Here is a 68,618-nt window from a genome sequence, read left to right as displayed (position 1 = left end):
CCAGTTCCCTCCAGTTCCCCTCAGTTCCCTCCCAGTTCATCCCAGTTGCTCCCAGTTCCCTCCAGTTCCCCTCAGTTCCCTCCCAGTTCATCCCAGTCCCCTCCCAGTTGCTCCCACTTCCCTCCCAGTGCCCTCTCAGCTCATTCCAGTTGCTCCCAGTTCCCTCCCAGTTCCTCCCCAGTTCATCCCAGTTCCTTCCCAGTTGCTCCCAGCCCCCTCAGTCCCCCCCAGCTCATCCCAGTTGCTCCCAATTCCCTCCCAGTTGCTCCCAGTTCCCTCTCAGTGCCCTCCCAGCTCATCCCAGTTGCTCTCAGTTCCCTCCCAGATGCTCCCAGTTCCCTCTCAGTGCCCTCCCAGCTCATCCCAGTTGCTCCCAGTTCCCTCCCAGTTGCTCCCAGCCCCCTCAGTCCCCCCCAGCTCATCCCAGTTGCTCCCAATTCCCTCCCAGTTGCTCCCAGTTCCCTCTCAGTGCCCTCCCAGCTCATCCCAGTTGCTCTCAGTTCCCTCCCAGATGCTCCCAGTTCCCTCTCAGTGCCCTCCCAGCTCATCCCAGTTGCTCCCTGTTATAGAGGAATCAGCCTCTAAAGCTTTCTTAACCAAACAGAATTTTATTAAACCAATTGTAGCAAGCGATAAAAGGGCAAACAGCGCTGGGTGACCGGGGGAAGTGCAACAGTTCCGCCACGGCACACACATTCATTCTTTGCATGTCCTTATATATGTTTTCCCCCCCTTCATGGGCTCGGACACTTTGACGAATGGGTCAGTTGGTCAGTCGACAGTGTCCACGCGTCCTCCTTGCTCATCTACCGGCTCCAGATTGGTGAAAAATGTTGCTGGGTGTTCCTGCCTTTGAAGTTTCGCTATTTTGTTGCACCTTCCCAGCGCTGCCCAGGTGTTGGCTTAACCACTTAACTACTATTACAAGACATAATAAAACTTACACAAACAGAGTCATTGCTTATAACAACATGCACAACACAACTGAATCCCACTCGATTTGCTCAACAATAACAATTTTTACCATCACCCATTACAATTCCCCCCTTTCCTTTTCACTCATTTATTTGTTGATCAAATCGAGTTACTGCGTCTCGGGCTAATAAGGCCATTTCGGCTTCTTCATTAGTACCACGTTTCTGTAGCAGCATAAGGTGTGCTTGCTCTATACGATTTTTAATTAGTTCAATAAATCGATTTAGAATACAGGGTCCAAAGGTTGGTGTAAGGTAAGGAGGATTAGGGAGAGTGACCCAGCCCCTGGTTGGCTGAAAAGTCTGCCAGCGAAGTCTCATTTTGTTGAGGATTGTTCTATTTAACGGAGCTACTTCATTTTAGAAGTTTTCAGAGGCACTTGCTGATCCCCACAAGGATACCCCCCTGCCTTACCCTGGGCCTATTCCGTTGCTTTAGAATAGCCGGGTGAGTTATCTTCTCGGCAGCAGTTGTAGTCTTCAGGGGACTGCCTCCTAAATTCTCTCCTTGTTCTGCCACAATCCACTTTCCAATACTCAACCCAATAGGGTTATTTTCGAATACAAAGGCTTAGCCACTGTCCCGAATCCCCACAAAGTTTGGAATGTTCCCTGTATCTTTTCTTACCAAAATACTTCTTATACTTTCTCTTAGTTATCTCCCAAATGCCTGAACTTATAGTCTAGAAGGTACCTAAATAGTTTGCTACACTGTATATCCCTAGTTATAAATTCCTCCTCTAATTGTGGAACCGTTTTGTACCGACCTCCTCTACAATATTCGTTATCTAAGGTTTCAAGCTTTTTCACTGCTGTATCCCGCACCCGTTACACACGCGACATACCCACAGACTGCATTGCTTACATACATGACATGCGATGTGCGACTTATATGATTCTTTACAATTGTCCATAAGAAGCCTAGTATCCAGGGCTATGCGTCGCGTCTCTGTTTCCTCTTGAGGGTCAGCTTCAAATCGTCCGGTTTCCCGGCGACCTCCCAGTCTGTGTGCAGGACAGGACCCTTTATCCAACTAGCGTGTGTCCAACCTCTTTCCGCGGTGCAGACTGCAGTATCTGTGGTAAGTAAAACAAGGAAAGGTCCCTCCCAGCGAGGGGTTAACGATGATTCCTTCCATGTCTTTATGAGTACCTGATCTCCTGGTTTAATACTATGTATTGCTATATCTAAAGGTGGTCTCTGAACCACCAGGCCTCGCTTTAACAGTTCTTGCCTCCTTTTCATGAGCTCTATAAGGTATTCTTGCAACATCTTTTCTTCCACTTTAGGATGTTCTATTGGTTTTTCCAAATCATAGGGCACTCCGTATAACATTTCAAAGGAAGAAAGTCCTGTATCAGCCCTCGGTTGTGTCCTTATGTTCAAGAGGGCTAAGGGGAGACACTTCACCCAACTCATTTTGGTCTCTATCATTAATTTGGTTAGGCGCTTTTTAATTTCCCCATTCATCCTTTCAACTTTCCCTGAGCTTTCGGGGTGCCAAGGAGTATGATACTCCCATTTAGTTCCCAGAGCTTCTAACGTTTCTCGAATTATTTTGGAAGTAAAATGAGGCCCTCTGTCCGAATCGATAGCTGACATGACTCCATATCTAGGTATGATATGTTCTAATAATATTTTTACTACCGTCCTTGCAGTGGCCCGAGCTACTGGGAAAGCCTCTACAAAGTGAGTTAGGTGATCTATAAAAACTAGGAGATACTTATATCTGCCTACCTTCGGTAACTCCATAAAGTCTACCTGAATCCTTTCGAATGGCTTCTTGGCTAGTTGCCTTCCCCCAGGGACTCTTTCCCTAAGGTGCTGTTTATTTATCCTTTGACATGTTAAACATTCTCCAACAATTCTTTTTGCTAGATCATACACCCCCAGGGTCATATATTTATTGGCAAATTGATCTACTAGAGCCTGCACTCCCCAATGGGTTTGCCTATGAAACTCTCTCAAAACTCGCCAAGCTACTCCTTTTGGGAGCATTTCTCTCTCATCAGGTAACCACCACTTTCCTTCTCGTTCAACTACTCCCATTTGCTCCAGTTTTCCTTTTTCCTGATTTGTGAATTTCATAGCATACTTAGTTTGTACAGGATCTTGTTCAATTGCTTTTATCACCAGTAACGCAGCTTTCTTAGCTTCCTCGTCTGCTAAATTGTTCCCTCTTATTTGTGTGGAGGTTCCCTTTCGATGGCCCTTTACATAAACTACCGCAATTTGTTTGGGCCCTCTTAATGCCTCCAAAGTTTGCTTTATTAAGGTCTCATGTATTAATCCCTACCTTGAGAATTCATTAGGCCCCTCTCTTCCCAAATTTTTCCGAACGTGTGAACTACCCCAAATGCATATTTAGAATCCGTAAATATTGTTCCTCTCTTATCTTTTAACAACTGTAATGCCCTCAATACTGCGAATAGTTTGCAGGCTTGTGCCGACCAACTTATATTAAGGGGGCCTGATTCTTTAATTGTCCAACTGCTCCCGTCTATTATAGCGTATCCTGACTTCCTTTTCCCGTTCACTATCTGGGATGATCCATCTACGAACAATTTCTCTCCACATAACAACTCCTCTTCCTCTAAATCCTCCCTTATCTTGGTTTGATATTCTATTACCCTGATACAATCATGGGAAAGAGATTCGCTCGGTTCTCCATACAAAAATTGAGCTGGATTTTGCAAATTAGTTGTTTCAAGCTCTAACTTGGGAGAGTGCAATAAGATCCCTTCATATTTCAGTAACCTGGCATCCGTAATCCATTTATCAGCTTTCTGCTGTAATACTCCTCGTATATTATGAGGGGTGTATACCTTTAATTCTCTTCCCATCGTTATTTTTCCAGCTTCTTCGACTAAGAGGGCAGTAGCAACTATGGCCTGTAAACAAGTAGGCCAACCACGACTAACTGGATCTAATAACTTGGAATAATACCCCACGGGTTTCTTGTTACCTGCCCATTCCTGCGTTAGGACCCCGAAGGCTGTTCCACCCTCTGTGTTAACAAATAGATAGAAAGGCCTCCAGGTATTCACCAGACTCAATACTGGGGCATTTACTAAATCAGTTTTTAAATTCTCTAATTGCTCGTCATCCTCTGTATTCCATTTCATCAGACCTTCCCTTAGCAACTCGTCCAACCCTTTCTCCTGCCAATCTTCCAACTTTTCTAACTTCTTTCTAATATCCGGCCATGACTTTGCCACAAACTGAGTTTTTAGAAGGGCTTGCCCGACCGGCGTCATAGGGTCTATCCCAGAATAAAGCTGCAAGCTCTTTCTTAATCTTTCTAACCATTCTGTGGGAGTCTCATCTTTCTTTTGTTGTTCATTAAAGGCTTTATTTATGTTCTGCCCTCGAGGGACCGATTCCTTAATCCCCTGTACGACTATAGTGCGGAGATCTCCCATATGGCCTCTGTGTTCCGGGTTTTGATTATCCCAATTAGGGTGCTGCTGGGGCCACTTAATGTCAGCAGCCGGCCCCTGTTGGTGTTGCTGGTCCCAGACTCTCATCCCAGACCTTCGGATCATCTCCCGCTCTTCCACAGTAAATAGTATCCCTAAAATGGCTTGCAGTTCATCCCAGGTATATAGGTTAGGTCCTAGAAACTGGTCTATCCTTTCCGAAACTCCTAAGGGATCCTCTAACAAACTCCCCATTTCCTTCTTAAACTCTCTTACATCCCCCGAGTTTAAAGGCACTGACACAAATCCCAACATGGGTTGTGGGCCTCCCATTGCTGTTTCTCTTAGTGGGTATGGCCCTGTTTTCGATGATGTTTGTAGCCCCGTTTCTGATGTTATTTGCTGTCTAGCCCGACTCCTCGTGAGTCTTCGGGTCCCTCCCACTGTCCCCGAAGAATCGGGATCCTCCTCAGGGGCTGAAGGCACAAGGGGAGAGGGAGGTCCTGGATTTTCTACCGGCGGGGGATCATAGGGAGGGGGAGGGGGTGGAGGTTCCTCAGGGACCCTCTTCTTACGGCCAGATTTATTTTCACCTAGAGTGAAAATCCCAGCACGAGTAGCAGAAGATAGCCAACAACGCGCATACTCGCTCTCCTCAGAATTAAAGGGCTCCTTATCATTTACATAAAGGTTTAGAGCCTGACAAATCCAATTGTCATATGTCCCAAAAATTGGCCAACACAAGTGATCTGGTCTAATTTGCTGGTTTCCCCAGACACATATGCAATAATAAACCATCTTTTCCCTACTTTTGTTTCTTGTGCAAGGCGCACCTTCCCATTGCCTGAGCATAAGGCCCAATGGGGAATCTTGGGGAATATCCAGTAACCTCTCCTTGGGTCCCTTCCCCATGAGATCAGAAGGCTTGCTCTTCTTCTGTCCCATCTTCCGGAGTGCCTTCTTACACACACACACACGCATCCCTCATTCGTGGCTCACGCCCTCGCGGGCAATGAGAACCGCACTACAAGAGAGTCCTGCCCTGCCTCGAGGCAGGGTCCACACTCACTTCGCTTCCCCAAGGGGGGCGTCTCACTCAAGCACACTCCAGGAAACCCACCCCAACCGAACGGAATCCTTACCCTCTCTGGGGTCTTCGTCCAGTCCTGAACGGAATCCTTACCCTCTCTGGGGTCTTCGTCCAGTCCTGAACGGAATCCTTACCCTCCCTGGGGTCTTCGTCCAGTCCTGAACGGAATCCTTACCCTCCCTGGGGTCTTTGTCCGGTTCTTCGTGCACAAAGTTTACGGGGTTCAATTCTTTGCCCAATTATCGAAATTTAGGGTTCGGAATTCAAGGGCCTCGAGGAGTCCCCAACTCACCCCGGGATCGTCAAAAAAAGACGAGGCGTGCCGTCCCGATGTGCGAGGGTCCTCCACCGAAGCTCGAGAATCCGAGTCACGGCACCAAATTGTTATAGAGGAATCAGCCTCTAAAGCTTTCTTAACCAAACAGAACTTTATTAAACCAATTGTAGCAAGCGATAAAAGGGCAAACAGCGCTGGGTGACCGGGGGAAGTGCAACAGTTCCGCCACGGCACACACATTCATCCTTTGCATGTCCTTATATATGTTATCCCCCCCTTCATGGGCTGGGACACTGCGACGAATCGGTCTCTGGTTGGTCAGTTGACAGTGTCCACGCCTGGTCCTTGCTCATCTACCAGCTCCAGATTGGTGAAAAATGTTGCTGGGTGTTCCTGCCTTTGAAGTTTCGCTATTTTGTTGCACCTTCCCAGCGCTGCCCAGGTGCTGGCTTAACCACTTAACTACTATTACAAGACGTAATAAAACTTACACAAACAGAGTCATTGCTTATAACAACATGCACAACACAACTGAATCCCACTCGATTTGCTCAACAATAACAATTTTTACCATCACCCATTACACTGGGATCCATGTCCATTCTCCCTTAACCACTCCTCGACAAGACCCCAGCTACAGTACTAAGTAGGTCCCCATGCAGTCTATCAGCCAGCACGGTGTCACATTTGCAGCCCCTTTCCTGTGGGAGCTATCTTTAATATCACACTTCTTTTCCTCAGCTCCCATTGAAAAAATACATGTGTCTCTTAAGTTATGCCACTGAGTATGGGAGCTACAAGAAAGCAGGAAGGCAGACCCCAGCTACAGTAGTAAGTAGGTCCCCATGCACTCTATCAGCCAGCACGGTGTCACATTTGCAGCTGCTTTCCTGTGGGAGCTATCTTTAATATCACACTTCTTTTCCTCAGCTCCCATTGAAAAAATACATGTGTCTGTTAAGTTATGCCACTGAGTATGGGAGCTACAAGAAAGCAGGAAGGCAGACCCTGCCGCGAAGTTTTCGGCTCTTGGCCTGAAAAACCCAGACTTGAAGCCTGAAACCCAGGCACGAATGCCTGAAACCCAGGCACAAAGCCTGAAACCCAGGCACGAAGGCCTGAAACCCAGGCACGAAGCCCTGAAACCCAGGCACGAAGGCCTGAAACCCAGGCTCGAAACCCTGAAACCGAGGCACAAAAGCCTGAAAAACCCAGGCACAAAGGCCTGAAAAACCCAGGCACGAAGGCCTGAAACCCAGGCACAAAGGCCTGAAAAACCCAGGCACGAAGCCTACTTCATGCGGCGATCAACCCAGGGTCCGATTCTCAGCTGGGTGGGAAGAAATCAGTCCTACTCAATGTGAGTGATAGCAGAAATCTTCTTCTTCATTGAGAGCAAGCTCTAACTTATATACACAGCAGCTTCAAAGCTAGCTCAGCAACAGCAGCTAATAGATTACATTCTTATGCTCATCCTACTTGCGGTTTCTGCGATAAGCAAGCTCCCTCACATTTTCCCATCTTGTTTTTCCCCCGTAGTTGTTTTCCACCTTGGGCTGTTACCTCGTTAGCTGAAAACAGCCCGACCTTGAAGGAAGAGAAAGCGGCCTGCTGTCTGCGTGACAGCAACTGCTTTAACCATGGCTCTGACTCTGGTCTTGATTGTGCATTAAATTCATATAACTGGAACTCAGATTGCCTTGCCCCATCGGGCCTAACATTATACCCTGGGATCCATGTCCATTCTCCCTTAACCACTCCTCGACAAGACCCCAGCTACAGTAGTATGTAGGTCCCCATGCAGTCTATCAGTCAGCACGGTGTCACATTTGCAGCTGCTTTCCTGTGGGAGCTATCTTCAATATCACACTTTTTCTCCTCAGCTCCCATTGAAAAAATACATGTGTATGTTAAGTTATGCCACTGAGTATGGGAGCTACAAGAAAGCAGGAAGGCAGACCCCAGCTACAGTAGTAAGTAGGTCCCCATGCACTCTATCAGCCAGCACGGTGTCACATTTGCAGCTGCTTTCCTGTGGGAGCTATCTTCAATACCACACTTTTTCTCCTCAGCTCCCATTGAAAAAATACATGTGTCTCTTAAGTTATGCCACTGAGTATGGGAGCTACAAGAAAGCAGGAAGGCAGACCCCAGCTACAGTAGTAAGTAGGTCCCCATGCACTCTATCAGCCAGCACGGTGTCACATTTGCAGCTCCTTTCCTGTGGGAGCTATCTTCAATACCACACTTTTTCTGTTCAGCTCCCATTGAATAAAATACATTTTATCTGTTAAATTATACTGCTGAGTATGGGATCTACAAGAAAGCAGGAAGGCAGACCCCAGCTACAGTAGTAAGTAGGTCCCCATGCACTCTATCAGCCAGCACGGTGTCACATTTGCAGCTGCTTTCCTGTGGGAGCTATCTTCAATACCACACTTTTTCTCCTCAGCTCCCATTGAAAAAATACATGTGTCTGTTAAGTTATGCCACTGAGTATGGGAGCTACAAGAAAGCAGGAAGGCAGACCCCAGCTACAGTAGTAAGTAGGTCCCCATGCAGTCTATCAGCCAGCACGGTGTCACATTTGCAGCTGCTTTCCTGTGGGAGCTATCTTCAATACCACAGTTTTTCTGTTCAGCTCCCATTGAATAAAATACATTTTATCTGTTAAATTATACCGCTGAGTATGGGATCTACAAGAAAGCAGGAAGGCAGACCCCAGCTACAGTAGTAAGTAGGTCCCCATGCAGTCTATCAGCCAGCACGGTGTCACATTTGCAGATGCTTTCCTGTGGGAGCTATCTTCAATACCACACTTTTTCTCCTCAGCTCCCATTGAAAAAAATACATTTTGTCTGTTAAGTTATGCCACTGAGTATGGGAGCTACAAGGAAGCATGAAGGCAGACCCCAGCTACAGTAGTAAGTAGGTCCCCATGCAGTCTATCAGTCAGCACGGTGTCACATTTGCAGCTGCTTTCCTGTGGGAGCTATCTTCAATACAACACTTTTTCTGTTCAGCTCCCGTTGAAAAAATACATGTGTCTGTTAAGTTATGCCACTGAGTATGGGAGCTACAAGAAAGCAGGAAGGCAGACCCTGCTGCGAAGTTTTCGGCTCTTGGCCTGAAAAACCCAGGCTTGAAGCCTGAAATCCAGACACGAAGGCCTGAAAGCCAGGCACGAAGGCCTGAAAGCCAGGCACGAAGCCTGAAACCCAGGCACGAAGGCCTGAAACACAGGCACGAAGCCTGAAACCCAGGCACAAAGGCCTGAAACCCAGGCACGAAGCCTGAAACCCAGGCACGAAGGCCTGAAACCCAGGCACGAAGCCTTAAAACCCAGGCACGAAGCCTGAAACCCAGGCACGAAGGCCTGAAACCCAGGCACAAAAGCCTGAAAAACCCAGGCACAAAGGCCTGAAAAACCCAGGCACGAAGGCCTGAAACCCAGGCACAAAAGCCTGAAAAACCCAGGCACGAAGCCTACTTCATGCGGCGATCAACCCTGGGTCCGATTCTCAGCTGGGTGGGAAGAAATCAGTCCTACTCAATGTGAGTGATAGCAGAAATCTTCTTCTTCATTGAGAGCAGGCTCTAACTTATATACACAGCAGCTTCAAAGCTAGCTCAGCAACAGCAGCTAATAGATTACATTCTCATGTTCATCCTACTTGCGGTTTCTGCCATAAGCAAGCTCCCTCACATTTTCCCATCTTGTTTTTCTCCAAAGTTGTTTTCCACCTTGAGCTGTTAGCTGTTAGCTGAAAACAGCCTGACCTTGAGGGAAGAGAAAGCGGCCTGCTGTCTGCGTGACAGCAACTGCTTTAACCATGGCTCTGACTCTGGTCTTGATTGTGCATTAAATTCATATAACTGGAACTCAGATTGCCTTGCCCCATCAGGCCTAACATTATACCCCGGGATCCATGTCCATGCTCCCTCATTTTTTCTCCACAGTCCTCATCTGAGAAGACAGAAGTGGCAGAGCCCATCTATGAGAGACTGAGCACATCCCCCATTCCCTGCCCCCCTGAGCCATTGAGGGGCAAGGAGGTAGAGATATCAGGAGCAGTGAAATGGGATGGGGAAGAAAGGAGGGATGGGGGAGGGAGATCTTAAAGTGCCAGTTGTAATACTCACCATCCTGCTCCCTTTTTGCTTTTATTCCGTTCTGTTTCTTGTAGAATAAACTTTCCTATTTTCCTCTCTCAGTCGAGCACTGGAGTCTGTTTTTGCCTGGAACTGTAATTGACAGTGAGCCCTCCCTGCCCTTGTCTTAATCCACAACAATCTTGCTTATCTTTTTACTCCCATTTCGCTGAGGTCTCCGCCATCCTAACGAGGGTGGGGGTGAATGGGGGCACTGAGCGAGAGACTGTGCTGGTGCTGCTGTGCTGGCTGGGCCAAACCACGACAGGACATCTGGGTACTGTAGCAGTGCTCTGAGACATAACATACTATGTGGGCACTGAAACGGGACTCTGTGGCATCACAGCACATGTGGGCACTGCAACAGTGCTCTTTAACGTCATATCATAACTGGAGATTGCTACAATGCTCTGTGACAGCATATCTCGACACTGCACCAGTGCTCTGTGCCATCACAGCATATGTAGGCACTGGTAGGGGGCTGTGTGACATCATAGAATATCTCTGCACTACAACAGTGCTCCGTGAAATCACAGCACTCCAGGACACTGCAGCGGGGTTCTATGACATCACATCACCACTGGGCACTGCACCAGTGCTCTGTGACATCACAGCACATGTGCACACTGCAACAGGACTGTGTAACACAGCAGCACATCTGGGCGTTGCAGCGGGGCTGTGTAACATGACAGCACATCTGGTCACTGCAAAAGTGCTCTGTGACAACACAGGATGTCTGGGCACTGTAGCAGTGCTCTGTGACTTCACAACATATCTGGGCATTGATGGGACTCCGGCATCACAGCACATGTGGGCACTGCAACAGTGCTCTGTAACATCATATCACAACTGCACATTGCTACATTTCTCTGTGACATCATATCTCAACACTGCAACAGTGCTTTGTGACATCGTAGTATATCTTGGCACTGGAAGGGGGCTGTGTGATATAATAGAACATCTTGACACTGCAACAGTGCTCTGTGAAATCACAGCACTCCAGGACACTGCAGCGGGATTCTGTGACGTCACATCACCACTGGGCACTGCAACGGTGCTGTGTGACATCACAGCATATGTGAACACTGCAACATGATTCTGTAACAGAAAAGCGCATCTGGGCGTTGCAGCGGGGCTGTGTGACATGACAGCACATCTGGGCACTGCAAAAGTGCTCTGTAACATTACAGGACGTCTGGGCACCGTAGCAGTGCTCTGATGTATAATAGCATATCTGGACACTGAAACAGGACTCTGTGGCATTACTACACATGTGGGCACTGCAACAGTGCTGTATAATATCACAACTACACATTGCTACAGTGCTCTATGACATCACAGCAGTACTAGGCACTGCACCAGTGCACTGTGACATCATAACATATGTAGGCACTGGAAGGGGGCTGTATGACATCATAGAACATCTTGGCACTTCAACACTGCTCCGTGGAATCACAGCACTCCTGGACACTGCAGTGGCATTCTGTGATATCACATCACCACTGGGCACTGCAACAGTGCTCTGTGACATTACAAGACATCTGGGCAGTCCATCACTGCTGTGATATATAATAGCACATCTGGGCACTGCAATAGTGCTCTGTGACATCACAGGATGTCTGGGCACGGTAATAGTGCTCGTGAGTTCACATAATATGTGGGCACTGGAATGGGACTCTCTGGTATCACTGCAGATGTGGGCACTGCAACACTGCTCTACAACATCATATCAAACTGCACATTGCTACAGTGCTCTATGACATCACAGCAGTACCAGGCACTGCACCAGTGTTCTGTGACATCATAACATATGTAGGCACTGGAAGGGGGCTGTATGACATCATAGAACATCTTGGCACTGCAACATTGCTCCGTGGAATCACAGCACTCCAGGGAACTGCAGCGGGGTTTTGTGATTTCATATCACCACTGGGCACTGCAACAGTGCTCTGTGACATTACAAGACATCTGGGCACTCCATCACTGCTCTGATATATAATAGCATATCCGGGCACTGCAATAGTGCTGTGTGACATCACAGGACGTCTGGGCACTGTAGCAGTGCTGTAAGACATAATATCATATCCTAGCAATGAAACGGGACTCTCTGGCATCACAGCACACGTGGGCACTGAAACAGTGCTGTATAACTTCATGTCACAACTGCACATTGCTACAGTGCTCTGTGAGAACACAGCATATCTCGACACTGCACCAGTGCTCTGTGACATCACAGCATATCTAGGCACTGGAAGGGGGCTGTGTGACATCATAGAGCATCTTGGCACTGCAGCAGTGCTCCGTGAAATGACAGCACTCCAGGGCACTGCAGCGGGGTTCTGTGACGTCACATCACCACTGGGCACTGCAACATTGCTCTGTGACATTAAAAGATGTAGAATCTTAGAATAATAGACTGGTAGGTGTTGGAAGGGACCTTTAGAGATCATCTAGTCCAACCCCCCAGCAGAAGCAGGTTCAGGTCGCATAGGAATGTATCCAGGCAGGTCTTGAAGACCTCCAAGGAAGGAGCCTCCACAACTCCTCTGGGCAGCTTGTTCCACTGCTCCATCACTCTCATGGTGAAATAGGTTTTTCTTATGTTTAAGTGGAACTTGTTGTGTTCCAGCTTCATCCCATCACCCCTTGTCCTGTTACTAGCTGCTATAGAAAAGAGGGATGTCCCAACCTCCTGACACCCACCCTTTAGATATTTATAAATGTTAATAAGATCACCCCTCAGTCTCCTCCAGACTGAACAGCCCCAGCTCCTGCAGCCTTTCCTCGTATGAAAGATGTTCTATACCCCTGATCATCTTGGTGGCCCTGCGCTGGACTCTCTCCAGCAGTTCCCAATCCCTCTTGAGCTGAGGAGCCCAGAACTAGACACAGGACTCCAGATGAGGCCTCACCAGGGCAGAGTAGAGGGGGAGAAGAACCTCCCTCTTCCTGCTGGTCACACTCCTCTTGATGCATCCCAGAATGTCATTGGCCTTCTTGGCCACGAGGGCACATTGCTGGCTCATGTTTAGTTTATTATCAATCAGGTCTCCCAGGTCTCTCTCTGCAGAGTTGCTTTTCAGCACTTCGACCCCCAGCCTGTCCTGGTGCATGGGGTTGTTCCTTCAACAGGTTGTGTGCCAGGCTGGCAGGGGGCTGCTCCTCGTGCCCAGGCTGTGCTCTCCTCACACTATGCTCCCCCCGTTTCCCAGAGCGAGCGTGTTTGTGTGTAAGTTCTTTGGTGGCATCATCCCTGACACGATCCAGACCCCAGATGACAGGAGCTTGTGTCACCCTTGAACTGCACCAGTGCCACCAGCTGCTGGAAAAAGCCCAGTATATACCCAAAAATCTTGAGGCTGGTCACAAGAGCTTGGGGAGGAGTGGTGATCCCCCAGGGAGTGGTGATCAATGGCACAGAATCGAGTTGGAGGCCTGGGGCCAGTGGGGTTCCACAGGGATGGGTTCTGGGGCCAGTCTTGTTCAACATCTTCATCAACCACCTGGATGAGGGGACAGAGGGACCCTCAGTGAGCTCCCTGCTGGCACCAAACTGGGAGCACTGGCTGATTCCCCAGAGGCTGTGCTGCCAGTCAGTGAGAGATGGACAGGCTGAGAGTTGGGCAGAGAGGAACCTGCTGAGGGTCACCAGGAGTAAGGGCAGAGTCCCCAGCTCCAGAGAGACAGGGAACGGCTGGAGAGAGGCAACACAGGGCTACTGAGATGCTGAGGGGATGGAACATGTGTGTGAGGAGGAAAGGCTGCGGGCCCTGGGGCTGTTTAGGTAAGAGGAGACTGCAGGGGGTTCTCATTAATACTGACAAATATGTCAGTGGTGGGTGTCAGGGGGCTGGGGCAGCACTTTTGTTCTGTTGTATCCAGTGACAGGACAAGGGCTGATGGAAAGAAGCTGCAACACAAAATGTCCCATTGAAACATGAGCAAAAGCTATTTCCCTGCTGAGGTGAGGGAGCCCTGGCCCGGGCTGCCCAGGGAGGCTGCGGAGGCTCCTTCTCGGCAGGTTTCCAAGCCCAGCTGGACACGCTCCTGTGTGACCTGATCTAGGTGGGACCCGCCTGAGATGGGGGTTGGGCTGGATGAGCTTTAGGGGTCGCTTCCAACTGCCACCGTTCTGTGACTCTTTTTAGTGACGGCCCTTCCAGCCGCCACCCTCGGGCGATTCTTACGCCTGTGCCCAGAGGTGATGATGCTGCGGGGCGGGAGCGGGAGCGGGAGCAGCGGCAGCCGCGGGACAGGCGCCGCTTCCCCGCGGCCGCCCCGCGGACTCCATTTCCCGTCAGCGCCCGCGCCTCGCTGTCGCGCAAAGCCGCCGGCGACAGCCGCGGTGCCTGCCGGGAGTCGTAGTCCCAGCGTGCCCCGCGCGGAGCTCGCGCCGCCGCTCGCGCTGCCGGGGGTCTCTCAGCGCGGGGGCGGCGCCGGCGGCTGCTCCCGGGGGTCCCGGCGGAGGCGGCTCCGGCCGTGTCGGGCGAGGAGGAGGCGGCCGAGCTCCCCACGGCTGAGCGCCGGGCGGCGAGCGAGCGCAGGATGGGGGGCGCGTGGCCGGCGGTGAGCGCGGGCCGCGGGCGGGCCGGGGGGCGGCGGGAGGGCGGCGGGGAGGGGGCTCCGTGGCGGGCCGGGGGTGTCCGGTGAGGCGGGGCCGGGCGGAGGCGGCGGCGGGCCCGGGGCGGGCGGCGAGGCCCCGGGAGCCCGAGAGCCGCCCGCGGGCGCCGGTGGGGGGGAGGCGGCCGAACGCGGCTCCGCGGCGGCTCCTCGGGCCCCGGCGGCGGCGCGGAGCGGGGCGGGGGGAGGCGGGGCCGCGCCGTCCCTCCGTGCCGCGGGGGAAAGCGGGAGCGGGGCCCGGGCCCGGCGGGGGCTGCCGCCCGCGGCCCGCCCCGGCGCTGTCCCTCTCCGCTCTTCTGTTCGGGGTTTGACCCGCTCCCGCTTCCCCGCCGCCGCCTCCCGCTGCAGCCGGGCAGCCGCGGCGGAGCGGGACGAGCCCCGGGCAGCCGGGAACGACCGGGCTGGGCCCCGTTCTGCGGCGGGGAGTCCCGGGGGAGGCGGCCCCGGCGCTGGCAGCGGCCTGGGACACGCTTCGATCACCGCAAACACTTTGTGTCCCGCTCCGCGTTATTTCCTTCGTGCTGTTGTGTTTAAACGCTGCTTGATGCGGTCCCATGGCGGGGGAGGGGGAGGGAAGTTCAGCCCCAGAGAGGGGTGACAACAGCTCAAAGGGCTCCTGGAGCCCTCCCGGGTCAGGAATTGCTTCGGTAGTGCCGTGTCCCTCTGTCCTGGGTGGGCTCCCTTTGGCCAGGGTTCTTTTTGGGGTGGGAGGTTGCCACTTTGGCTCATCCTCTGTTGCTGCTGCTTTTCCCTCACGGGTGGTGTGAGCACGTTTGGGAGAAGCAAACACAGAGCTGTGGTGAACAGTTGGTTGCCCCACAGGTTCTCATCTGAGTCAGGTGTTTTAAAGTGATATAAGGGGCTTTGAATTCCCTGCAGGAAGCCCCATGAGGGCCATCAGTGGGAGGGGGCTCTTGGTCAGTGCTGTCTGCTCCTTGGGTTCATGTGGTGGGCACAGCTCTTTGCTCCTCTTCCCACTGGGTGTGGTTGAACGTGTCCTGCCCTCACCTCTGTGTGTCCCTCTGAACTCCATCCATTGGGGTTTTATCTGTACTTGCAAGTCTAATCCTCCCTTGTGAATGCTTGTGGCAGGCAGGAAGGTGACAAAAGGAGTTGTGTTGGTGATTTGTTGGGTAGGTGCAAGGCTTTGGGCTCTCACTGAGTGTTGTCAGGACCCTCCTGCTCAGAGCCATCCCCTTCCCCTAAACCACACACCACCAGTCACAGAAACAGCCCCCAGCAGAGGCACTTCCCAAACCAGCCTCTTGCAAAAACCAAGGTGCTCACAGAAAGAGGAGAAGCCGGGAGGGTTTGGAAACATTTAGGGGTAAACTTTGTTAGTCCCTGTGCAGTGTTCCAGCTGGAGCTGTGAAAACCTTCTCCAAGTGGGGTGTCTGACTGTCCCCAGCCCTTTGTCTTGATGAGCTGAGAGCCTTGTCCTCTTTTAGGACACAGCCAGATCCTGCAGGTTGCTGGTTGTTGACGTGCTCTGTGTTTGTGTTTCAGGGGCCCTGTGGGCAGTGGTGGGAGCGGCCAGCGCCGGCGCCTCGGTTCTCTGCCTGTGTGAGAAGGGAGATGCCAAGGTCACGGAAGAGACAGGCAAGATGTCCAAGATGGAAAAGAAAATGAAAACAGGTGGGACCCATCCCCAATGAGATTGTTTCCTTTTCACCCTTTGTTGTGTTTCTGTCTCCTGTTGGGCAGCTGGTGTGAATGGGCAAGGGCACAGAGCAGGGCTGTGGCTGGTGTAAGAAATGCTTCATTCTTCCCAGAAAGCCCAATTTTAACCCAAATCCTGCTGCTGAAGCGTCACTAATGAGCTTCAGCTTCCCAGCTGGATGCATTCAGTCATCCAGGGTGGGCAAGAAGGCCAAGGGCATCCTGGCCTGGATCAGGAACAGTGTTGTCAGCAGGAGCAAGGAGCTGATTGTTGCCCTGGGCTCGGCTTTGGTGAGGCTGCACCTCCAATACTGTGCCCAGTTCAGGGCCAGAAGGACACTGAGGTGCTGGAGAGGACCCAGAGGCAGCTACCAAGCCAGGAAAGGATTTGGAGCACGTCTCAGATGAGGAATAGCTGAGGGGTCTGGGGCTGTTTAGCCTGGAGAAAAGAAGGTTCAGGGGAGACCTTCTCGCTCTCTACATCTACCTGAAAGGAAGCTGCAGCGAGGTGGGGGTCAGTCTGTTCTCCCTGATAACAAGCAATAGAAGAAGAGGAAACAGCCTCAAGTTGTGCCAGTGGAGGTTCAGGCTGGATGTGAGGAGGAATTTCTTTACTGACAGGGTTGTCAGGCCTTTGGAACAGCTGCCCAGGGAGCTGCTGGAGTCACCATTCCTGGAGGGATTTCGGAGCCGGGTGGGTGTTGCACGGAGGGAAATGGGCTGGTGGGTGATGGGGCTGGGACAGAGGCTGCACTCCAAGAGCTGAAAGGTCTCTCCCAGCTGAAATGATCCTGTGACTGTGTGATGCCTGTGAAGTGATGTGTCTGTGTTGGGCTGTGCGGGGCTCTGCAGGGAAGGCCGCGTCTAGCCGTGACTGTGGCAGCTGGAGGCAGGGCCTGGCTGCCCCCCACAGAGTCACAGAATGATGGGGCTTGTCAGGAACCTTTAGAGATCTTTCAGCCCAACCCCCTGCTAAGGCAGGTTCTGCTTGGTCAGGGCCACAGGAACGTGTGCAGGTGGGTTTGAAAACCTGCCGAGAAGGAGCCTCCACACCCTCCCTGGGCAGCCTGGGCCAGGGCTCCCTCACATTAACAGGGAAATATGTTCCTTATGTTTAAATGGAAGCTCCTCCTAAAGCCCACAGGGGATACTTGCAGCAGCTTTTCACAGCTGCCTGTGTTTGCCCACGGGATAGAAAGCAGGGGAATCTGGGGCACTTGTGGCAGGTTCTGTCCCTTCCCTGTCCCTCTGGCCATGTGGCAGGATGGAGCTCAGTCCAGACAACACCGTGCCGGGGTTCCTCTCTGCCTGGACACACTCTGTGTCCAGGCTTTGACCCTAAGCTGTTCCTGCTTTACTTCCTTGGTCTGTGGTTGTTGTTCTGTGGGGACAGGCTGAGCAGGTGTCACCTCCTTCACCCCGTGAGCTGGGGACAAGGAGGGCTGCGTGGGCAGTGCCCGTTGGCTCTGCAGGGCAAGGGCTCAGCAGCTGGAGGCAGGTAGCCACGGCTGCCCACTGCCTGTCCTCAACTTGCCATCTCCTCTGCCAGGAAAGTGCCGGGTCCTTGTTGCTGTTCCGAGGGTGGTGTTTCTCACAGAGCCTGCGGCAGCTGATCTTCAAGATGCTGCAGGAGATCTGCAGCCTACTGGCAGTACCTCCTAGGTAGGCACCGAGCCCTTTGGACTGGCTGTTTCTGCACTGCGTGTGTCTCCTCCTGGAGCTGCAAGGTGCTGCCGGAGCAGCCGGGGCTTCCTGCCCCTGTGGCTGCCGCAGCCGCTGCCCTGGTGCTCTGAGAGACGTGGGCTCCGGCGTCAGGTTTCCCTGCAGCGCTGCGGGTGCAGCTCAGCAGCTCCTGTCAGCCCGGCTGAGCCGGCCGGGCGCTGCCTGCCCCATGCTTCTGCTCTCCTGCAGGCTACCTGCTGCTCGGGGGCTTCGTGGCCTTGGGGGTGTGCTCCAGGGACGGCCCAGTGGAGAACCAGCGCAGCATCTGTCGCCTCTGCTGGGGCCTGCAGCTCCTGCTCACGGCTCAGGCATCCAGCTCCATTCTGTGTCCTTGCCCGTGCTGCTCACTGTCGCCTGCACCGAGAACATCGAGCACGTGGCCTCTTGGGCTTCCGCTGCCCACAGGGGAGAACTCTCAGCGCCCTGGCTGGCTCCTGGTGCCCCTCTGGCTTTACAGATGGGGAGAGGGGGGCACAGGAGCTGGGGGGGTGTGTGGAAGCCGGGCGTGCTGGGGAGGAAGGGCAGATACTGCTTGTGGATTCGAGTCTGTTTCTGGTTTTAATAAAGATGTATTTTGTAGCTCATGAGACCGTCTGTAATTCAATGAGTATCAGAGACTCACAGAATCACAGCATGGTGGGGTTGGAAGGGAGCTGTAGAGATCATCCAGCCCTACCCCCCTGCAGAAGCAGCTCCCACCTAGATCAGGTCACACGGGAACAGTGTCCAAGTGGGTCTTGAAGAGCTCCAAGGAAGGAGCCTCCACACCCTCCCTGGGTAGTTTATCTGGGACTCCCTCACCCCCTCAGTCTCCTCCAGACTAAACAGCCCCAGGTCCCGCAGCCTTTCCTGGTAAGGAAGATGCTCCAGTCCCCTGATCATCTTGGTGGCCCTGCACTGGCCTCTCTCCAGCAGTTCCCTGTCCCTCTGGAGCTCTGGAGCCCAGAGCTGGACACCTACAGATGAGAGGGGGAGGAGAACCTCCTTTGATCTGCTGCTCATACTCTAGATGCCCCCAGGCTGCCATTGGCTTCTTGCCCATGAGGGCACGTTGCTGGCTCACATTCAGTTTATCAACCAGCACTCCCAGGTCTCTCTCTGCAGAGCTGCTCTCCATCAGGTCACCCTGAGCCTGTCCTGGTGCAGGGGGTTGTTCCTCCCCAGCTGCAGGACTCTGCACTTGTCCTTGTTGAACCTTATGAGGTTCCTCTCTGCCCAACTCTCCAGCTGGTCGAGATCCGCTGAATGGCAGCACAGCCTCTGGGGAATCAGCTGGGGCTGGGCCAGAGCTTGGCAGGGGACAAAGCCAGAAGAGCTGCCCCAAGCTGACCCCAGAGGGATTCCATGCCCTGGGTTGCCCTGCTCAGCAACACAAGCCCAGAGGAAGAAGGAGTCATTGAGTCATTTCTCTTCCAAAGCAGCTGCAGGGCATCCTGAGGCCCTTCTTCCCACAAAGGGGCTGGGCAGCAGGAGTCAAAGGGAAGGAAAGAAGGAAATGTTGTTGTTCCCCTTTGCTGCCACACACAGCCTTTGCTTTTCTTTGTGAAACTGTCTTTATCAGGATATGTGTCATTCCTGCTGCTGCTGGTGGTGTCTGTGCTTACAGTGCTGCTCTGGAAATGTTTGGGTTCCTCTCCCTGCAGCTCAGGCCTGAACCTGCTCTGTCCCAGCTGCAGCCCATCGAGCAGCGAGTGCGAGGCTCCCTCAGAGCTGGCTCGCTCACAGCATCTCTCTGTTGGAACGGGATGCAGTCGGTTTGTGTGGGCAGGTTTGGCAGTGGGGGGCTCCAGGTGTGGCTGCTTTAAACAGACAGCTTCCCCTGTATCTGGCAGGGCCAGGCCAGTCAGCTCTGGGCTGGACCCGCTGCTGCCCAAGGCCTGGCCAGTGAGTGATGGAGGTAAGGCCTCTGTGATGGACAGACTGGAGAAGGGGAAGAAGATGCTGCAGCAGAAGGGAGTGAGAAAGTGAGAACATGTCAGGGGTCCCTGTATGTGGGTGTGAGGTGACATCCCTGCAGTGCCCCCCATGGCCGTGGGGCTGAGTGTGGAGCATCCATGTGCAGCGAGGCCGTCCCAGGGGCCAGGAGCTGCGATTGGCGTCTCTGCGAGGCCGAAGGAGCAGCCCCGGCAGGAGCAGTGGGGCTGGGGGTGTGTCGGGCCCCGCGGGGCTGTGCCTGGGCTGGGTGCCAGGAGGAAACCTCAGGCTTCCTGGCCGGGCGCTGTGGGGGAAGCGCAGCGAGTGCTGCGAGGCCGCGGGGGCTGCGGTTTGTGCAGCTGCAGCTGCAGCTCCCGATGCATCTGCCTGCAGGGAACAACGGCCCCTGGGGGACACGGGGACGGTTGGGGACACGCTGGGGCCTCTCCTGCTGCCGGGCTGGGGACGTGTCCCAGCGCGGCTCCTGCCGGGGCCCTGTCCTGAGGCTCTCCAGGAGGGATGTTCCTGCAGGCCGGGGCTGCAGCTCTGCCCCCAGCCCAGGGCTGTCCCACAGGGGCTGCAGCAGGGCAGGGGCTGTTCCCTTTCCACCCCGACACAGAGCCAGTGCAGCCCCACAGCTCGGGGCTGGAGGACACTGCCCTTGTGGGTTCTCTGATGAGTGTAGCCCTGGGGATGGCCAGTGCTCCCAGTGCTCCCAATTGAGGGCCTGGAGACCCATTTCCCCTCTGCGCCTGCCTCGGCCCATAACTCTGCCCCATGGCAGCAGCCGTGGCACCTGCATTGGGACCATGGTGTCCCTCATATATGGGCATGAAGGGCACTGGAGAAGCTCATTGGCGGGCTGAGCTGTGTCAGAGGGGAGAGAGCTCCTGATCTCATCTCAAAAGGTGCTGCTGCTTGGATTGGCTCCTGCAGCTGCGTTGGCATCTCTCAGAGATCTCACCCTCCCATCAGCAGCAGCCCCACGAGGGTGCGGGAGCCGTGCCGGGGAGTGGGGAGCAGCAGGCCTGTGCCCGCGGGGCAGGAGGCTCAGGATGGGCACGCAGGGACTCCTGTGGCCTCAGGTGCTGTGGCTGCTCCTCGGGCTGCAGCTGTGCAGGGGTAAGTGCTGGCTCCCTTGTCCCACAGCCAGGGCCAGTGGGCACCAGCGTGCTCATCAGGATACCTCTGGCAATCCGGTTTCTTCACGGGTGCCGCTGGGACGAGGGGCAGAAGGTGCTCAAGGGAGTCGATGCTGTGCCTGTGTGGGTGGGAGAGGGAGGTGTGGGGCTGGGGCACGGGGCCATACGGGGGTTGCTGTGCTGGGGAGGAGAGAGGGGACATGGGAAAGGGGGGGTTGAATTAGTGGGGATGTGCTGCAGGCTGTGGGGCTGTGAATGGTACAGCAGGTCTGCTGCTGGGCAGCCTCAGCCCTTTGCAGAGCTGGGGAGAAAAGGGACCCCCAGACTGCCCCAGGGACAGCCCAGGATGGGGAGGGCTGTCCCTCAGGTGCCTTTACCTATGGCCTGGGCAGGGGGGACCTCAGAGCTGTCGTCTGGAGCTCAGTGCTCTCCTGACCAGCCCCGTGTTGGCGTTTCAGGGGCTGCAGAGTTGAGGCTGGTGAATGGCGGCAGCCGCTGTGCTGGGAGAGTGGAGGTGGAACACGAGGGACAGTGGGGAACTGTGTGTGATGATGAATGGGACTTGAAAGATGCTGCAGTGGTTTGCAAACAGCTGGGATGTGGGTCTGCTGTTCGAGCTTTTCGGAATGCACATTTTGGGCCAGGATCTGGCCCCATTTGGTTGGATGATGTTCGGTGTCGTGGCTCTGAGCCTGCCCTGTCCAACTGTACACACAGAGGATGGGGTGAGCACGACTGTGATCACGATGAGGATGCTGGAGTGAGCTGTTCAGGTAAGAGGCCAGAAAGGGACCTGGCTGTGCCCTCCAGGATCAATGAGTGTGTGTGAGAGCAGGGTCCAGGCTGGCTGGTCACATTGCCAAGCTGTAGCTGGTGTTGCTGGTGTCTCCAGTCCTGAGAAAGGACAATAGGAACCCAGCCTGGGTTCTCACCACAAACCTGGACCCTGAGGTTGCTCAGCCCACTCTCAGTTGGTGCCTGGCCTGCCTCCTCCCTGCCCCATTGTCTCTCAGTTCCCATCTTCCTCCTCCCACTCAGCCAGGACCAGTCTGGCATTGCCACGGACCAGCTCCCGTGACCCCTGAGCTGCAGGCAACAGGGACACAACCCATGCAGTTGGGGTGACCTGTTGCTGCACCTTTCCTTCTTACCCCAGCCCCAGCTGCCCTGTGCCACAGGATCTGTGCCAGCACTTGCAATGTCCTCAGTGCCCGTCCTTGCCCTGGGAGCTGCTGCAGCCCAGGGCTGCTCCTGGTGTGTCTGTGCCATGGGAGCTGCTGGGGGCTTGTGGGACACTTTGTGGCCTCCTTGGAGATGAGGTGGGATAAGGGCAGGTAACTGCCAGCAGGCTCTGGGAACTCACAGGGGGTTTGTCTGCTCCAGGGTTTGTCCGGCTGGTTGGAGGGGACAACGACTGCTCAGGACACGTGGAGATCCATGATGGGGAGAAGTGGAAAAGTGTCTGTGCCTCAGCCTTTGGTGCCAGAGCTGCTGCTGTGGTCTGCAGGGAGCTGCAGTGTGGGGCAGCCCTGAACATCCGAGGGGCAGCTCGTGATGGAGCCAGCGCCAGTGCCATGTGGGACAGAGAGCTGCAGTGTGCAGGGAATGAATCCTTCCTCCAGCTGTGCCCCAGGGAGACCCCCAGAGACCAGCTCTGCACCCCCAGAGCTGCTACTTGGCTCAGCTGCACACGTAAGGACTCTCACTGGGGTGTAAAACACCAGGGATGTGCTGGGGACAGGGCAGCGGGGCAGGGACCGTGCTGGGCCTGAGGACAGAGGGGCTGATGTGGGGTCTGCAGCCCCACAATGATGCGGGAAGAGGTGGAGGAGGAGGATGGCAGCTCTCCTCCATTTGACCTCTCCCCAGCTCCTGAAGGAGCCAGAGCACAAGTCCAATCCCTTCCATTGTTCTCTGTCTCTGTGCTTGCAGGGTTCAGGCTGGTGAACGGCAGCACGGCGTGCGAGGGGAGGGTGGAGCTGCACGTGCAGGGGACCTGGGGCAGCCTCTGTGCCTCCCGCTGGCACCTCTCTGACGCCCACGTCCTCTGTGGCCGCCTGGGCTGTGGCTTTGCCGTGTCCCTTCCCAGAGGAGGGAGTTTTGGGAGAGGAACAGGCCCCGTCTGGAGAGACTCGTTCTGCTGCAGTGGGACTGAAGCCCACCTGGGACAGTGCCCAGTGACCGTGCTGGGGGCCTCCCCGTGCTCCCATGAGGATGCTGCTGCTGTCGTCTGCTCAGGTGAGGGCTGGCAAACCCTGGATTGGCTCCTTTGTCTCCTGGCATGACAGCAGCCCAAGGCAGGGGACCTGGGGCAGGCCCAGGCTGCACTTCCCCCTGCAGAAGCCCTGAGGGCTGCAGAGAGACGTTGTCCCTGCCCCCCAGGGCAGCCCCAAAGGCCACCTCCAGGCTCAGGCTCTTTTGACGTCCCCCCGGGGTGCTGCTTGCCAGACAGGGCTGTGGGGCTCATTCCACCCCTCTGGCTGCAGACAGCCCTGTCCCAGCAACACAGAAATAGCCCCAGGCATGATCTCAGTCCCACGGGGCTGCCTGGCTGCCCCCAGCAGCAGCAGCAGAGCAGGGGGTGAGGCACAGAGCCAGGCTGGGGCTTCTGGTGAGCACCAGCCTCAAACCTGTGCTTTCTGCTGGGGCAGACTCCTCAGCTCTGCTCCCTGCCAGGGACACTGGCTTCCAGGGCCCATCTCCAGCAGAGAACCAACGGCTTAGGTTGGAAAAGGCCTTGAAGCTGCTGCAGTCCCAGCCCTGCCCTCACCCTGCCAAACCCACCACTGACCCAGCACCTCAGCTCCGATCTCAACCTGCTCTAGGGAAACCTGAGCCCAGCCCTGAAGGGATCCCAAAGCCGTGGGGCTGAGGTGCTGAGGGCCGTGGGTCAGTGCTGGGCTGGGCAGGGTGAGGGCAGGGCTGGGGCTGCAGCAGCTTCAGGGGCTTTTCCCGTCAGCCCAAAGGGTTGTGTGAGTCCATGATCGGTGATTCCACGACTCCCCAGGCCCCGCTGGCTCCGGGTCCCTGCGGCTGGTGGGGGGAGGGAGCCGGTGCGCCGGGCGAGTGGAGATCTTCCAGCGCGGGACGTGGGGCAGAGTCCTGTCTGAGCAGTGGGCCGTGGCGGAGGCCCGTGTGGCGTGTCGGCAGCTGCGGTGCGGAGAGGCAGAGACGGCCTACAAGCCGCCCAAGGCCGAGCGAGGGCCGGGCCCCGTGGGGCTGCGAGGGGTGCGGTGCCAGGGGCACGAGGCCCAGCTGAGCCTCTGCAACGTCTCCTGGCCGGCAGCGGGGGTCGTGGAGGATGTGGGGGTGGTTTGCGAGGGTGAGTGTCCCCACGGGCCCCCCAGGGCACAGGGTGGGTGGGCAGCCGGCCCCCGCCGCCATCTGGGCTCCGTCCCCGCCGCAGGGAGCCGGCGCGTGCGGCTGGCGAACGGGCCCGGGCGCTGCGCCGGGAGAGTGGAGATCTACTCCCAGGGCAGCTGGGGCAGCGTCTGCGACGACGGCCGGGACCTGCCCGATGCCGCCGTCGTGTGCCGGCAGCTGGGCTGCGGAGGGGCCGTGCGGGCGCCGGGCTCTGCCGCCTTTGGGGAGGGCTCCGGGCACATCTGGCTGGATGGCGTCAACTGCTCCGGGGCCGAAGCCGCTCTCTGGGACTGCCCGGCCGGGCCCTGGGGGCGGCACGACTGCGGGCACAAAGAGGACGCCGGAGCCGTCTGCTCAGGTGTGTGGCGGGAGCTGTGGCGGGAGGCTGGTGCTCAGGGAGGCCGGGCCAGCAGGAGAGCCGGGCACGGCCAGCGCTGGCCCGGGCTGCCGCTGAGCTCCTGCGCCGGCACCTCCTGCACACAGCCAGGCACGGGCAGCCCCGGGGCCGCCGGGGTCCCTGGGGAGCTCAGCTGTGCCTGGGGGTGGGCGGCAAGGGCAGCGGTGTGCGGCCCTCAGGGACTCGTCTCTCTCCCCTGCCAGAGTTCACGGCCCTGAGGCTGGAGAGCAGCGACGGCTGCTCCGGGCGCCTGCAGGTTTTCTACAACGGGACGTGGGGCAGCGTTTGCTCCAACTCCATGACCCCCAAAACGGTGTCACTGGCGTGCGAGGAGCTGGGCTGCGGGAAGGAAGGGACCCTGGAGATACAAGGGCCACGGGGCAGAGTGTCTGGCGCCGCCTGGCTGGACCGTGTGGAGTGTGAGGAGAGACACGGCTCCTTCTGGCTGTGTCCCTCCGATCCCTGGAACCCGCGGTCGTGCGACGAGCTGCGAGATGTGACCCACATCACCTGCCACGGTAATTCTGAGCTGCACGGGCACCAGCATCCACCCAGCAATTCCTCCCTGCTGGCTGGGATCAGCACTGGGGTGGCAGCAGGAGCAGGGCAGGGATTGTCCCCTGTGCTGGGCTCTGGTGAGGCTGCAGCTCGACGGCTGTGCTCAGTGCTGGGCCCCTCACTCACTGCCAGAGGGACACTGAGGGGCTGCAGCGTGGCCAGAGCCGGGAAGAGGAGCTGGGGAAGAGGCTGGAGCAAAAGGTGGCTGGGGAGGGGCTGAGTGAATGGGGGAGTTGAGCCTGGAGAAGAAGAGGCTGAGGGGAGTCAGCAGCACTCACTGACACTCACAGGAGGCTGCAGGGAACTGGGGGTCGATCTCTTCTCTCCAGTCATGAGTGACAGGACAAGAGGAAAGGGACTCAACTTGCCCCAGGGGAGGTTGAGATTGGAGCTGAGGCAGAACTTTTTCCCTGAGAGGCTTGTCAGCCCCTGTGCCAGGCTGCCCAGGGAGGTGAGGTGTCCTCATCTCTGGAGGGATCCCAAAGCTGAGGTGCTGAGGGCCATGGGTCAGTGGTGGGATGGGCAGGGTAAGGGGAGGGCTGGGACTCCAGCACCTTCAGGGGCTTTTCCTACCCAAATGATTCAATGACTCCATGATTCTCTGATCTCCTTCTGCAGGGACACGGCCCAAAATGACCCCAACCCCGGGCTCCGCGTGCCCCAACGCCACGAGCTGCACAGGTAGGGAGCTGCTCCTCTGCTGCCCCTCTGGCCTGGCAGGGCTGTGCCCACCGTCCCGCTGCCCCAGCAGCTCTGTGCCTCCTGCAGACAGGGAGAGGATCCGCGCCGTGGGAGGAGAGGACGGCTGCTCGGGCCGGGTGGAGCTGTGGCACCGCGGCTCCTGGGGGACGGTGTGTGACGACACGTGGGACGTGCGGGATGCCGAGGTGGCCTGCAGGCAGCTGGGCTGTGGGCCCGCCGTGGCCGCCCTGCCCGAGGCTGCCTTTGGGGAGGGCACGGGCCCCATCTGGCTGGAGAAGGTGGAGTGTCGGGGCACAGAGGCGGCTCTGCAGCACTGCTGGGCCTGGCCCGGGGACCGCGGGCTCTGCCGGCACAAGGAGGACGCGGCCGTGCGCTGCGCGGGTGAGTGCAGGGGCTGCAGCTCTGCCCGGGGCACTGCATGGAGCTGGGGCAGGTCCCATCCTGCCCTCAGAGCTCTGGAGAGCGAGGCTGTTCCTGCAGAGCCTGGCAGCCTGGTCCCATGTGGGCAGCAGCTTCTGTGGGGCTGGATGTCCTCCAGCTGCTGCCCGGCCAGGCTCTGCAGCCCCAGGGGCACTTCTGGACCTTGGAGTCCTGGTTGATAAACTGAACATGAGCCAGCAACGTGCCCTCGTGGGCAAGAAGGCCAATGGTATCCTGAGGGCATCAGGAAGAGGGTGGGCAGCAGGTCGAGAGAGGTTCTACTCCCCCTCTGCTCTGCCATATCTGGTGGGGCGTCATCTGGAGTCCTGTGTCCAGTTCTGGGCACCCCAGCTGCAGAGGGACAGGGAACTGCTGGAGAGAGGCGAGTGCAGGGCCAGCAAGATGATCTGGGGACTGGAATATCTTCCTTATGAGGAAAGGCTGTGGGGCCTGGGGCTGTTTAGCCTGCAGGAGGCTTCGGGGAGATCTCATTAACACTGACAAGTACCTAAAGGGTGGGTGTCAGGGGGATGGGGTGACATTTTTTCTGCAATGTCCAGTCACAGGACAAGGGGTAATGGACAAAAGCTGCAAAACAAAAAGCTCCACTGAAACACAAAGAGAAACTCTTACACTATTAATGTGAGGGAACCCTGGCCCAGGCTGCCCAAGGAGGGTGTGGAGGCTCCTTCTCCAAGCCCACCTGGACACGTTCCTCTGCCCCGTGAGCGAGGGGAACCTGCTGTAGCAGGATGTCAGCTGGATGAGCTCTGGAAATCCGTTCCAACCCCCACTATCCTAGGAGTCTCTGAACTCGCAGGCTGCTGGTGCTGCCCTGGCCAAGGCCCAGAGCAGGGCCCTGGGCTCTGTCGCAGCCCCCTGAGCAGCCCTGTGGAAGGGATGGTTCAGGGGGGCTGTGCCAGGGGTGTCTGCACACACAGGCCAGGTAAGGGTGGAGGCTCCTGGTACCCACGTACCCCCCTCTCAGCTCATCTCTCCTTCTCCTCCTCTGCAGCTGCGCCCAGGACAGCAGCATCGACCCCTCGAGCAGGTGACGTGTCCTTCCCATCAGCAACGAGTCACCTCGAGGCCAGGCTGTGACCCAGCCAGAGGGAAGGGGATCCTCACTGGGGGTGGAACTCCCAAGAGGAGGCAGCGGGTTATGGGTGCCGGGGGTGGGGAGGGCTGTGAGTTGCCCACGGTATGATGGGGGTCAGGGCTGGGTGCTCCAGCCCCCCACTGCTCCTTGGCCTGGTGCTTCCCTCTGTGTGTCGCTGCCTGTGCAGATCCCACTCGGGGCCGCCCGACCAGCAGCAGAAGCGTCTCGTTGCCCGTCATCATGTGCATGATCCTGGGAGCCCTTGTCTGCCTGCTGCTGGCCCTCCTGGCCTGGAGAGTGCTCAGCGCCAGGGCTGAGCGCAGAGGTGGGTCCTGCCCCACGCTGCCACGGGAAGGTGCCTCTTGGCAGGGCCAGGGCGCTGTGGGGTGTGTGTGTCAGCACAGGCAGAGCTGGGGGCACAGGCGTGTGCTGCTGCTGTGCCACTGACTGCCTGATGATGGGCCAGCAGCAGCCAGGGGAAGAGAGTCCCGAGACGGGGGAGCTGGGGATGGGGCCAGATGTGGCCAGAGCTGGGCTGGGGCAGATGGGCACAGGAGGAATGCAGGGCAGCAGGGTCCATCCCCGTGGTGTCAGGCCCCAGGCTGCTCCTCTGCCCAGCCCTCAGCTCCCCGTGGCAGAGCAGGGGCAGTGGATCCGTGGGGCAGAGAGGGGCAGCTGCAGAGAGGAGGGAAGGTGGGAGCTGCCTGTCCCTGAGCCAGAGCGGCCTCTATCCACAGGCTCCCAGACAGCCTTGGAGCCCTTCCCTGAGGCGGTGTACCAGGAGATCGGTTACAGCCCAGTGTGGGAGGAGCAGGAGACATTCAGCCCATCAGGTGGGTCTGGGTCCATCCCTGGGCGCTCTGTCCCCTGGTCCCCACCTGCAGCTGACTCCCTGCAGCCCCCAGGCCCAAGTCCCTGCAGCAATGTGGGGAGAGCAGAGACGTCCTGGCCCAGGACAGAAGCTTCCTCCCCATCAGCTCTGCCCACCCCAGCTGGGTTTGTCCCAGGGCACAGGGTCAGTCCTGGGCCCTCCTCCCCACTCAGCCCTGGCTTTGTGGGTCCCCTCTCCAGGCTCCTATTCGGAGGGGTCCCTTACCAAACTGCAGCCCCATCACATGGACAGCGAGGAGGAAGATGGTCTGGGGTCAGCACGAGGTAATGGGGGGCAGGAAGGGGTTGATGTCTCATCGCTGCAGACTCGGGATGGACAGTGGTGTCCCTGAGTGCCACCATCAGAGCTGGGGAGCAGATGGGGATCTCCTGTGCCGCTGCAGCCACCAGTGTCTGAGCCCCGTGTCCCTTCGCTATCTCCCATCCTCTTCTCTGCACGATGCATCTTCTCACCAACCTCAGCTCCTTTCTGCTTCCAGATGTCCCTGTCCTGCCCAGAGGTGGCCCAGCAGATGGCTATGATGATGCCAGGGAGGTTTCTGACCCTGGGGAGGACCTTGTGCTTGGGCACAGAGGCTGGGAAGTGCCCAGGGCAGCAGAGGAGGGAGCAGGGCCCAGGGACGCAGCTGGAGGTGAGGGGATGGGGATGAGGATGAGGGACAGGGCGGGTGGAGGGGGGCTCAGCATCTCTGAAGTGGTGAGGAGAAGGAAGGAAGGAGATGTCCAAATGTGCTACAGCCTGCCTTGCTGCTTTGCAGAGACAAAGCTGTGCTCCCAGAGCAGTGCCGGGGCCCCTGGAGCTGAGGGAGATGCCCAGTGCCTGTGCCCAGAGAGCTGGAGCTACGACGATGCCCAAGAGGTGTCCCTGGCACATCCCCCTGAGGACAGCGAGGCCGTGACACCGCAGCTCAGGGCACAAGGGTGGCCCATCCCCAGGCCAGGAGAGCCCGTCACTGCCGCGGGGCTGGGAGCAGCTGGGAGGGAGGAGGGAGCTGTGCGGCTGGGAGAGCCCTGAGCTCCGGGGAGCCCTCGGCCCTTGCCAGCCATTTCCTCTGCCTTCAGTGTCCTGTGTTCAGGCTGTGCCTCCTCTTTGTTCTGATTAAAATCCCTTGGGGGTTTGGGCCAGAGCTGGTGCCAGGCTGCCCAAGGGTCAAGGGCTGTCCCCGAGGCTGACTGGGGGGGATCAGAGCACAAAGACGTGACAGTGGGGAAGGGGCACGTCTTGGGGACAGCGGGCTCAGGGTCTGCAAGGGCCTCTGGTCCCTGGGGAAGATTCCTGCTGACAGAGACATTTCCATCCTGACATAGAATCATTGAATCAAAGAATCCTTTGGGTTGGAAAAGTCTTTAAGATCATCAAGTCCAATCACCAGCCTCACCCTGCCGAGCCCATCACCAACCCCTGTCCCTCAGCACCTCAGCTCCACGGCTGTGCAACAGCTCATAGACCTATGGAATCATTGCAGCTGGAAAAGACCTTTAAGACCATTGAGTCTGATGTGTGTTGTGATGTCACACAACAGTTCCCTGATATGCTGTGAGGTCCCAGAGAACTGTGGCAGTGCTCAGAAGTGCTGTGGTGTCACAGAGTCCCATGGCAATGCCCAAATGTGCTCGGATGTCACACATTTCTTTTTTACAGTGCTCTGATGTACTGTGATGTCACAGGAAACAGTTGCAGTGCCCACATGTGCTGGGATGTCACACAGCCCTGATGCAGTGCTGTTGTGTTCCACAGCCCCATTGCAGTGTGCACATGAGCTGTGATGGCAAAGAGCACAGTAGCAGTTCTCAGATGTGCTGTGATGTGTCACAGGACTTCTGCAATGCCCACATGTGCTGTTGTGTCACACAGCCCCGTTAAAGCGCCCAGGTGGGCTTTGATGTCACAGAGCCCCATTGCAAAACCCAGATGTGATGTGATGACAAACATCCCTGTTGCAGTTCCCAGATGTGTTGTGATGTTGCATTGTTCTGTGACATCACAGCACTTCTAGTTACTGCAACAGTCTTCTGTGACGTTACAGCTCATATGGCCACTGAAACTGTGCTCTGTGACATCACAGCACATCTGGAAACTGTATCCAGGCTGTTAGACATCACAGCACATCTGGGCGCAGCAACAGGGATGTTTGTCATCACATCACATCTGGGTTTTGTAACGAGGCTCTGTGACATCACAGCCCACCTGGGCACTTCCATGGGGCTGTGTGACATCACAGCACATGTGGGCATTGCAGAAGTCCTGTGACACATCACAGCACAGATGGGAACTGCTACAGTGCTGTGTGACATCACAGCTCATGTGCGCACTGCAACGGGGCTGTGGAACACAACAGCACATCTGGGCTTTGCAGCAAGCTGTATGACATCACAGCACATCTGGACCCTGCAATAGTGCTCTGTGACATCATAGGATGTCTCGACGCTGTAGCAGTGCTCTGTAACATCACATAACATCTGGGCCATTTTAAACGGGGCTCTTTGGTACCACAGCACCTCTGGGATCTGCAACATACCTGTCTGACCTCACAGCACATCTGGGCACTGCAAAAGGGCTGTGTGAATTCAAAACACATTTGAGCACTGCAGCATTTCTCTGTGACATCACAGTACATCTGAGTGTTGCAAGGGGACTCTGTGACATCAAAGGTCATCCTGGCTATGCAACGGGGCTGTGTGACGTAGCAGTACATGTGGACATTGCAGGGGGGCTGTGTCAAATCACAGCAAATCAGGGCACTGCTCCAGTGCTCTGTGAAATTACTGCAAATCTGGGCTCTCAATCTCTGTTCTGATAAATAGCACGTCTAGACACTGCATCAGAGCTCTATGACATCACAGCACATCTGGGCACTGTAACAGGCCTGCGTGACCTCCCAGCACATTTGCGCTTTGCAGCTGAACTCTGGGACAGATCAGCTCTTCTGGGCACTGCAACAGTGCTCTGTGACTTCACAGCTCATATGGCAACTGCAACAATTCTGTGACATCACATCACACCTGGACACTGCAACAATGCTCTGTGACACAACAGCACATCCGGGCTTTGCAGCAGGGCTGTGTGACATCTCAGCACATCTGGACACTGCAATAGTGCCCTGTGACATCACAGGATGACTGGACACTGTAGCAGTGCTCTGTAACGTCACATAACATCTGGGCACTGAAACGATGCTCTGTGGCATCACAGCACCTCTGCTGTGATCTGCAATGGGGCTGCAATGCCCACATGTGCTGTGATATCACACAGCACCGTTGAAGCGCTCAGTGGGCTGTGCTGTCACAGAGCCCTGTTACAAAAGCCAGATGTGATGTGATGTCAAGAGTTCTATCATTGCAGTTCCCAGATGTGCTATGATGTCACAGAGAACTGTTACAGTGCCCAGGTGTGCTCCAATGTCACACAAACCAGATGCAGTTCCCAGATGGGTTCTGATGTCACAGAGAACTGTTGCAGTTCCCAAATGTTCTGTGATGTCACAGAGCACGGTTTCAGTGGCCATATGAGCTGTGATGTCACAGAGAACTGTTTCAGCACCTAGATGTGCTGTGATGTCACAGAGCACTGTAACAGTGCTCTATGACATCTAGTACATCTGGGAACTACAATGGGGTTGTGTCACATCACAGCATTTCTGGGCACTCCTAAAGTGGTCTGTGACATCAGAGCACATCTGGGCACTGCTACAGTGCTCTATGACATCACAGTTCATACGGCAACTGCAATGACACAACTCTTGACATCACATCACAACTGGACACTTAATGCTCAGTGATATTACAGCACAACTAGGCCATGCAATGCAGCTGTGTGGCATCACATCTGGTACCTGCAACAGCGTTGTGTGACAAAACACCACATTTGAGCATTGCAACAGGGCTGGATGACATCACAGCACATCTGGGCATTGCAACAGTTCTCTGTGACATCACAGCTCATATGGCAACTGCAACAGTTCCTGTGAGAACACATCTCTTCTGGCCACTTAATGCTCTGTGACATCACAGCACTTCTGAGCACTTCCACAGTTCTCTGTGACATCACATCTCAAACATGCAAAAGGACTATGTGACATCACAGCATATGTAGCTTTGCAGTTGGACTGTGTGACATCACAACATATCTGGGAACTGAAACAGGACTGTGTAACATCCCGGCACATTTGGGCATTGTAGCAGGTCTCTGTGACAGCAAAGCACATCTGGGCACTATAAAAGTGCTTTGTGACAGAACAGCTCATCTGGGCACTGCAAGAGTGCTCTAGAACATCACATCACAACTGGACACTGAAACTGTGCTGTGTGACATTACAGCACATGTGGGCAATGCATGTGGGCTGTGAGACATCACAGCACATGTGGGAACTGCAGTAGGAGTCTGTGACACAACAGAATATCTAGGCACTGCAGCATTGCTCTGTGATATCACAGAACATTTGGGCACTGTAATAGTGTGTGACATCACAGCACATCTGGGAAGTACAACAGGGATGTTTGTCATCACATCACATCTGGGTTTTGTAACGAGGCTCTGTGACATGACAGCCCACCTGGGCACTTCCATGGGGCTGTGTGACATCACAGCACATGTGGGCATTGCAGAATTCCTGTGTCACATCACAGCACAGATAGGAACTGCTACAGTGCTGTGTGACATCACAGCTCTTGTGCGCACTGCAACAGGGCTGTGGAACACAACAGCACATCTGGGCTTTGCAGCAAGCTGTATGACATCACAGCACATCTGGATGTGGTAGGTGTCTTGGGTTGTAACATGAGAGGTGGAAGGTACAGAAGAAGTGGGCACAGGGTGGAGTGAGAGGAGGTGCTGGTGGTAGCAGATATAAGCACATGGTGTAAGCAAGGGGTTGGAATAAAGTATCATCCATGCTGAGTGTGTGGTGATCCTTGTCCCCTCAGCGGGGGGGGATGAGTGATCCGTGCAGGCAGCCTGGTGGTGTTGCTGTGGCGGCAACATATGGTGACCCCAACGTGATCAGCAGAACGCAGGATGTCTGCAGCCATGGCACAGTTGGAGCAAATGATTGAGGGACTTAAGACAATGGCGTCTGAGTTGGTTGAACAGATTCAGTACATGCCCACAGCCACTTGCATCACATGGTTGCAGGGGTGGGGTGTGATACGGACACCCATAGAATTACTAAATGCGCAGAAGTGGACGGTGGTGGACAGGGAGCTGTGTCAGGCTTTCGTAGAGGGGGCCGAGGGAATGGGTCGGCTTTTTGATGCGAGGGGAAATATTAAAAAGGTTCTGGTAAAAACAGCAGAGAAAAAGCAGTTTCGGTTATCGGTACAGGAAGCTCTCTGGGGGAAGGAGCGGAGAGCACGGACAGAGGAGAGAGTTCGTAGAGATCAGGAGATGAGCGTGGAGGTAGAGAATCTGGGAGAGCAGACGGAGAATGTCGAGCAGACAAGGAATGCCGTGCAGATAGGGAATGCCGAGCGGGCGGAGTCGGACGGGAGTACGGTGCAGGACGATCAGGGGAGAGTGGGGAAGCGCGACCCCATGTTAGACTGGGTACCACTGGGTACGTGAGGAGAAACGGAGAAAACGCAGGAGAGAGTGATACCGACTGCGGCGCCGGCGCCGGGAGCGGCACTGAGGCGGGTGATACCGAGAAAAGTCAACTGCCTCATTGACCACCGAAGATGAGTGATGTACCCAGAGGAATGGCAGAAATGAGAGCTAGAAGACGGAGTCTGGTGCGGAGACCGGGGATGGTTTGTATTTTAGACTTGATTAGCAATGTGAGTAGTATCAGCCACACAACTTTGCAACAGACCTGCTATAGATTTTACTTTTAGCACAAGTATAATAACTTTGTTTGCCAGCTGTTCTTTTTGCTCAACCGCCTTAGGGAGGGGGAGAGCATGGGGCATAGAATATATGAGTATAACCGTCTACTGAGTCTCTCTTGCAGATTGATGTGTTCCTTTGAGCGCTCGCCGTGACGCAGATCTAGATGGAATCACTCAACTGTTGGCGAGATTGAACAGTGAAGTGGAACATGACCAGCAGCTGTTTATATCTTCCCGCAATTGGCTCAGCTGGCACATGTGCTGGGCAGACACGTTATGTATCAGCCCGTGCCACAGGACACTGGAGTCATCGAGCATAGGGACAGGGAGATGTTTAGTGTGTGGGCGTCCGGAAGATCTTGGGTTGTAACGTGAGAGGTGGAAGGTACAGAAGAGGTGGGCACGGGGTGGAGTGAGAGGAGGTGCTGGTGGTAGCAGATATAAGCACATGGTGTAAACAAGGGGTTGGAATAAAGTATCATCCATGCTGAGTGTGTGGTGATCCTTGTCCCCTCAGCCGGGGGGCTGAGTAATCCATGCAGGCGGCCTGGTGGTGTTGCCGGTGGTGGCAACACTCTGGCCATAGTCACTGTCCCTGGCTCGGGGCCTTTAATGAGGTGAATCGCTGCCCCTGGTCTGAGGTCATTATCAAAACAAGTCTCTACCTCTGATGCGGGGTCTTTAAAGAAATGAAAATAAATCTCAGCTTCACCAGTTCTGTCCATAGAATGCCGGGGAGTCTCTGCTCCAGCACACCTCCTCCTCTCTTCCATCACTGACCTTGGAATCCACATGTTTATCTCACTGTTCCTAGTCCTTGCACCACCACCAGCCAGAAGAAGAAGATGAGGCAGAAGAAGGAAGAATATGGAGGAAGATGGAGGGAGAAACCTCCTCTTCCAGTTTCTTCTTAAAAAGTGACCATGGAGGCGTCTAATCGGCTCAGCCCCAGCAGTGGGTCTGGCTCAGAGCTGGGGAGAGTTGAGAGCAACTTCTTACAGGAGCCACCTTTACAGCCCCTTCCCCCTTACCAGGTAAGGCTGTCATGTCAAACCATGACAGCTTGGAGCCCTGAGACCAAAGGGGAGGGGTGACTACCAGGAAGGAGCCAGCCCAAGCCTTGGCTGGGAAGAAATCAATATGCTATTTGTAAGGAAGACATGGGAATAGAGAGTGTCTGCAAAGGCTGGTGGACCTCAGAGAGGAGGAAGTCCACCAGCAGATGGAAATGGATTGTTAGAGAGTGTCAGGGGCTCCCATTATGACAGAGTTCCACCACCTTGGGGTGACTCTGAGTCACTGTCTCTGTGATTCTGTGACTCGCTGACTCTGAGTCAAGGAATCTGTGACTGACACTGTGAATCTGTTACTGCTTTCATGGCTCAATGACTCTGATTCTATGACTCTGACACTTTGACTCTATCACTCTGTGACTTGCTGACTCACTGATTTATGACTCTGTGAGACATTGAATTCATAATTCTGTGACTGTGACTCTGTGACCTGATGTCTCACTGACTCACTATCTGACTCTATGGTTATGGACTCCCTAAGTCCATTTATTATTAAGTGCACTTGGAAATCTTCCTCTTTAACTGCACAATGAAATGACTCCAATTACCTGCACAAGTTGTGAACACTTGAAGAAAGTGAAATGAAAGAGCTCATTAGGGCTTTCTGTACTTTAATGAGCCCCATGGTGTCTGAGGAGCTGAGTCCATGAACATCAGATGATGAAGGAGACCAAGGAAATGTCTCAAGAAGTCCAAGTCAGAAGCAGAACTCCACGTACCTTGAAGCATTAATGGGCCCCACTGAGGGCTGTTACTGACAAAGCTTCTCCAGGGACTCGTTAAAGCAATGAACTGGAGGCCCTGACTGCAGATATTCAAAACCCTGTTAAGGTCGCATTGAGGCTGAGAAAGAAAGAGAGGAACTAAGACAGAATAAACTAAGTCCAGAGCCTCAAAATGTAAATTTTGTCTATTTTGCCTCCTGGTCTTAGAGCCAACTCTGCCTCTGAGGGGAGAAATGTGGCTGCTTGAAAGAAGAGTCCCACCCCAGCTGAGGGAAGGAACATCAGGGATGGTTTCAGCCTGTTTCAAAGCTGGAGAGCCAGGGACAGCTGGAGGGAGCCCAAAGGGGAGAGAGAGGAAGGAAATGAAGTGGGAGAGAGGTTAAAAGAATCTTCTGGCAGGGAAGGGACCTTTTTCTGTTGTCAGGGGTGCCGTGTGGGTCAGGGCTGGTCCTAGATCTCGATCACCCCCAGGACATGGCTGAGGTCACTTTCCCAGGGGAAGATCAAGGCAGAGATTACTGTTAGGGGAAGGACCTTTCCTGAGACTGTGTTCTCAAGTTTCCTACTATTGGGGAATTCATGGGGAGAAATGGAAAAATATCTCTAATGCTTGAACAAGTCACTGAGACACCTGAGCTGCAACATGGAGCAATTGTTATGAGATGGTCAGGGAATGAGAGGAAACCGAAGTCAGAGATGTGTCAGAAAGGTGAATTCCCTGGCTGCCCTCCTGGCCAAAGACTTCATCATCACCACCATAGCCTGAGACCACCGCCTCCACACCCCCATGGACTTCTTCCTCCTCAACCTCTCCCTCTGCGACCTGAGCTCCATCTCCACCACTGTCCCCAAAGCCATGGCCAATTCCCTCTGGGACACCAGGGAGATCTCCTACTCAGCATGTGCTGCACAGCTCTTTTTCTTAGTCTTCTTGACGTCAGCAGAGTATTTTCTCCTCACTGTCATGTGCTACAACCTCTACATTGCCATCTGCAAGCCCCTGCACTACGAGACCCTCCTGGGCAGCAGAGTTTGTGCCCACATGGCAGCAGCTGCCTGGGCCAGTGGATTTCTCAATTCTCTCCTGCACACAGCCAATACATTTTCACTGCCCCTCTGCCAGGACAATGCTGTGGGACAGTTCTTCTATGAAATCCCACAGATTCTCAAGCTCTCCTGCTCACATACTTACCTCAGGGAAGTTGGGCTTCTTATGTTTAGCATTGCTTTAGGTTTGGTGTGTTTTGTGTTCATCGTGGTGTCTTATGTGCAGATCTTCAGGGCCATGCAGAGGATCCCCTCTGAGCAGGGATGGCACAAAGCCTTTTCCACCTGCCTCCCTCACCTGGCCATGCTCTCCCTGTTTCTCAGCACAGCCATATTTTCTGACATGAAGCCCCCTTCCCATCTCTTCCCCATCCCTGGATCTTGTGTTGGCAGTGCTGTACTCGGTGGTGCCTCCAGCAATGAACCCCCTCGTCTACAGCATGAGGAACCAGGAGCTCAAGGATGCTCTGTGCAGTTACCCAAAGGATCCTGTTTCACTCACCATAACATGACTGTTTTTCTCTACACGGTTCTCAGCGTATATCTCATCCCACCTGTCTGTTTTCTTCCTTTCTGCAATCATACTTTGACACGTTTCTTCAGTTCATACTGCTTCTCTGGAGGTTTCATCTGCCTGTGTCTGACAGGGCCACAGTGCTTAGTGAGGTATGACCTGTCCAAGAACAACTCCTCAATAAAAGGGGATCTCCCATCAAATTAGTGCTTGTTTTCTTCCCCCAGTCGAGTAGTCCTGTCTGTTTTCCCAGAACCACAGGTGGTGAGAGAGCCCTCCCTGTCCTTAGGGAGTTCCAAAGGCCCTCAAGTGCTTGGGCCTGATCGAGGTCTTTGTACCTGGATGGGCCTAAACCGGGACAGGGATCTTACAACACTTGTAAACATGTGAAGGGCAGGTGTGGAGAGGCTGGGGCCAGTGTTTTTTGCATAGTGCTCAGTGACAGACAAGGAGTAACAGGCACAAGCTGGAACACAGAAAGTGCCACTGCAACACGAGGAAAACTTCTTTACTCTGAGGGTGAGGGAGCACTGGCACAGGTGTAGTGGTTTTGCCCGGGACAAGTTTTGGTAGCAGGGGGTTATAAGGGCTGGCTTCTTTAAACAAAGAGCTGCCAGAAGCTTCCCTGACAGGGCTAATGCCAGTCAGTTCTAAGTTGGATCTGCAGCTGACCCAGGCCTGGCCAATTAATTGGCCTGGCAAATTAGTGACTGAAGTAATGCCTCTGTGATTAACCTATTGCATCAGGCCAGGCTGGGGATTGACCTGATGGAGAGGAACTCCAGGAGAGAAACCTGGGAGTTCAGGTTGATAAAAAACTGACCATGAGCCAGCAACCTGCCCTCGTGGGCAAAAAGGCCAATGGCATCCTGGAGTGCATCAAGAAGAGTGTGAGCAGCAGAGTGAGGGAGGTTCTGCTCCCCCTCTCCTCTGCCATATCTGGAGAGTCCTCATCTGGAGTCCTGTGTCCAGTTCGGGGCTCCATCAGTTCAAGAGTGACAGGGAACTGATGGAGAGAGGTCAGTGCAGGGCCACCAAGATGATCAGGGGACTGGAGCATCTTCCTTCTGAGGAAAGGCTGCGGGACCTGGGGCTGTTTAGTCTGGAGAAGAGGAGACTGAGGGGGGAGCTCATTAATATTTACAAACATCTAAAGGGTGTGTGTCAGGTGGTTGGGGCAGCACTTTTTTCTGGGAACAGGACAAGGGGTGATGGGATGAAGCTGGAACACAAAAAGTCCCATTGGAACATAAGATTAGGTGTTTTCAGGTAGGTTGAACATGCAGGTGTGCACCTGAGAAGAATTAGCTCAAGGAACAATTGAAATCTCATTGTTTAAGTTTGAAGACTGTTGGAGGATGAATGTGACTCTCCAGGAAAGTGTGATATCCTTTGTTAACCTACTTTTCAGGAGAACTGTATGATGGTTAGTGTAACAATGCTCAGAAAGATACTGGAACAAATAATGTACAGAATACCCAGGGGATGGCGAGTAGTGTGGATTTCTGGAGAGGAAACTGCATCGCACAAACAAGCCTGTGGGAAAGCAACGGGAATTCACAGCACTGGTCTATAGACCCAGGAGACTCATGTAGACCCTTGTGGGCATCAGTTGTGGAACAGGAATTCTCTTTTCTTTTTGAAGGGTTTTTGGTCCAAGGAGAAATTAGCAGTGGTTCAGCATCAAACCAAAGGCTTAAAAGGGTTGCATCCAGAGTGTGTTAAAACTTGTTTTTATTAACTGTGCCAGCAATGGACTGCTCAGTGTATTTATTGACATTTACCAGCCTGAGAAGTGCTGTTTGCACTGTGGAGGTCAGACCCCAGAATGTCTCTTGAAACCTGAAAGAGAAGCACCTAAAATTTACTAAAAGCAGGGACATTTGGAGCACCGTTGGTTGTGAGGAGAAAAATGTCCTTTTTATTCCACAAATGATGTAAACTGACATGGAACACAGAGTCAGCGTGGAAGAGCTTTTCCAGTCTACAAAGCAGTGGTGAGGCTTAGGTACTCTAGAAGAAAAAGGTGGACTAACTAAAAAGGATCAGAAGAGACCCATCAAAAATGGTTTAGAAATCAAGAAGACACAGGGGAACAAGAAAGACTGAAAAGACTGAGTTCATACGGGCTGAAGAAAATAGAAGTAAACTGTGACAGCTATTGAGAGCTGTAAAATGCTGATGCAGAAAAGAAATACTCTCGTGAGAAAGCAGCAATCTTGGATTTCAGAGAGGAAAATTCGGGCCAAGTGCTAGGAAAAGGTTTTGAACAGTAAGAAGAGAAATAGTGAAAGGTGACTTAGAGGGTTTGTGGAATCTCCATGACTAAAGGCGTTTAAAAATAGAGAAACTGTGCGAAATAGCTAAAGTAGAACTGATCCTGCCTCTAGGGAGCAGGATGGACTATCTGGATCATGCTCCCCAGCTTTGTTTTCTATTACCTGTCCTTTTTAATCATGGTCTACAATCCCAAGGCTGCAATTACATGCCTTTTCACACTCTCCGCTCCTGTTTAGCTTTCAGGAGAAAGCAGTCACTCTCCCATGTTAATGACTAGCTGTTCTATCAGTTTTACCAAGGTGTCCTCAGAAGATTCCACATACTAAGTTCACATGCGAGCGAAACGCCACTTTTCATGGATGACCATCAACAATTGGAGCACATTACCAGGACTCACGGTCCTGTAGAGTGTTCAGTCATTCCATGGGATTCAGCTAAAACCCTTATTTCAAATGCTGTTCCAGGTTTTGTATTCTTTTAGTTAATTATTTGCAGCATAGTCTAAAATGTTTGGAGCCTCTGGGCTGCAAGAGGGAAGAAGTAGCTCTAACGTCCAGATTTCCCCGTTTCGATCTGGAGTAGGGCCCAGTAAGCAAGATGATTGGTTTTGCATTATTCATATGGTATCTCTTTGGATGATTCTGAAGCGATTCGTGTGCTGCTGTAGAAGGCAGAGCCCTGATGTCTGTCAGTGTGCGCTGGGATTTCTCATTTTATTTGCAAAAGTGATACAAATTCCACATCTTACAGTTCTTGGTCAAAAAGTTCCATTATCCTCTCTGGAGCAGGTCTCATACAAAGAAAAAGCACACCAAGCACAGCTATTCTATTACTATTGTGCTGCTCCCTCAGCTCCCTGGGACCCCCTTCTGCTTCCAGGGACTGATAAGGATTGCATTAGTTCCAGTGATTCGTGACTTGATCCCCATCCACTACTGTCTGTTCTCCTCCAGACTCCCACTTCGAGTCCCACCAGTGCCAGAGCTCTGTCTCATAGTAATGGCTCCAGCTCATCCTGGCTGAGGCATTGCTGCACATTTGGGCTGAAGCACCCCAGCTTTGGCACCAGGCAAGCCTGGAAACTTGCTACCAGGTGCCCAAGGCCCTGCCTGTGCAGAGGCTTTGCCTCAGAGCAAAATGGCATGGACAAAAGATTTCTGAAAGCCTTTCTTGCCCCGAGACCCAGGAGGAAATGCCTTTGTTCACTACATTATCACTCTCCTAGCTTGGACAAACCTAGGTTGTTGTTCTTTTTGCCTTCCTGGTGTGCTGTCTCGTATGGGAACAAGTGATTCTCACAGCCAACTCTTTTTGCAAGAACAGAAATGCCACAGGGCATGAGTCTGTCCCCAGATGAGGGAGGGAACATCAGTGATTGCTTCAGCCTGTTTCCCAGCAGATTGTGCTGGAGCCCCAGGAGCCCCACCTGGAGGGAGCCCAGAGGGGCAGAGCAAGTGCTGCCATGGGCTGGTCCTCTGCTGCTGAGCTGGGCCAGGCTCCTGGGATGGAGAGAGCCCATGAGACGTGGGCAGTGCTTATGAGAGACAGCTCCGCCCAGGAGCAGCTCCCGTGCAAGAGGCAGAAGTGCCTGCAGGCAGCGAGAGGAGTGGAGTGAGGCAGAGAGATGGGACAGGCATTGGAGAGTGGGAGGCTGCTGAGAGCTGACTGAGCGACAAATCTTCCCTGTCCTTAAGGTGGTAAGTCTCTGGCTGTAGGATGGTGCAGGTGTGGTTCCTGGAGGGATGTCCCAAAGCTGGTACATCTCACAGCTGACAGGCTTGGTCAGGAGGTGTCTCACAGTTTCTGTGCTGTGGAGGGGAAGGACATGTTCCAGACAGGGCTTGGCTGCTGCAGCATCAGAGGGACGGGGCAGAGCAGGAGCCCTCTCTCAGGTATGGCTGCGGTGTTCTGCTGTCAAGAAGTTGGGTCAGGGCTGTTCACAGCTCCAGGTGAGCACTAGCAGATTCCAGGAGATGTTTCAAGAGGAAGATCAAGGCAGGGTTTACTCTAAAGAGAGGGAGTTTCCCCAAGTGGGTGTTTTCAGTTTCCTTCTCTGAGAGTGGGGGTCCAAGTGTGTGGTAGGAGTGGAAAAGAGAAGTAGAAAAGGACCTGTCAAGTTGAAATAAGTCCCTGAGACGTAACTTTGAGTGGTCAGTACATCTGCTAACAGCCTCCTAAAGGGCCTCAGCCACTTCCCTGGCTTTGGACAGTACCAGCATCACCTTTGCTGGACCCATCAGGTTGCTCCAACCTTTTGAACCTCCAGACTGGAACATGTGCCCAGCCAGTGCCCCATAAACAGGCAGGTTTCTGGAGGGCCCAGGGGAGTGCAGAGAGGTTGGGATGGGGTCTGTGATCAGGGAAAAGACATGGGACAGGGAAACATCTCCTAGAAGGAAAATCTTCTGTCAGCAGAAGGAGAGGAAACGAAACATAAAATGTTTTGGGAGGGAGAATTGGGAAAATCCTGTGTCATCCCCTCATGGGAGATGGTGTCAAAAGAACAAGAACTCAGCTGCCTTCTCCATTCTTTAGTGCTGTGAGTGCAGATGCTGACAAGCCCTTCTGCATCAGGAGCAATTCCACCTGACAAATCAAACATCAGGACTGGCCTCTGCCCCTACCATCCCCATGAACCAACTCCTGCAGGGCAGGGCTGGCTGGTAAGAGCCCATGGGCAGAGGCTCTGCTCTTCATGGCACTTGAGCTGGGCTCTAGCCTTAGAGCTGGAGGAAGGTCTCCTTGAAAAGGAAAAGGGCTCTGTATGTGATAGGGGAAGGTCTGTGAGAAATGGCTTTGATTTTGCTCTGAGAAGCCTCTTCTAACTTGTCACTTTTTCTCCTGCAACAGCCCCACATGCCTAAAAACAGCAGATGTCCAACAGCTCCATCACCCAGTTCCTCCTCTTGTCATTTGCAGACAGGAGGGAGCTGCAGCTGCTGCACTTTGGGCTCTTCCTGGGCATCTACCTGGCTGCCCTCCTGGCCAATGGCTTCATCATCACCGCCGTGGCCTGCGACCATCGCCTCCACACCCCCATGTAGTTCTTCCTGCTCAACCTCTCCCTCCTTGACCTGGGCTCCATCTCCACCATTGTCCCTAAAGCCATGGCCAGTTCCCTCTGGGACTTCAGGGCCATTTCCTACATGGGATGTGCTGCACAGGTGTTTCTGTTTGTCTTTTTCATGTCAGCAGAGTATTTCCTCCTCACTGTCATGTGCTACGACCGCTACGTTGCCATCTGCAAGCCCCTGCACTACGGGACCCTCCTGGGCAGCAGAGTTTGTGCCCACATGGCAGCAGCTGCCTGGGGCTCTGGGTTTCTCTATTCTCTCCTGCACACGGCCAGTACATTTTCCCTGCCCCTCTGCCAGGGCAATGCTGTGGACCAGTTCTTCTGTGAAATCTCCCAGATCCTTCGAATCTCTTGCTCTGATACCTACCTCAGGGAGTTTCAACTCCTTGTGTTTAGTGCTTGTGTCTTTTGGGGGTGTTTTGTGTTCATTGTTCTGTCCTACGTGCAGATCTTCAGGGTGGTGCAGAGGATCCCCTCTGAGCAGGGACGGCACAAAGCCTTTTCCACCTACCTCCCTCACCTGGCCGTGCTCTCCCTGTTTGTCAGCACTGCCACCTTTGCCTGCCTGAAGCCCCCCTCCATCTCCTCCCCATCCCTGGATATGGTGATGGCAGTGCTGTACTCTGTGGTGCCTCCAGCAGTGAACCCCCTCATCTACAGCATCAGGAACCAGGAGCTCAAGGACTCTATTAAGAAAGTAATTTCATGGCTATTTCTCAGCAGTGAGAAAGCTCTCAACACTCTGCACAAATGAATCCCAGCATGTCCCATTACAGGCCTCTGTGTCTTGCTGGTTTATATTTGCTGAAGAGCATTCTCATGATCAGCAATGTCATTGTCAGAGGTGACTCTCATCATGTCTGTAATAAAGTGGGATGTCCCTGGTGCACTGGGCTCTTCTTCTAAAGCTGGTGAACAGCAGCAGAGGTATGTATCCAAAGGCTGTCCCACACATGAACTTGTAGGTGGTGTCCTTAAAGAGGGGAGCCTGGTCCTGCTTGGAGTAACAGTGACGCTGGCTCAAGGTCAGAGCCTGAAGTCCTTGCTGTCCTGGTGCTCCAGCAGGCCTGAAGATGGCTGAAGAAGAGCTGGTGCCCCACACTCTCTTAGTGCGGTCTTCTCTCCTGAAGGGTGGTATGGAGAGGAAGGCTGGGACCCTGTGTCAGGGCTTTCACTGAGGGAAGCGTGACCCAGCAGCCATGTCAAGTCATTGCTGTCTGTGTGCCCAGCACATGTCCATCACACGGTCTCCCCCCACCCTGCTGTGTGCTGGCTCCTACCCCCAAACTCATCCCCAGTCTCATACCTTTGTGGCTCTCCCTTCCTGAACTGGCCATTTACCACAGTCCAGACTTGGGCTGATCTCTAACATCCATCTACACTGTCAGAACATCAAACCCTTCCCAGGCTGACTGTGGATTGTGGCTGGCTGCAGACAAAATCCAGCCTGGCTGGATGCTGGAGAGGGCTACCAGAGCAGGAGGGTGCCAGGGGACGGGACACTGTGGTCTGTTGTCACAGCAGGCCAGCAGGACATTTCCCCACCCTGGCTGCACCTTCCCCTGTGTGGTGCCTGCACAGTTGGGCTGGGAGGCAGCAGGATGCATCTGGCAAAAGGGTGGGAATGTGAATTCAGGGGACAGCACAGCTGGGAGGTCTGACTGTAGCCCCTCTGCAGCCAGAGCAGTTCCTCACAGCCGTGACAGGAGTTGCTGCTGCTCAAGGGCTCAGGGGTGTCTTGAGGGGACCCAAGACACGTGGCAAGAGTTGTCTCCCTGCACTGCACCTCACGATGCCTCCTGTGTCATCCTCCTCACTCAGGAGCAGCACTGGGTGTGTTTCTCCCTACCCAGGTGTGAAGGGAAGCTGCTGGTGGTCTTCTCTGCTGATCCCCATGTCCCAGCATCATCTCACAATCATGACCACAAGCCCTCTGCAGAGCAGGAAGGAAAAGGAAATCAATCTACCTATATTGTCCATCCCAGCCCAGGATACTGACAGGCCCCTGGCCACCAGGATACTGGTGGTTGTCTTTGCTGCAGGAGCACATGGAGAGCTCACGTTCAGCTTGTTGTTCACCAGAAAACTAAGGTCCTTCTCTGCAAAGCTGGTTTCTAGTTGTTGCCCTCCAGCACATCACTGTGAATGGTGTTACTACTACCTGGGCATTTCTCCTCATTGAACTTGATGAGGTTCCCCTCTGCTCATTTCTCCAGCCAGCTGAGGTCCAGCAGCACAATCATCTTGTGTATCAGCTGCTCCTCTCAGTTTCATGTCGCCGGCCAGCCTGCTGAGTGTGAGCTGTGCCCCATAGTCCAGGCCAGTAATGAAGCTGCTAAACAGGGTTGGCCAGTTGGCCTCGGTATCAACTCTCCATGTACAGCTGTAGTGAATGTACAGCTGTGGTGAATGACCTTCAGCTGGATTGTGTATCTCTGGTCTCATCCTTCCGATCCCAGGTGTTCGTCCAACTTCCAAACTACCTGACTTTCCACTTACCTGGTCCATACTTCACCAGCTTGTCTATGAGGATGTTGTGGGAGAGTGCCAGAAGCCTTACTAACTACAACACCCATTGCTCTTCTTCCATCCACCACCCTCCACCACCCTATGATGTCAGGTAGTGGAAGCTGCCAAGTTGCTTCACCTCATTTTCTTTTCCATAAACTCTGCTGACTCGTCCCAGTCATGTTCCTGTCTGTCGCTTGTCTGCAAACAGTTGGCAGAACTAATTTCTCCATCACCTTCCCAGGCACATGGGGAAGGCTGACTGACTACCTGGAGTCTCCTCATCATCCTTCTTTAGGATCCAAGTGACAGTTACTTTCTGCCAGTCCTCTGGAACCACAGTCCAGCTTCACCATCCTTCAAAGGTAACTGAAAGCAGGCTGGGAACGACATTGGCCAGCTCCTTCAGCACTCATGGCTGCATCTGTCCCCCCCCACAGAGTTTTTTCTATGCAATTTGCCTACATGTTCCCTAACACGATCCTCCGCCACTCAGAGTAAGTCTTTCGTGCCTCCAGTGTAGTATCTGCTCCCCTCAGTTTCACATGTTATTGGTGAATACCAGTCAACAGCAAGAGCTGAGGTCATTGATCCAAAGACACCCTTAGAGAGCCTAAGACTCTGCCCACTTCCTCATGCTGGGTGCAAGTTCTTTATCTCCCAGCAAGATCTTTCCCTCACTGGTCCCTCTGACCCTCAGGCACAACCTCACCCAGCCTGTTGCCCATCCCATTGAGGAGCTCCAGGCACTCAGGCAGCTGCTTCAAGCTCATCTCAAGCGGCAGGTGCACAGAGAGAATCCCCCACGTGTTGTTCCTGAAAAGCTCCTTGAGTACAGGCATCTGTTGCAGATAAGTGGAATGCAACTCGCTCAAAAGAGAGAGGGAGCAGTACCGAGGCAAAATAATAACCTGACAGAGTGCAACACGTTTGATGGGATGTAACAAAGTTGGGCAGTGGTTTGACAAGGTTCAGGAAGTTTGATGTCAAGCCTCACTTGATAAATTCCTGCACGGAAGAAACTTAGAAAGGTAGAATGATTCACACAGAAACAGATTCACGTGGGGACACAAAGAGTAAGGAAGACCCTCCCAGTGAGTCACAAGGTTCAGAGCGGACCCCCTTGCTTTCTAAACTCTTTACCCAGCCAAGGTGTGGATCCAATCCAATCTGCATCAATCTTAGTCTCAGACCTGAAACACAGTTTATTCCTAACAGAGTTCTCTGAACAGTGTTTATACCTCTATTGAGCAGCTACATGGATTAGCAGTGTTTCATTAGTTAATTCAGCATGCTGTCAGTCCCTCACCCAGGATCTGTCGCAGGGAAAGAATCTCTCTGCCTTGGGGAAGGAAGGGTCTTTTAGTCTCAGGTAAGGAATCCCTAATGTTAACTGGCAGCCCTTGCTCAAGGGGAGAGTCACGTGCTGTGCAGCCCAGTTGCAGTTGGGGAGTGCTCAAACTGAGCCCATCCTGAGGGTGATATTTATGGAGTGCAGTAGTTGGCTGCTAGTCAATAGTATAGACAAGAGATGTCTTTGTTTTAGCTCAGGAATCTTGTTCTGTCCTTTGGTTGTTTTGCCTTATTGGATTTGAAAGAGACTTTCCAGAATATCTTTCCAAGGCACCTTCACTCCGTGCCATGAGCCCAGGGCTCCCCAGCACACAGGCTCACCTCACATGTGAGGCCTGCTGCTTCTTAGTCAGCCTGGACCCAAGGACGGTTTGGAGTCACATGTATCCACCACAGCCAGGCAACCAAGGAACCCTGTGCCCACTTCTTCTGTACCTTCCACCACTCACGTTACAACCCGAGATCTTCTGGACACCTACCACATCCAGATGTGCTGTGATGTCATACAGCTTGCTGCAAAGCCCAGATGTGCTGTTGTGTTCCACAGCCCCGTTGCAGTGCGCACATGAGCTGTGATGTCACACAGCACTGTAGCAGTTCCCATCTGTGCTGTGATGTGACACAGGAATTCTGCAATGCCCACATGTGCTGTGATGTCACACAGCCCCATGGAAGTGCCCAGGTGGGCTGTCATGTCACAGAGCCCCGTTACAAAACCCAGATGTGATGTGATGACAAACATCCCTGTTGCAATTCCCAGATGTGCTGTGATGTCACACAACACTATTACAGTGCCCAAATGTTCTGTGATATCACAGACCATTGCTGCAGTGCCTAGATATTCTGTTGTGTCACAGACCCCTACTGCAGTTCCCACATGTGCTGTGATGTCTCACAGCCCACATGCATTGCCCACATGTGCTGTAATGTCACACAGCACTGTTTCAGTGTCCAGTTGTGATGTGATGTTCTAGAGCACTCTTGCAGTGCCCAGATGAGCTGTTCTGTCACAAAGCACTTTTATAGTGCCCAGATGTGCTTTGCTGTCACAGAGACCTGCTACAATGCCCAAATGTGCCTGGATGTTACACAGTCCTGTTTCAGTGCCCAGATATGTTGTGATGTCACACAGTCCAACTGCAAAGCTACATATGCTGTGATGTCACATAGTCCATTTGCATGTTTGAGATGTGATGTCACAGAGAACTGTGGAAGTGACATCACAGCACATCTGAGAACTGCAATGATAGAACTCTTGACATCACATCACATCTGGCTTTTGTAACAGGGCTCTGTGACACCACAGCCCACTGAGCGCTTCAACGGGGCTGTGTGATATCACAGCACATCTGGGCATTGCAGCCCCATTGCAGTGCCCAGAGGTGCTGTGATGCCACAGAGCATCGTTTCAGTGCCCAGATGTTATGTGACGTTACAGAGCACTGCTACAGTGTCCAGTCATCCTGTGATGTCACAGGGCACTATTGCAGTGTCCAGATGTGCTGAGATGTCACACAGCCCTGCTGCAAAGCCCGGATGTGCTGTTGTGTCACAGAGCATTGTTGCAGTGTCCAGGTGTGATGTGATGTCACAGAATTGTTGCAGTTGCCATATGAGCTGTGAAGTCACAGAGCACTGTTGCAGTGCCCAGAAGAGCTGATCTGTCCCAGAGTTCAGCTGCAAAGCGCAAATGTGCTGGGAGGTCACGCAGGCCTGTTACAGTGCCCAGATGTGCTGTGATGTCATAGAGCTCTGATGCAGTGTCTAGACGTGCTATTTATCAGAGCAGTGATTGAGAGCCCAGATTTGCAGTAATTTCACAGAGCACTGGAGCAGTGCCCTGATTTGCTGTGATTTGACACAGCCCCCCTGCAATGTCCACATGTACTGCTATGTCACACAGCCCCGTTGCATAGCCAGGATGACCTTTGATGTCACAGAGTCCCCTTGCAACACTCAGATGTACTGTGATGTCACAGAGAAATGCTGCAGTGCTCAAATGTGTTTTGAATTCACACAGCCCTTTTGCAGTGCCCAGATGTGCTGTGAGGTCAGACAGGTATGTTGCAGATCCCAGAGGTGCTGTGGTACCACAGAGCCCCGTTTAAAAATGCCCAGATGTTATGTGATGTTACAGAGCACTGCTACAGCGTCGAGACATCCTGTGATGTCACAGAGCACTATTGCAGGGTCCAGATGTGCTGTGATGTCATACAGCTTGCTGCAAAGCCCAGATGTGCTGTTGTGTTCCACAGCCCCGTTGCAGTGCGCACATGAGCTGTGATGTCACACAGCACTGTAGCAGTTCCCATCTGTGCTGTGATGTGTCACAGGACTTCTGCAATGCCCACATGTGCTGTGATGTCACACAGCCCCATGGAAGTGCCCAGGTGGGCTGTCATGTCACAGAGCCTCGTTACAAAACCCAGATGTGATGGTGATAACAAACATCCCTGTTTCTACTCCCAAATGTGCTATGATGTCACAGAGCACACTTTCAGTGGCCATATCAGCTGTGATGTCACAGAGCACTGTTGCAGTGCCCAGATGTACTGTGATGTCACTCAGCAGCACTGCAAACCCCAGATATTCTGTGATGTAATAGACCGCAGCTTCACTACCCAGATGTGCTGTGATGTCTAACAGCCTGGATACAGTTTCCAGATGAGCTGTGATGTCACAGAGCACAGTTTCAGTGGCCATATGAGCTGTAACGTCACAGAAGACTGTTGCAGTAACTAGAAGTGCTGTGATGTCACAGAACAATGCAACATCACAACACATCTGGGAACTGCAACAGGGATGTTTGTCATCACATCACATCTGGGTTTTGCAATGGGGCTCTGTGACATCAAAGCCCACCTGGGCGCTTTAACGGGGCTGTGTGACACAACAGCACATGTGGGCATTGCAGAAGTCCTGTGACACATCACAGCACATCTGAGAACTGCTACTGTGCTCTTTGCCATCACAGCTCATGTGCACACTGCAATGGGGCTGTGGAACACAACAGCACTGCATCAGGGCTGTGTGACATCCCAGCACATGTGGGCACTGCAACTGTTTCCTGTGACATCACAGTACATCAGAGCACTGTAAAAAAGAAATGTGTGACATCCGAGCACATTTGGGCATTGCCATGGGACTCTGTGACACCACAGCACTTCTGAGCACTGCCACAGTTCTCTGGGACCTCACAGCATATCAGGGAACTGTTGTGTGACATCACAACACACATCAGACTCAATGGTCTTAAAGGTCTTTTCCAGCTGCAATGATTCCATAGGTCTATGAGCTGTTGCACAGCCGTGGAGCTGAGGTGCTGAGGGACAGGGGTTGGTGATGGGCTCGGCAGGGTGAGGCTGGTGATTGGACTTGATGATCTTAAAGACTTTTCCAACCCAAAGGATTCTTTGATTCAATGATTCTATGTCAGGATGGAAATGTCTCTGTCAGCAGGAATCTTCCCCAGGGACCAGAGGCCCTTGCAGACCCTGAGCCCGCTGTCCCCAAGACGTGCCCCTTCCCCACTGTCACGTCTTTGTGCTCTGATCCCCCCCAGTCAGCCTCGGGGACAGCCCTTGACCCTTGGGCAGCCTGGCACCAGCTCTGGCCCAAACCCCCAAGGGATTTTAATCAGAACAAAGAGGAGGCACAGCCTGAACACAGGACACTGAAGGCAGAGGAAATGGCTGGCAAGGGCCGAGGGCTCCCTGGAGCTCAGGGCTCTCCCAGCCGCACAGCTCCCTCCTCCCTCCCAGCTGCTCCCAGCCCCGCGGCAGTGACGGGCTCTCCTGGCCCGGGGATGGGCCACCCTTGTGCCCTGAGCTGCGGTGTCACGGCCTCGCTGTCCTCAGGGGGATGTGCCAGGGACACCTCTTGGGCATCGTCGTAGCTCCAGCTCTCTGGGCACAGGCACTGGGCATCTCCCTCAGCTCCAGGGGCCCCGGCACTGCTCTGGGAGCACAGCTTTGTCTCTGCAAAGCAGCAAGGCAGGCTGTAGCACATTTGGACATCTCCTTCCTTCCTTCTCCTCACCACTTCAGAGATGCTGAGCCCCCCTCCACCCGCCCTGTCCCTCATCCTCATCCCCATCCCCTCACCTCCAGCTGCGTCCCTGGGCCCTGCTCCCTCCTCTGCTGCCCTGGGCACTTCCCAGCCTCTGTGCCCAAGCACAAGGTCCTCCCCAGGGTCAGAAACCTCCCTGGCATCATCATAGCCATCTGCTGGGCCACCTCTGGGCAGGACAGGGACATCTGGAAGCAGAAAGGAGCTGAGGTTGGTGAGAAGATGCATCGTGCAGAGAAGAGGATGGGAGATAGCGAAGGGACACGGGGCTCAGACACTGGTGGCTGCAGCGGCACAGGAGATCCCCATCTGCTCCCCAGCTCTGATGGTGGCACTCAGGGACACCACTGTCCATCCCGAGTCTGCAGCGATGAGACATCAACCCCTTCCTGCCCCCCATTACCTCGTGCTGACCCCAGACCATCTTCCTCCTCACTGTCCATGTGATGGGGCTGCAGTTTGGTAAGGGACCCCTCTGAATAGGAGCCTGGAGAGGGGACCCACAAAGCCAGGGCTGAGTGGGGAGGAGGGCCCAGGACTGACCCTGTGCCCTGGGACAAACCCAGCTGGGGTGGGCAGAGCTGATGGGGAGGAAGCTTCTGTCCTGGGCCAGGACGTCTCTGCTCTCCCCACATTGCTGCAGGGACCTTGGGCCTGGGGGCTGCAGGGAGTCAGCTGCAGGTGGGGACCAGGGGACAGAGCCCCCAGGGATGGACCCAGACCCACCTGATGGGTTGAATGTCTCCTGCTCCTCCCACACTGGGCTGTAACCGATCTCCTGGTACACCGCCTCAGGGAAGGGCTCCAGGGCTGTCTGGGAGCCTATGGATAGAGGCCGCTCTGGCTCAGGGACAGGCAGCTCCCACCTTCCCTCCCCTCTGCAGCTGCCCCTCTCTGCCCCACGGATCCACAGCGCAGCCCCTGCTCTGCCACGGGGAGCTGAGGGCTGGGCAGAGGAGAAGCCTGGGGCCTGACACCACGGGGATGGACCCTGCTGCCCTGCATTCCTCCTGTGCCCATCTGCCCCAGCCCAGCTCTGGCCACTTCTGGCCCCATCCCCAACTCCCCCGTGTCGGGACTCTCTTCCCCTGGCTGCTGCTGGCCCATCATCAGGCAGTCAGTGGCACAGCAGCAGCACACGCCTGTGCCCCCAGCTCTGCCTGTGCTGACACACACACCCCACAGCGCCCTGGTCCTGCCAAGAGGCACCTTCCCGTGGCAGCGTGGGGCAGGACCCACCTCTGCGCTCAGCCCTGGCGCTGAGCACTCTCCAGGCCAGGAGGGCCAGCAGCAGGCAGACAAGGGCTCCCAGGATCATGCACATGATGACGGGCAACGAGACGCTTCTGCTGCTGGTCGGGCGGCCCCGAGTGGGATCTGCACAGGCAGCGACACACAGAGGGAAGCACCAGGCCAAGGAGCAGTGGGGGGCTGGAGCACCCAGCCCTGACCCCCATCATACCGTGGGCAACTCACAGCCCTCCCCACCCCCGGCACCCATAACCCGCTGCCTCCTCTTGGGAGTTCCACCCCCAGTGAGGATCCCCTTCCCTCTGGCTGGGTCACAGCCTGGCCTCGAGGAGACTCGTTGCTGATGGGAAGGACACGTCACCTGCTCGAGGGGTCGATGCTGCTGTCCTGGGCGCAGCTGCAGAGGAGGAGAAGGAGAGATGAGTTGAGAAGGGGGTACGTGGGTACCAGGAGCCTCCACCCTTACCTGGCCTGTGTGTGCAGACACCCCTGGCACAGGCCCCCTGAACCACCTCTTCCACAGGGCTGCTCAGGGGGCTGCAACAGAGCCCAGGGCCCTGCTCTGGGCCTTGGCCAGGGCAGCACCAGCAGCCTGGGAGTTCAGAGACTCATTGGATAGTGGGGGTTGAAACGGATTTCCAGAGCTCATCCAGCTCACATCCTGCTACAGCAGGTTCCCCTCGCTCAGGGGGCAGAGGAACGTGTCCAGGTGGGCTTGGAGAAGGAGCCTCCACACCCTCCTTGGGCAGCCTGGGCCAGGGTTCCCTCACATTAATAGTGTAAGAGTTTCTCTTTGTGTTTCAGTGGAGCTTTTTGTTTTGCAGCTTTTGTCCATTACCCCTTGTCCTGTGACTGGACATTGCAGAAAAAATGTCACCCCATCCCCCTGACACCCACCCTTTAGGTACTTGTCAGTGTTAATGAGATCTCCCCGAAGCCTCCTGCAGGCTAAACAGCCCCAGGCCCCACAGCCTTTCCTCATAAGGAAGATATTCCAGTCCCCAGATCATGCTGGGCCTGCACTCGCCTCTCTCCAGCAGTTCCCTGTCCCTCTGCAGCTGGGGTGCCCAGAACTGGACACAGGACTCCAGATGACGCCCCACCAGATATGGCAGAGCAGAGGGGGAGTAGAACCTCTCTCGACCTGCTGCCCACCCTCTTCCTGATGCCCTCAGGATACCATTGGCCTTCTTGCCCACGAGGGCACGTTGCTGGCTCATGTTCAGTTTATCAACCAGGACTCCAAGGTCCAGAAGTGCCCCTGGGGCTGCAGAGCCTGGCCGGGCAGCAGCTGGAGGACATCCAGCCCCACAGAAGCTGCTGCCCACATGGGACCAGGCTGCTAGGCTCTGCAGGAACAGCCTCGCTCTCCAGAGCTCTGAGGGCAGGATGGGACCTGCCCCAGCTCCATGCAGTGCCCCGGGCAGAGCTGCAGCCCCTGCACTCACCCGCGCAGCGCACGGCCGCGTCCTCCTTGTGCCGGCAGAGCCCGCGGTCCCCGAGCCAGGCCCAGCAGTGCTGCAGAGCCGCCTCTGTGCCCCGACACTCCACCTTCTCCAGCCAGATGGGGCCCGTGCCCTCCCCAAAGGCAGCCTCGGGCAGGGCGGCCACGGCGGGCCCACAGCCCAGCTGCCTGCAGGCCACCTCGGCATCCCGCACGTCCCACGCGTCGTCGCACACCGTCCCCCAGGAGCCGCGGTGCCACAGCTCCACCCGGCCCGAGCAGCCGTCCTCTCCTCCCACGGCGCGGATCCTCTCCCTGTCTGCAGGAGGCACAGAGCTGCTGGGGCAGCGGGACGTTGGGCACAGCCCTGCCAGGCCAGAGGGGCAGCAGAGGAGCAGCTCCCTACCTGTGCAGCTCGTGGCGTTGGGGCACGCGGAGCCCGGGGTTGGGGTCATTTTGGGCCGTGTCCCTGCAGAAGGAGATCAGAGAATCATGGAGTCATGGAATCATTTGGGTAGGAAAAGCCCCTGAGGCTGCTGGAGTCCCAGCCCTCCCCTCACCCTGCCCATCCCACCACTGACCCACGGCCCTCAGCACCTCAGCTTTGGGATCCCTCCAGAGACGGGGACACCCCACCTCCCTGGCAGCCTGGCACAGGGGCTGACAAGCCTCTCAGGGAAAAAGTTCTGCCTCAGCTCCAATCTCAACCTCCCCTGGGACAACTTGAGTCCCTTTCCTCTTGTCCTGTCATTCGTTAATGGAGAGAAGAGACCGACCCTAACATCACTCCAATCTCCTGGCAGGGTTTTGCACAGACTACTCCTGTCTCATCTCAGCCTCCTCTTCTCCAGGCTCAACTCCCCGATTCCCTCAGCCCCTCCCCAGCACCCTTGTGCTTCAGCCCCTTCCCCAGCTCCGCTGCCCAGCTCTGGCCACGCTGCAGCCCCTCAGTGTCCCTCTGGCAGTGAGTGAGGGGCCCAGCACTGAACACATCCCTTGAGCTGCAGCCTCACCAGAGCCCAGCACAGGGGACAATCCCTGCCCTGCTCCTGCTGCCACCCCAGTGCTGATCCCAGCCAGCAGGGAGGAATTGCTGGGTGGATGCTGGTGCCCGTGCAGCTCAGAATTACCACGGCAGGTGATGTGGGTCACATCTCGCAGCTCGTCGCACGACCGCGGGTTCCAGGGATCGGAGGGACACAGCCAGAAGGAGCCGTGTCTCTCCTCACACTCCACACGGTCCAGCCAGGCGGGGCCAGACACTCTGCCCCGTGGCCCTTGTATCTCCAGGGTCCCTTCCTTCCCGCAGCCCAGCTCCTCGCACGCCAGTGACACCGTTTTGGGGGTCATGGAGTTGGAGCAAACGCTGCCCCACGTCCCGTTGTAGAAAACCTGCAGGCGCCCGGAGCAGCCGTCGCTGCTCTCCAGCCTCAGGGCCGTGAACTCTGGCAGGGGAGAGAGACGAGTCCCTGAGGGCCACACACCGCTGCCCTTGCCGCCCACCCCCAGGCACAGCTGAGCTCCCCAGGGACCCCGGCGGCCCCGGGGCTGCCCGTGCCTGGCTGTGCGCAGGAGGTGGCAGCGCAGGAGCTCAGCGGCAGCCCGGGCCAGCGCTGGCCGTGCCCGGCTCTCCTGCTGGCCCGGCCTCCCTGAGCACCAGCCTCCCGCCACAGCTCCCGCCACACACCTGAGCAGACGGCTCCGGCGTCCTCTTTGTGCCCGCAGTCGTGCCGCCCCCAGGGCCCGGCCGGGCAGTCCCAGAGAGCGGCTTCGGCCCCGGAGCAGTTCACGCCGTCCAGCCAGATGTGCCCGGAGCCCTCCCCAAAGGCGGCAGAGCCCGGGGCCCGCACGGCCCCTCCGCAGCCCAGCTGCCGGCACACGACGGCGGCATCGGGCAGGTCCCAGCCGTCGTTGCAGACGCTGCCCCAGCTGCCCTGGGAGTAGATCTCCACTCTCCTGGCGCAGCGCCCGGGCCCGTTCGCCAGCCGCACGCGCCGGCTCCCTGCGGCGGGGACGGAGCCCAGATGGCGGCGGGGGCCGGCTGCCCGCCCACCCTGTGCCCCGGGGGGCCCGTGGGGACACTCACCCTGGCAAACCACCCCCACGTCCTCCACGACCCCCGCTGCCGGCCAGGAGACGTTGCAGAGGCTCAGCTGGGCCTCGTGCCCCTGGCACCGCACCCCTCGCAGCCCCACGGGGCCCGGCCCTCGCTCGGCCTTGAGCGGCTTGTAGGCCGTCTCTGCCTCTCCGCACCGCAGCTGCCGACACGCCACACGGGCCTCCGCCACGGCCCACTGCTCAGACAGGACTCTGCCCCACGTCCCGCGCTGGAAGATCTCCACTTGCCCGGCGCACCGGCTCCCTCCCCCCACCAGCCGCAGGGACCCGGAGCCAGCGGGGCCTGGGGAGTCGTGGAATCACCGATCATGGACTCACACAACCCTTTGGGCTGACGGGAAAAGCCCCTGAAGCTGCTGCAGCCCCAGCCCTGCCCTCACCCTGCCCAGCCCAGCACTGACCCACGGCCCTCAGCACCTCAGCCCCACGGCTTTGGGATCCCTTCAGGGCTGGGCTCAGGTTTCCCTAGAGCAGGTTGAGATTGGAGCTGAGGTGCTGGGTCAGTGGTGGGCTTGGCAGGGTGAGGGCAGGGCTGGGACTGCAGCAGCTTCAAGGCCTTTTCCAACCTAAGCCGTTGGTTCTCTGCTGGAGATGGGCCCTGGAAGCCAGTGTCCCTGGCAGGGAGCAGAGCTGAGGAGTCTGCCCCAGCAGAAAGCACAGGTTTGAGGCTGGTGCTCACCAGAAGCCCCAGCCTGGCTCTGTGCCTCACCCCCTGCTCTGCTGCTGCTGCTGGGGGCAGCCAGGCAGCCCCGTGGGACTGAGATCATGCCTGGGGCTATTTCTGTGTTGCTGGGACAGGGCTGTCTGCAGCCAGAGGGGTGGAATGAGCCCCACAGCCCTGTCCGGCACCCAGCACCCCGGGGGGACGTCAAAAGAGCCTGAGCCTGGAGGTGGCCCTTGGGGCTGCCCTGGGGGGCAGGGACAACGTCTCTCTGCAGCCCTCAGGGCTTCTGCAGGGGGAAGTGCAGCCTGGGCCTGCCTCAGGTCCCCTGCCTTGGGCTGCTGTCATGCCAGGAGACAAAGGAGCGAATCCAGGGTTTGCCAGCCCTCACCTGAGCAGACGACAGCAGCAGCATCCTCATGGGAGCACGGGGAGGCCCCCAGCATGGTCACTGGGCGATGTCCCAGGTGGGCTTCAGTCCCACTGCAGCGGAACGAGTCTCTCCAGACGGGGCCCGTTCCTCTCCCAAAACTCCCTCCTCTGGGAAGGGACACGGCAAAGCCACAGCCCAGGCGGCCACAGAGGACGTGGGCGTCGGAGAGGTGCCAGCGGGAGGCACAGAGGCTGCCCCAGGTCCCCTGCACGTGCAGCTCCACCCTCCCCTCGCACGCCGTGCTGCCGTTCACCAGCCTGAACCCTACAAGCACAGACAGAGAACAATGGAAGGGGATGGAATTGTGCTCTGGCTCCTTCAGGAGCTGGGGAGAGGTCAAATGGAGGAGAGCTGCCATCCTCCTCCTCCACCTCTTCCCGCATCATTTTGGGGCTGCAGACCCCACATCAGTCCCTCTGTCCTCAGGCCCAGCACGGTCCCTGCCCCGCTGCCCTATCCCCAGCACATCCCTGGTGTTTTACACCCCAGTGACAGTCCTTACGTGTGCAGTTGAGCCAAGTAGCAGCTCTGGGGGTGCAGAGCTGGTCGCAGGAGGGGCCTCTGGGGCAAAACTGGAGGAAGGGTTCATTCCCTGCACACTGCAGCTCTCTGTCCCACATGGCACCGGCGCTGGCTCCATCATGAGCTGCCCCTTGGATGTTCAGGGCTGCCCCACACTGCAGCTCCCTGCAGACCACAGCAGCAGCTCTGGCACCAAAGGCTGAGGCACAGACACTTTTCCACTTCTCCCCATCATGGATCTCCACGTGTCCTGAGCAGTCGTTGTCCCCTCCGACCAGCCGGACAAACCCTGGAGCAGACAAAGCCCCCTGTGAGTTCCCAGAGCCTGCTGGCAGTTACCTCATCTCCCACCTCATCTCCAAGGAGGCCACAAAGTGCCCCACAAGCCCCCAGCAGCTCCCAGTGGGTGCTGATGGCACAAACACACCAGGAGCGGCCCTGGGCTGAGCAGCTCCCAGGGTAAGGACGGGCACTGAGGACAGTGCAAGTGCTGGCACAGCTCCTGTGGCACAGGGCAGCTGGGGCTGGGGTAGGCAGGAAAGGTGCAGCAACAGGTCACCCCAACTGCATGGGATGTGTCTCTGTGGGCTGCAGCTCAGGGGTGACCCTGGCAGAGGAATAAGGTGCCAATAAAGTCCCTTGTTATCTCCTGCCATTCCCCAGGGATGTGGGTGGCTGCATGAGATGCTGTGGGTGCCTCTGGCATGGTGGGAGCTGGTCCGTGGCCATGCCAGAGCGGTCCTGGCTGAGTGGGAGGAGGAAGATGGGAACTGAGACACAATGGGGCAGAGAGGAGGCAGGCCAGGCACCAACTTAGAGTGGGCTGAGCAACCTCAGGGCCCAGGTTTGTGGTGAGAACCCGGGCTGGGTTCCTATTGCCCTTTCTCAGGACTGGAGACACCAGCAACACCAGCTGCAGCTTGGCAATGTGACCAGCCAGCCTGGACCCTGCTCTCACACACACTCATTGCTCCTGGAGGGCACAGCCAGGTCCCTTTCTGGTCTCTTACCTGAACAGCTCACTCCAGCATCCTCATCGTGATCACAGTCGTGCTCACCCCATCCCCTGTGTGTACAGTTGGACAGGGCAGGCTCGGAGCCACGACATCGAACATCATCCAACCAAATGGGGCCATATCCTGGCCCAAAATCTTTATCCTCATAATCTTCATCCTCTTCAACAGCAGACCCACATCCCAGCTGCTTGCAAACCACTGCAGCATCTTTCAAGTCCCATTCATCATCACACACAGTTCCCCACTGTCCCTCGTGTTCCACCTCCACTCTCCCAGCACAGCGGCTGCCGCCATTCACCAGCCTCACCTCTGCAGCCCCTGAAACGCCAACACGGGGCTGGTCAGGAGAGCACCGAGCTCCAGACTACAGCTCTGGGGTCCCCCCTGCCCAGGCAGAGGTAAAGGCACCTGAGGGACAGCCCTCCCCATCCTGGGCTGTCCCTGGGGCAGTCTGGGGGTCTCTTTTCTCCCCAGCTCTGCAAAGGGCTGAGGCTGCCCAGCAGCAGACCTGCTGTACCATTCACAGCCCCACAGCCTGCAGCACATCCCCACTAATTCAACCACCCCTTTCCCATGTCCCCTCTCTCCTCCCCAGCACAGCAACCCCCGTATGGCCCCGGGCCCCAGCCCCACACCTCCCTCTCCCACCCACACAGGCACAGCATCCACTCCCTTGAGCACCTTCTGCCCCTTGTCCCAGCGGCACCCGTGAAGAAACCGAATTGCCAGAGGTATCCCGATGAGCACGCTGGTGCCCACTGGCCCTGGGCTGTGGGACAAGGGAGCCAGCACTTACCCCTGCACAGCTGCAGCCCGAGGAGCAGCCACAGCACCCGAGGCCACAGGAGTCCCTGCGTGCCCATCCTGAGCCTCCTGCCCCGCGGGCACAGCCCTGCTGCTCCCCACTCCCCGGCACGGCTCCCGCACCCTCGTGGGGCTGCTGCTGATGGGAGGGTGAGATCTCTGAGAGATGCCAACGCAGCTGCAGGAGCCAATCCAAGCAGCAGCACCTTTTGAGATGAGATCAGGAGCTCTCTCCCCTCTGACACAGCTCAGCCCGCCAATGAGCTTCTCCAGTGCCCTTCATGCCCATATATGAGGGACACCACGGTCCCAATGCAGGTGCCACGGCTGCTGCCACGGGGCAGAGTTATGGGCCGAGGCAGGCGCAGAGGGGAAATGGGTCTCCAGGCCCTCAACTGGGAGCACTGGGAGCACTGGGAGCACTGAGCATCCCCAGGGCTACACTCATCAGAGAACCCACGAGGGCAGTGTCCTCCAGCCCCGAGCTGTGGGGCTGCTCTGGCTCTGTGTCGGGGTGGAAAGGGAACAGCCCCTGCCCTGCTGCAGCCCCTGTGGGACAGCCCTGGGCTGGGGGCAGAGCTGCAGCCCCGGCCTGCAGGAACATCCCTCCTGGAGAGCCTCAGGACAGGGCCCCGGCAGGAGCCGCGCTGGGACACGTCCCCAGCCCGGCAGCAGGACAGGCCCCAGCGTGTCCCCAACCGTCCCCGTGTCCCCCAGGGGCCGTTGTTCCCTGCAGGCAGATGCATCGGGAGCTGCAGCTGCAGCTGCACAAACCGCAGCCCCCGCGGCCTCGCAGCACTCGCTGCGCTTCCCCCACAGCGCCCGGCCAGGAAGCCTGAGGTTTCCTCCTGGCACCCAGCCCAGGCACAGCCCCGCGGGGCCCCGACACACCCCCAGCCCCACTGCTCCTGCCGGGGCTGCTCCTTCGGCCTCGCAGAGACGCCAATCGCAGCTCCTGGCCCCTGGGACGGCCTCGCTGCACATGGATGCTCCACACTCAGCCCCACGGCCATGGGGGGCACTGCAGGGATGTCACCTCACACCCACATACAGGCACCCCATGCGGGGACAGAGGGACCCTCAGTGAGCTCCCTGATGGCACCAAACTGGGAGCACTGGCTGATTCCCCAGAGGCTGTGCTGCCAGTCAGTGAGAGCTGGACAGGCTGAGAGTTGGGCAGAGAGGAACTTGCTGAGGGTCACCAGGAGTAAGGGCAGAGTCCCCAGCTCGAGAGACAGGGAACGGCTGCAGAGAGGCAACACAGGGCTACTGAGATGCTGAGGGGATGGAACCTGTGTGTGAGGAGGAAAGGCTGCGGGCCCTGGGGCTGTTTAGGAAAGAGGAGACTGCAGGGGGTTCTCATTAATACTGACAAATATGTCAGTGGTGGGTGTCAGGGGGCTGGGGCAGCACTTTTGTTCTGTTGTATCCAGTGACAGGACAAGGGCTGATGGAAAGAAGCTGCAACACAAAATGTCCCATTGAAACATGAGCAAAAGCTATTTCCCTGCTGAGGTGAGGGAGCCCTGGCCCGGGCTGCCCAGGGAGGCTGCGGAGGCTCCTTCTCGGCAGGTTTCCAAGCCCAGCTGGACACGCTCCTGTGTGACCTGATCTAGGTGGGACCCGCCTGAGATGGGGGTTGGGCTGGATGAGCTTTAGGGGTCGCTTCCAACTGCCACCGTTCTGTGACTCTTTTTAGTGACGGCCCTTCCAGCCGCCACCCTCGGGCGATTCTTACGCCTGTGCCCAGAGGTGATGATGCTGCGGGGCGGGAGCGGGAGCGGGAGCAGCGGCAGCCGCGGGACAGGCGCCGCTTCCCCGCGGCCGCCCCGCGGCCTCCATTTCCCGTCAGCGCCCGCGCCTCGCTGTCGCGCAAAGCCGCCGGCGGCAGCCGCGGTGCCTGCCGGGAGTCGTAGTCCCAGCGTGCCCCGCGCGGAGCCCGCGCCGCCGCTCGCGCTGCCGGGGGTCTCTCAGCGCGGGGGCGGCGCCGGCGGCTGCTCCCGGGGGTCCCGGCGGAGGCGGCTCCGGCCGTGTCGGGCGAGGAGGAGGCGGCCGAGCTCCCCACGGCTGAGCGCCGGGCGGCGAGCGAGCGCAGGATGGGGGGCGCGTGGCCGGCGGTGAGCGCGGGCCGCGGGCGGGCCGGGGGGCGGCGGGAGGGCGGCGGGGAGGGGGCTCCGCGGCGGGCCGGGGGTGTCCGGTGAGGCGGGGCCGGGCGGAGGCGGCGGCGGGGCCGGGGCGGGCGGCGAGGCCCCGGGAGCCCGAGAGCCGCCCGCGGGCGCCGGTGGGGGGGAGGCGGCCGAACGCGGCTCCGCGGCGGCTCCTCGGGCCCCGGCGGCGGCGCGGAGCGGGGCGGGGGGAGGCGGGGCCGCGCCGTCCCTCCGTGCCGCGGGGGAAAGCGGGAGCGGGGCCCGGGCCCGGCGGGGGCTGCCGCCCGCGGCCCGCCCCGGCGCTGTCCCGCTCCGCTCTTCTGTTCGGGGTTTGACCCGCTCCCGCTTCCCCGCCGCCGCCTCCCGCTGCAGCCGGGCAGCCGCGGCGGAGCGGGACGAGCCCCGGGCAGCCGGGAACGACCGGGCTGGGCCCCGTTCTGCGGCGGGGAGTCCCGGGGGAGGCGGCCCCGGCGCTGGCAGCGGCCTGGGACACGCTTCGCTCACCGCAAACACTTTGTGTCCCGCTCTTCCCCCACCCCGCGTTATTTCCTTCGTGCTGTTGTGTTTAAACGCTGCTTGATGCGGTCCCATGGCGGGGGAGGCGGAGAGAAGTTCAGCCCCAGAGAGGGGTGACAACAGCTCAAAGGGCTCCTGGAGCCCCCCTGGAATCGCATCGGTAGTGCCGGGTCCCTCTCTCCAGCAGCTGACTTGAGCATTGCTGCTGAAGCCACCTCTCTGGAGGGGACGGTGGCTGCAGCTCAGGAGGGAGCCATGGGGCTGTGGGGCGGCTGCCTTTGGCCAGGGTTCTTTTTGGGACGGGAGGTTGCAACTTTGGCTCGGTGTCTCTGCTGCTGCTTCTCCCTCACGGGTGTGTGAGCACGTTTGGGAGAAGCAAACACAGAGCTGTGGTGAACAGTTGGTTGCCCCACAGGTTCTCATCTGAGTCAGGTGTTTTAAAGTGATATAAAGGGCTTTGAATTCCCTACAGGAAGCCCCATGAGGGCCATCAGTGGGAGGGGGCTCTTGGTCAGTGCTGTCTGCTCCTTGGGTTCATGTGGTGGGCACAGCTCTTTGCTCCTCTTCCCACTGGGTGTGGTTGAACGTGTCCTGCCCTCACCTCTGTGTGTCCCTCTGAACTCCATCCATTGGGGTTTTATCTGTACTTGCAAGTCTAATCCTCCCTTGTGAATGCTTGTGGCAGGCAGGAAGGTGACAAAAGGAGTTGTGTTGGTGATTTGTTGGGTAGGTGCAAGGCTTTGGGCTCTCACTGGGTGTTGTCAGCACCCTCCTACTCAGAGCCATCCCCTTCCCCTAAACCACACACCATCAGTCACAGAAACAGCCCCCAGCAGAGGCACTTCCCAAACCAGCCTCTTGCAAAAACCAAGGTGCTCACAGAAAGAGGAGAAGCCAGGAGGGTTTGGAAACATTTAGGGGTAAACTTTGTGAGTCCCTGTGCAGTGTTCCAGCTGGAGCTGTGAAAACCTTCTCCAAGCCTCATTCCAGTGGGGTGTCTGACTGTCCCCAGCGCCTTTCTCTTGATGAGCTGAGTTGAAAGCCTTGTCCTCTTTTAGGAGACAGCCAGATCCTGCAGGTTGCTGGTTGTTGACGTGCTCTGTGTTTGTGTTTCAGGGGCCCTGTGGGCAGTGGTGGAAGCGGCCAGCGCCGGCGCCTCGGTTCTCTGCCTGTGTGAGAAGGGAGATGCCAAGGTCACGGAAGAGACAGGCAAGATCTCCAAGAAGGAAAAAGAAATGAAAACAGGTGAGACCCATCCCCAAAGAGATTGTTTCCTTTTCATCCACTGTTGTGTTTCTGTCTCCCGTTGGGCAGCTGGTGTGAATGGGCAAGGGCACAGAGAGCAGGGCTGTGGCTGGTGTAAGAAATGCTTCATTCTTCCCAGAAAGGCCAGTTTTAACCCAAGTCCTGCTGCTGAAGCGTCACTAATGAGCTTCCCAGCTGGATGCATTCAGTCATCCAGGGTGGGCAAGAAGGCCAAGGGCATCCTGGCCTGGATCAGGAACAGTGTTGTCAGCAGGAGCAAGGAGCTGATCGTTGCCCTGGGCTCGGCTTTGGTGAGGCTGCACCTCCAATACTGTGCTCAGCTCAGGGTCTCTCTCTACAAGAAGGACATGGAGGTGCTGGAGAGGATCCAGAAGCAGCTACCAAGCCAGGAAAGGATTTGGAACACGTCTCATGAGGAAGGGCTGGGGGGACTGGGGCTGTTTAGCCTGGAGAAAAGAAGGCTCAGGGGAGACCTTCTCACTCTCTACATCTACCTGAAAGGAAGCTGCAGCGAGGTGGGGGTCAGTCTATTCTCCCTGATAACAAGCAATAGAAGAAGAGGAAACAGCCTCAAGTTGTGCCAGGGGAGGTTCAGGCTGGATGTGAGGAGGAATTTCTTTGCTGACAGGGTTGTCAGGCCTTGGAACAGCTGCCCAGGGAGCTGCTGGAGTCACCGTCCCTGTAGGGGTTTCACAGCCGGGTGGGTGTTGCACGGAGGGCAATGGGCTGGTGGGTGATGGGGCTGGGACAGAGGCTGCACTCCAAGAGCTGAAAGGTCTCTCCCAGCTGAAATGATGCTGTGACTGTGTGATGCCTGTGAAGTGATGTGTCTGTGTTGGGCTGTGCGGGGCTCTGCAGGGAAGGCCGCGACCAGCCGTGACTGTGGCAACTGGAGGCAGGGCCTGGCTGCCCCCCACAGAGTCACAGAATGATGGGGCTTGTCAGGAACCTTTAGAGATCTTTCAGCCCAACCCCCTGCTAAGGCAGGTTCTGCTTGGTCAGGGACAGAGGAACGTGTGCAGGTGGGTTTGGAAACCTGCCGAGAAGGAGCCTCCACACCCTCCCTGGGCAGCCTGGGCCAGGGCTCCCTCACATTAACAGGGAAATATGTTCCTTATGTTTAAATGGAAGCTCCTCCTAAAGCCCACAGGGGATACTTGCAGCAGCTTTTCACAGAAGCCAGTGTTTGCCCATGGGATAGAAAGCAGGGGAATCTGGGGCACTTGTGGCAGGTTCTCTCCCTTCCCTGCCCCTCTGGCCATGTGGCAGGATGGAGCTCAACCCAGACGGCACTGCTGGGAAGCTGGAGCACGGCCTGGGCAGCAGCTTCCTTGAGGAGCAGCTCTTGAAGAAGAACTCCTACCCCTGGAGTGCCCCAACCAGCTGGCCCAGACCTCAGTCTCGCCACTGCTGGGGCTTTTGCTGTGTGTTTGTTTCCCTTCCAGGCTTCACTCCCCTGCTGTGTCTTCCTTTTCCTCACTGCCCTCTTTTCCGCCTGGTTCTGTGTTCTTCCATCCCCTCTGTGGGTTCAAGTCTGTTTCTGGTTTTAATAAAGATGTATTTTGTAGCTAATGAGACCGTCTGTAATTCAACGAGTATCAGAGAATCACGGCATGGTGGGGTTGGAAGGGACCTGTAGAGATCATCCAGCCCAACTCCCCTGCAGAAGCAGGTCCCACCTAGATCAGGTCACACGGGAACAGTGTCCAGGTGGGTCTTGAAGAGCTCCAAGGAAGGAGCCTCCACACCCTCCCTGTGCAGCCTGGGCCAGGGCTCCCTCTCCAGCAGGTCACCCCCAGCCTGTCCTGGTGCAGGGGGTTGTTCCTCCCCAGCTACAGGACTCTGCCCTTGTCCCTGTTGAACCTCAGGAGGTTCCTCTCTGCCCAACTCTCCAGCTGATTGAGATCCTGCTGCATGGCAGCACAGCCTCTGGGGAATCAGCCAGTGCTCCCAGTTTGGTGCCAGCAGGGAACTTGCTGAGGGTCCCTCTGTCCCCTCATCCAGGTGGTTGATGAAGATGTTGAACAAGACTGGCCCCAGAACCCACCCCTGTGGAACTCCACTGGCCACAGGCCTCCAACTCGACTCTGCCATTGATCACCACTCTGGCGGATCACCACTCCTCCCCCAGCTCTTGTGACCAGCCTCAAGATTTTTGGGCTTTTTTCTATCACCTGGTTGGTACTGATGCAGTTCAAGGGTGACATGGGCCAATAGCCTCTTGTCATCTGGAGTCTGGATCGTGTCAGGGATGATGCCACCAAAGAACTTACACACAAACACGCTCGCTCTGTGAAACGGGGGGAGCAGAGTGTGAGGAGAGCACAGCCTGGGCACGAGGAGCAGCCCCCTGCCAGCCTGGCACACAACCTGTTGATGAAGTTGCCCAAGTTGTTGAGCAGCTGCAGGTTGTTGTTGAGCAGGAGGTGTTTCCAGAGCTTCCCCTGTACCTGCCAAGGCCAGGGCCAGTCAGCTCTGGGCTGGACCCGCTGCTGCCCAAAGCCTGGCCAGCAAGTGATGGAGGTAAGGCCTCTGTGATGAACGGACTGGAGAAGGGGAAGAAGATGCTGTAGCAGAAGGGAGTGAGAAAGTGGGAACAACATGTCAGGGGTGCCTGTATGTGGGTGTGAGGTGACATCCCTGCAGTGCCCCCCATGGCCGTGGGGCTGAGTGTGGAGCATCCATGTGCAGCGAGGCCGTCCCAGGGGCCAGGAGCTGCGATTGGCGTCTCTGCGAGGCCGAAGGAGCAGCCCCGGCAGGAGCAGTGGGGCTGGGGGTGTGTCGGGGCCCGTGGGGCTGTGCCTGGGCTGGGTGCCAGGAGGAAACCTCAGGCTTCCTGGCCGGGCGCTGTGGGGGAAGCGCAGCGAGTGCTGCGAGGCCGCGGGGGCTGCGGTTTGTGCAGCTGCAGCTGCAGCTCCCGATGCATCTGCCTGCAGGGAACAACGGCCCCTGGGGGACACGGGGACGGTTGGGGACACGCTGGGGCCTGTCCTGCTGCCGGGCTGGGGACGTGTCCCAGCGCGGCTCCTGCCGGGGCCCTGTCCTGAGGCTCTCCAGGAGGGATGTTCTTGCAGGCCGGGGCTGCAGCTCTGCCCCCAGCCCAGGGCTGTCCCACAGGGGCTGCAGCAGGGCAGGGGCTGTTCCCTTTCCACCCCGACACAGAGCCAGAGCAGCCCCACAGCTCGGGGCTGGAGGACACTGCCCTCGTGGGTTCTCTGATGAGTGTAGCCCTGGGGATGCTCAGTGCTCCCAGTGCTCCCAGTTGAGGGCCTGGAGACCCATTTCCCCTCTGCGCCTGCCTCGGCCCATAACTCTGCCTCAACTCAGAGTTGAGGCTGGTGGATGACGCCAGCCGCTGCGCTGGGAGAGTGGAGGTGGAACACGAGGGACAGTGGGGCACTGTGTGTGGTGTCATCTGGAACTTGAAAGATGCAGCAGTGGTTTGCAAGCAGCTGGGATGTGGGTCTGCTGTTCAAGCTTTTCGGCACGGAAATTTCGGTCCAGGATCTGGCCCCATTTGGTTGATTGATATTCAGTGTCGTGGCTCCGAGCCTGCCCTGTCCAATGTACACACAGCGGATGGGGTGAGCACAACTGTGTTCACAGCATGGACGCTGGGGTGAGCTGTTCAGGTAAGAGGCCAGAAAGGGACCTGGCTGTGCCCTCCAGGAGCAATGAGTGTGTGTGAGAGCAGGGTCCAGGCTGGCTGGTCACATTGCCAAGCTGCAGCTGGTGTTGCTGGTGTCTCCAGTCCTGAGAAAGGGCAATAGGAACCCAGCCCGGGTTCTCACCACAAACCTGGGCCCTGAGGTTGCTCAGCCCACTCTCAGTCGGTGCCTGCCCTGTCTCCTCCCTGCCCCATTGTGTCTCAGTTCCCATCTTCCTCCTCCCACTAAGCCAGGAGCAGTCTGGCATTGCCACGGGCCAGGTCCCACCATGCCAGAGGCACCCACAGCCCTGGGGAACGGCAGCAAAAATGACTGGCCACTTCACCTTTCCATGCTTATGATCAGCACCATTTCTAATAAGGAACTGCACTTATTTCTGCTGACACTGTTTACAATGAAAGCTGCTTGTTTGGTTTTTAACAGGCAGAGATTTCTGGCGTGCACCCACCCATGCAGGAAAGAAGATTTTGTGGAAGATGAGCTGACTACCACAGGAGATTCCAGAACACTGGAGCCTCCATGGATCAATTTACCTCAAGATGATTTCCCTCCAGAACAAGTCTCAGGTAAACTGAAAAGAAGACAACTTCTGCTGTCTTGTTGTCCTGCTTCAGTCATTCGGCATCTCATCTCACAGCCACCTGCAAAGAGCAGGTCCCACCACAGCATCTGTCTACAGATGAACTCCAGAGCCAGAATGGCAACATGTGCTGCAATCTGATACCACACTGTTTCTCTCACATCATGATGCAAGCCCATGTGCCAGGTCTTTATCATAGTGCAACAAAAAGGTAAATCAGACAACACTGAAGAGCTTCTGATCTTCCATCATCTTCATTTGTAACCTGGCCCTTTCGCCCACAGACACATAAAAAACTCCTCTCATCTTTAATGTTTCTCTAAACCTTAACATCAACAATGTCTTCAACACTAGAGTTTGCGTCCTTCACAAAAAATGGGGATATGAAAATATTCTGCTCTCAATACAGACTTCTCCTCCACTTCTTACAGTGTGATGTCAACACTCCTAAGGTTACAGCTGAGATTTGAAGCTTGGAAAAGCATAATTCTTGTAGAGAATTGGTAGTAGGTTGTTGGGTTGTTTTTAAAGGGAATGATGATGATTCTATGAAAGAACGTCATAATCTGAGTAAAAGCACAGTCCTTGATAGATTGAAAGTCATTTATGTCCATGTTGAATGAGCTCTACTTAGGATACGCATTTTTATGAGGGATACAAACTAATTGATTTCATTGACAGTGAACTTTTCTGGTGTCTCTAAGGGAAGATGGCATTGATGTGTTTCACAGGTATAAAGCCCAATATGCCTCACATGGAATATTAGCCCCAAGCTTTGAAACCAGAACCAAGACAGAAAAGCTCTATGAATGCAGTTCTGTCAAGACTGTGATGCACTCCTTTTGCTTTGCTGTTGGGGTTTGTGTTTTGCTCCTAAGGACCACTGTAACAATCTCAAAACCTTCAGCTCTTGGGAAAAGCTGAAGTAACTCAACCACTGTATAACCACACTTCCAAAGACTCCAGTAAAATACAGAGATCTCAATGAACAAGGACATGAGGGATAGTTATGTGTAAGCTGCTGAGGAGTGCAGTGTCTCCTGTGTCTTCAAGTTTAATGAACGTGCTGCACTGGATGGCAGCAATGAAGGGTCTGGAGAACCCATTGCTTTAGCTCTTCCCATCTGCACAAACCCTATGGTCATGTACACATCTCACACTGTACCTGACCTGAGTGCTCTGCCTACCAGAGGGCGGTTTTGTCAGAACAGAATGTACCTAGTGCAGCACTGAATTCAAACAGTTCTGCTGCTGGTTTCCAGTCAAATGACAGTTTCTGTGTTGGAACTACATGGGGTTTATTTTTTTTGAGTGATCTGGATAGA

At 56.0% G+C, this 68,618-nt stretch overlaps 2 protein-coding genes, 2 long non-coding RNA genes and 2 pseudogenes across 5 annotated transcripts; 5 read left to right on the top strand and 1 right to left on the bottom strand.

Moving 5' to 3' along the window:
• Positions 1-14,302: 14,302 nt before the first annotated feature.
• Positions 14,303-18,501, top strand: LOC133629387 (uncharacterized). Of its 2 annotated transcripts, XR_009821006.1 has the most exons (5): positions 14,303-14,479; positions 16,040-16,168; positions 16,814-16,886; positions 17,742-17,854; positions 18,104-18,501. It is a non-coding gene; the product is annotated as an uncharacterized LOC133629387 (long non-coding RNA). The 2 variants fall into 2 exon arrangements; XR_009821005.1 differs by lacking the exon at positions 16,814-16,886.
• A 1,467-nt stretch (positions 18,502-19,968) lies between these two features.
• LOC133629357 (antigen WC1.1-like) lies at positions 19,969-29,415 on the top strand. The gene is made up of 14 exons (XM_062020014.1): positions 19,969-20,061; positions 20,978-21,110; positions 21,429-21,569; positions 22,354-22,662; positions 22,903-23,208; positions 24,257-24,691; positions 24,934-25,248; positions 25,907-25,969; positions 26,057-26,371; positions 27,426-27,461; positions 27,697-27,834; positions 28,247-28,342; positions 28,880-29,032; positions 29,159-29,415. Exons 1-14 carry the CDS (start codon positions 19,969-19,971, stop codon positions 29,413-29,415), a joined length of 2,790 nt encoding a protein of 929 aa, XP_061875998.1.
• Positions 29,416-36,745: 7,330 nt separating this feature from the next.
• LOC133629356 (olfactory receptor 14J1-like) lies at positions 36,746-37,580 on the top strand (annotated as a pseudogene).
• A 5,140-nt stretch (positions 37,581-42,720) lies between these two features.
• LOC133629355 (olfactory receptor 14C36-like) lies at positions 42,721-43,692 on the top strand (annotated as a pseudogene).
• Positions 43,693-50,519: 6,827 nt separating this feature from the next.
• On the bottom strand, positions 50,520-56,787 carry LOC133629354 (antigen WC1.1-like). Its single transcript, XM_062020012.1, has 10 exons — positions 56,733-56,787; positions 55,250-55,684; positions 54,693-55,007; positions 53,969-54,031; positions 53,567-53,881; positions 52,480-52,515; positions 52,107-52,244; positions 51,594-51,689; positions 51,271-51,354; positions 50,520-50,776 (listed from the first exon to the last, which is right to left on the bottom strand). Exons 1-10 carry the CDS (start codon positions 56,785-56,787, stop codon positions 50,520-50,522), a joined length of 1,794 nt encoding a protein of 597 aa, XP_061875996.1.
• Positions 56,788-61,042: 4,255 nt separating this feature from the next.
• Positions 61,043-64,617, top strand: LOC133629393 (uncharacterized). Its single transcript, XR_009821016.1, has 2 exons — positions 61,043-61,233; positions 62,896-64,617. It is a non-coding gene; the product is annotated as an uncharacterized LOC133629393 (long non-coding RNA).
• The last annotated feature ends 4,001 nt before the right edge of the window (positions 64,618-68,618 follow it).

The sequence above is a fragment of the Colius striatus genome, unplaced genomic scaffold (genome assembly GCF_028858725.1).
Source record: "Colius striatus isolate bColStr4 unplaced genomic scaffold, bColStr4.1.hap1 scaffold_40, whole genome shotgun sequence".
NCBI classification, from domain to species: domain Eukaryota; kingdom Metazoa; phylum Chordata; class Aves; order Coliiformes; family Coliidae; genus Colius; species Colius striatus.
This window is presented reverse-complemented; position numbering and strand designations above follow the sequence as displayed.

Excerpts from the sequence above, each read along its gene's own strand:
- LOC133629354 (XM_062020012.1), bottom strand. The coding sequence starts at position 56,787 with ATGCTGGGGGCCTCCCCGTGCTCCCATGAGGATGCTGCTGCTGTCGTC. Across the intron at positions 53,882-53,968 it reads CAACGCCACGAGCTGCACAG|ACAGGGAGAGGATCCGCGCC; the intron begins GTAGGGAGCTGC and ends TGCCTCCTGCAG. Across the intron at positions 52,516-53,566 it reads CGCGGCCGTGCGCTGCGCGG|CTGCGCCCAGGACAGCAGCA; the intron begins GTGAGTGCAGGG and ends CCTCCTCTGCAG.
- LOC133629357 (XM_062020014.1), top strand. The coding sequence starts at position 19,969 with ATGTGCAGCGAGGCCGTCCCAGGGGCCAGGAGCTGCGATTGGCGTCTC. Across the intron at positions 21,111-21,428 it reads TGTGTGGGTGGGAGAGGGAG|GGGCTGCAGAGTTGAGGCTG; the intron begins GTGTGGGGCTGG and ends TTGGCGTTTCAG. Across the intron at positions 21,570-22,353 it reads GGTTTGCAAACAGCTGGGAT|GGTTTGTCCGGCTGGTTGGA; the intron begins GTGGGTCTGCTG and ends TGTCTGCTCCAG.